The 72,089-nt window shown below is 35.8% G+C and overlaps 4 protein-coding genes and 3 long non-coding RNA genes across 12 annotated transcripts in view; 5 read left to right on the top strand and 2 right to left on the bottom strand.

The window, feature by feature from the left end:
- The window catches only part of LOC113280872, a 5,395-nt gene extending 4,204 nt beyond the window's left edge, over nt 1-1,191 (bottom strand). For all 4 annotated transcript variants that reach the window (XM_026529452.1, XM_026529453.1, XM_026529451.1 and 1 more), the window contains exons 1-3: nt 745-1,191; nt 471-638; nt 293-358 (exon numbers count right to left, since the gene is read on the bottom strand). In XM_026529452.1, the coding sequence (XP_026385237.1) occupies nt 293-358; nt 471-638; nt 745-907 (397 nt within the window). In that variant the 5' untranslated portion in view covers nt 908-1,191. The remainder of the gene's footprint in view (nt 1-292; nt 359-470; nt 639-744) is intronic.
- Nucleotides 1,192-13,555: 12,364 nt separating this feature from the next.
- LOC113280870 (disease resistance protein RGA2-like) lies at nt 13,556-15,096 on the top strand. Its single transcript, XM_026529450.1, has 2 exons — nt 13,556-14,109; nt 14,191-15,096. The coding sequence occupies exons 1-2, from the start codon at nt 13,633-13,635 to the stop codon at nt 14,671-14,673; spliced, it is 960 nt and encodes a 319-aa protein (XP_026385235.1). The 5' UTR covers nt 13,556-13,632; the 3' UTR covers nt 14,674-15,096.
- Nucleotides 15,097-18,889: 3,793 nt separating this feature from the next.
- Nucleotides 18,890-19,821, top strand: LOC113277212. Its single transcript, XR_003324787.1, has 2 exons — nt 18,890-19,313; nt 19,457-19,821. It is a non-coding gene; the product is annotated as an uncharacterized LOC113277212 (long non-coding RNA).
- A 900-nt stretch (nt 19,822-20,721) lies between these two features.
- Nucleotides 20,722-22,586, top strand: LOC113277173 (putative disease resistance RPP13-like protein 1). Its single transcript, XM_026526332.1, has 2 exons — nt 20,722-21,404; nt 21,539-22,586. Exons 1-2 carry the CDS (start codon nt 20,722-20,724, stop codon nt 22,584-22,586), a joined length of 1,731 nt encoding a protein of 576 aa, XP_026382117.1.
- A 12,162-nt stretch (nt 22,587-34,748) lies between these two features.
- Nucleotides 34,749-36,460, bottom strand: LOC113277210. Its single transcript, XR_003324786.1, has 4 exons — nt 36,199-36,460; nt 35,538-35,632; nt 35,249-35,395; nt 34,749-35,121 (listed from the first exon to the last, which is right to left on the bottom strand). It is a non-coding gene; the product is annotated as an uncharacterized LOC113277210 (long non-coding RNA).
- A 981-nt stretch (nt 36,461-37,441) lies between these two features.
- Nucleotides 37,442-40,840, top strand: LOC113277172. Its single transcript, XM_026526331.1, has 5 exons — nt 37,442-37,462; nt 37,843-37,906; nt 38,057-38,213; nt 39,254-39,402; nt 40,585-40,840. The coding sequence occupies exons 1-5, from the start codon at nt 37,442-37,444 to the stop codon at nt 40,716-40,718; spliced, it is 525 nt and encodes a 174-aa protein (XP_026382116.1). The 3' UTR covers nt 40,719-40,840.
- A 2,034-nt stretch (nt 40,841-42,874) lies between these two features.
- Nucleotides 42,875-45,543, top strand: LOC113277209. 3 transcript variants are annotated; one of them, XR_003324785.1, is made up of 4 exons: nt 42,875-43,421; nt 43,527-43,615; nt 43,816-44,619; nt 45,243-45,543. It is a non-coding gene; the product is annotated as an uncharacterized LOC113277209 (long non-coding RNA). The 3 variants fall into 3 exon arrangements; XR_003324784.1 differs by having other exon boundaries at nt 42,875-43,615; nt 43,816-44,076; nt 44,463-44,619; XR_003324783.1 differs by having other exon boundaries at nt 42,875-43,615.
- Nucleotides 45,544-72,089: the final 26,546 nt, after the last annotated feature.

The following is a 72,089-nucleotide window of genomic DNA, read 5'->3' as shown; positions in this document are numbered from 1 at the left end:
AAGACCACACGGATCAAGGAAAGCACCGGGTGTTTTTTGGGTAGCAAAAATGCAAACACAAGGTATCAATCCAATCCAAACTTGTCCATAAACACCGGAGTATATGTACTAGCTTAATGCAAGTGTCTAGCAGCTGATTGATTGATCCACTGGCTTTTAAAGGAGATTCACCAAGTACGAAAGGACATATAAATAAGTTAACAAAACTATGAATGTAACTAGAACGTGAAACAAAGTAGCAAGTAAGTAGTAGAATGCAATTTCAGTTTTGTATGCCAGAATCGACACCTACCTCTGCATTTTGCGAATATCAAAACACATTTACCAGCTAATCTTGTGTAGTGTGCCAGTTTTTGTTCTGCACCATGGTAAAGCAAGAAACAAATGATGATTTAGTAGAATGAATTCAAGATAGAAATAATATTAAACTTAGAGAACAGACACATTTTAGAGATGTAGATTTTTCCTACGAGATAATCTCATGGAGTTAGTCTTCTCTTCCCGGTTTTCGCGATGGTTTTCATAAATTTGTTGTAATAGCTCCACGGACTGACAAGTCTGAGTAAATTGCCTAACAGATTCACAACAGTCTTTCAATTCCTTCAGCTTCTGACTGAACTCAGCTTCGGCTTCTCTGGCTATATTTTAATCCCAAGAAGAAAATTAGCAATTTAACTCTAACTTGTTCAGATATACTACTATTAAGGGGAAAAAAATATAAGGAAAAAGAAAATTCAAACTTACCTAGACGAAGAAGACGAAGTGAATGCATTTTGTAAAATGATGGACTATGAATGAGATTCTTCCATGTTTTGCTCACCAATGCAAAATCTGAAGCTGATTCGATAGGTAAAAGACTGAATATGTGTAATGAGATCTCCACTGGGAGAATGTTGAAATACTCCATCAATCACTGCAAAACCCTAATTACCTTTTTCTTACGCGTTTTTAAGAAAATCCCTAGAAAATATGGAGGAGAAACTGATGGATACAGAGATTAGAAGCTGCAGTTCGACAAGAATTCCTGTGATCAATCTGTTATATGCTGCTGCTGAAAATTTTGGCGGTGGTAAAGAAAGTTTTAGAAGAAGAGTTTAGCGTTCAGGGAAAAAGTAATCTTCTTCTGTATAAAATGGCATAGGTGCTGCCTGCCACTAATGATGATACAAATGGCGGTGTTGCATAACACTCTCCGTGGGTGCTAATTAGAATGCCAACCAGGATCCAAGTCCATTCAAGAGGAAAATAATGACCCAACAAACTACATCGTGTTGTAAATCCGGTACATATAAAAGTGGCTGACCCACCCACTTGAAGTATCTAGATTTTTTATTTTTTATTTTTTTTTGAGAATAAATCGATTTATATTAATAAACCGGCTAAGTAACCTGGACTTTATCAATGATCACTAAAGGTTTTCTTAGGAAGGGGTATGCCTCCAATGTCAGCCCAGATCACGCAAAAAAAAGAAATACATAGGGAATAAATTTGAAGACTTTTGGAAAAAGTAGGACTCGCATTAGTTGCCTCGTTAAAAACCTTGTCAAAGAAAACCTATTGTGGTAAACCCTTGGCTAAGGAAAAGAGTGCAACGCCGAAAGTTCATAAAATTATAATAAAACTACCTAGAAAGATAAAATTACATTTATAATTCCTCAAATTCTCTGAAAATCTTTGTTCCCCATCGTTACCCAATGAGTTGTCTTCTAATGTTGGATGTATGTATGTCGCCACAAGCAAGTTGTGGAAGATGAGCACCTTCACTCGTGATAAAACTATTAATGCATGGTCCTGAACCCTTCTATCAATAGCAAGACTAATAGAAGTGTCACGATGGCTTGTACAAGATAAATAATTCGTCCTCTTGGCGATTGAAGATGTCATTTTAGGCTTTCTGCAATCAAGAACTTATAAAATGAGAAATGTATCTCCAAAGAAATACAAGTAGAAGAGTCACGATTTATAAAACCGGACCAAGACAATACATAACCAACAATGATTTCAAGATCATGCTGTTTCACAGGATCAGTCATATTTTCTTGAAAGGAAGAATTACCAATGACTATATTAAATACTATAATGCTCACTAAATAAGAAAGCATTAAGACAAATAAGAATAAGAAAATTAATAGAAAACCATGTACAAGAACCCAATTTGATAAAATCATTAACTATTGATTTTGTTTTATTAAGTATATTTAAGGACCCTAAGCTAAGTGACCAACTGATAATTTAATAACCTCCAGATAATCTTAACAAGCTCCCAAAATTAATCCAAGACGATACTCCTAATGATGCGGAAACCGGATGATCAAACCTATGTATGCTAAAATAAGAAACTAGATATTTTTTAGGTCATCTTCTTAACACAACTAAGCAACTTTTTTTTTATCGGATCTTGATTAAAAATATAATAGAACAAAAAGATGAAGTCAAAAAATATATTAAATAAGAGCCAACACATCGACGTAAAACCTTATAAAATAATAAGACTTTTTGGATCACTTTATACTACCACAATATGTTTACTATATGCAATAATACTAACTTAATTATAAAAATGTGTTTTGTGATAAACACATAATAAATAAATGTGATTTATTTTGAAAAACATGGAAAATTGTGATATAAGTTGAGTCCCTTCATTTTAAACTCATTATATATTTTGCTACATCAGTTGTGTCCATTTATTTTAAACTCGTTACTTTGCACTTTGCTTTATAAGGAGAGAGTAGAGGAGATATTCAATACACGAGACAGAGAACTCTTCTTCACTAACTCAACGAAAATCTTTTCCCCCAAATGGTTCATGTACTTAGAAATTTGCAGATGACAAAAATGGAAATTGGATGTAAGGGTTTTATATTTATAAAGACCATGAAAAAACTTGTGAGTTGGTATTATCAAAAGAATTTGTTAAAAGAAATCAGTTCTTTATTTCTGTAGAATTTCTTCACAATGTCAAGTTCAAGTCCGAGGGAAAATTATGATTATCCAAGTGATAAATCGTCTGGTGGCAGTTCCGCGGATGAGTCTGTTACCAGCGCCGATGTAGGAAGAAATGATTCTTGGAGTAGGGTCAGATATTACGCTTGCAAGGTAAATTTTTGATGTTAATCTAGTGATTTTTCAACATATGAGTAAATATTTTATTATGTTTATTGTTAATCTAATGATGATTATGCAGGCTTGTTATAATTCAAAGTTTATAAAGAAAAGCCCTCTCTGTGAAACTGATGATTATGTCCAGACTGTAGATAGTGAGAACATCCCTCACTATCTTTTCAAACAGGGGTAATGTTATTATTCTTTTAATTATTTTTGTTTATTCTTTGATTTATATTCTTTAATTCTAAAATTTTGACTTTTTTTTCTATGTTTACACAGGTATAACTTGATTACTGCTGATGAGATCACTAATACTAAGATTTCAAGCTCCAATTGTCGTCAAAAGATTTCGAAAGTTCACAGTGCAAAGAAGGTTTCTTGCCGTGTTTGTCAAAGGGATGTTGGCTATAAGATCGTGAACAGCGGTGCCGGACGTGGGGATGACATGACTAGAGCCGATCACTTTATAATGAACAGGTAAGTTACAATTTTCCTTTTTCCTTTTTGTTTTTTTTTTTGTTTTTTTTTTTTTTTTTTTTTTTTTGCTATAAGCTCCAATTTTCTTTTTAATTCCTTATTTCTGGAAAACCCAATTTTGATTACAGAAGTTTGTTTGGGTGTGTTTTCTGTTATGTTCTGTACACCTTACAAAAATATTGAATCCTTAAGATTTTAGACATAGCTAGATTATTTTTTTTGAGTTATAGGTTGATTGATGGGTTAGTATTCACTGATTTTAACAGTTTAATTAGAGATTTGAAATATGGGTTTGATAGAAAAGGTGAAATAAAAGGTGGGGTTTTGAAAATTTTATGGTAAAACCAGTTGAAATCATGAGGTTGATTGATGATCTTGAGTCTGTAAGGCTTCTGGAGAGGTACTGTTTGATGATATTGAGTTCTTCTAGGATTGTGTTTCATGGTGTTATTAATTACTTTTGGGATCTATACTTGTTCAAATCCGATGATATTGTCCGATGCAACAGAGATTATTAGCAAAGATTTATTTTCAAAAAGAAACAGATGGACTCACGTGATTCTGTAATTACTTAGAATAACATTTTCGTTTTTTTTTTTTAAGAATGTTTTAATTTTGACACTTTATACTAGTTTTCACTCCTAATTTTACTTTTTTTTAAAATTATAATGGAAAGCTGGAAGCTTTTGAGGTTGGACATCTTTCCATACGAATGGGGAGTTTCAATGGTTGATCATGGTACCAATAAAGATTGTTGAGGATGACTAGAAATGTGGTGTTTCGAGTCTTTTTAGATGTTATCTTCATCTTTTTTTAGTAGATGTTATCTTTTACTAGTTTCAAAGACCTCTCTTATTTACATGTTATCTGTGTTATGACTTCTCAGACATTACTACTGTTATTCTATGGATTGTTAAATGGGTTTTTATCTTTGTTTTACTAAATAGTACTTTTACTAGTGAAATTTTGTTTCTTTCTTCTGCTGATGAAAATTGAGAGATTAGATTAAGATTTTTAGACCAAGATATGAGAGAAAAGACCATGTAATGATTGTTGGTAGCACGGGAAAGGATTTAAATCAGGTAATTGAAATTAGGGTTTTCGGATGTGAGAACTATAGTTGAATCATAGTGAATATTAGGAATTAGCGTTTCTTGCAGATTTGGAAGGTGGTTTTGATTTGAGTTGGGTATTGAATTATATTTGACGGATTAGGTTGAAAATTACAGATCGTATCATTATGATTTTATGTCTTAGTGGTTTGTTCTTGAGAAGTTTGAATGAGTGGGGTCAGAGAAGATGATTTCTTCGTGCTTAGCACCCAAGTAAGAATCTACGTGTTCCATTATGCAATTTCTTTGATTTTATGTCTTAGCATCACATCCTACATTTAGTCGAGAGCCTGTTTATATTATCAATCTCTTGTGTAATGACGTTGGATGAAGTTTCCTTTCATGTTCTTTTGGTTTATGACTGAGGTTTCCTCTTTTGGAACGGAATTTACAACCTTTAATTGCATTTACAGTTTATAGTAGACCTATAATTCATGTAACAAGCGTTAAATCAGTATGTTTGGTCTTTAAATTGATAGACTCGGCAGATTCAGTACAGATTGCTCTGATGTAGTAAGACTCTATAAAAATGTGTATTTGATTCATACATGGGATGAATTGAATTCAGACATTGCTTCCTTTTTATATCACTTTATGGATTTGAGTTACATGTGTAGAAATTGTATGGGTTATAGGTGCAGAAATGGAATGGCATATACTGTTTGTATAGGGTAGATTTGGGTTGAAAACTTAGAGGAAAGATCACAACTTTTGGATCCTTGTCTTTAGATCTCAACTTTTCAAAACTTTATGTTCTTTGCATAGGGTAAGATCACACTTTTCATTGCAGTAGATTTTTTATCTATAGATCACCCTTTAGATTATACTGGCAAAGATCACAGACAACTTGTACTTGGATCACACTTTTTAAGAATGATCCATGTATGTTTTTGTTGTAGTGAGCATAAAAAGCATACGCCACACAGATCTTAGTCTAGTCGTCATTTAAGTGTCTAACTTGACTTTATGTTCCAACAGTCATTCACATAGTAACTGTTCAAAAAATCACATATGGCTTTATGACTGGATTCATTAAATGGTGGTTACATTTAATGACCGATCTCTTTGTGAGATCTCATCTTAAACATATTAAGGCGACTTATAGTTGTATAGAAAAGTTTTCTATTAAAAGCACGTGGTTTTCCGAAAAACATATCTTCCAGAAAACGTATCTTCTTTTGTCTCATCTTGCTCGCTATACAAAGCGCCAAGGCGAATCACCTGTGTGAGTAGGTCGATTCTTGCATGATGACAATTTTAATATCCGAGTACACATCAAAAGTATATGATTTCTATAAAAACATATTCATTTAAGAAATCATTAATACTTATAATAATAATGTCATTGTCACATGTTATACATATCAAATCCTTTTTAATCCCATGTTCTCTACGTGAGATTGAAAAGCAATTCTCGGAATGGGCTTAGTCAAAGGGTCAGCCAACATTCTATTTGTGAAGATATGTCTAAGAACAACCTTTCTTCGTGCAACCATATCGCGTATAAAGTGGAATCTCCTACCAATTTGTTTGGTTTTTCCATGGTATTTGAGATCTTTCACATATGCTAGAGCTGATGTGTTATCAATTTGAAGCAAAACCGCTTCTTTTGCGTGTTTCGAGACACCGAGTTTCTTAAGAAATCTCCTCAACCAGACAGCCTCTTGAACGGCTGCCGCAAGTGCAACATACTCTACTTCCATTGTGCATAGAGCAATACACTTTTGTTTCTGACTACACCAAGTGATTGCACCACTTTGATTTTTTAAAGTGGTACTTTACTTTTAGTTTCTCACAAAAAATACTTCTGCATGGTCGTCATCCTAATTAATGAAGGCGATGGAAGAGATTCTGGTACGTACGAACATTGAAATTAAGGTTGCAATTTAACACCAGGCAGATAGAGGTTGTTGACTGCTTTAATGCCAATTTTAAAACAGGATTAAAAATCTTAACCAGAGAGTTTCTTGAGCTTTTCTTAATTCAAATTATTCATCATTAAAATAGTTTTTTGGCTTTGTATATATATATATATATATATATATATATATATATTGAAATGGAGAATTTTGCTGATGATTTGAAGAACCACTTTTCCAAAGTCTTCCTTAAAGAAGATGAAACCAGAATGGGATATTCTGTGATTTATTAATTTCTGTTTTTTAGTTCTTAATTTTTGAGTATAGAGTTTGATATAAAGGTTTTATCTAAAAGACTATATATAAGCCCTTGTGAAATTGATGTCTTATCTGAGATTAATTTGCTCTGAAGTGAAATTAGTAGAACTAGTGTTGGACTTAATGTTTTAACATTCACCGTATGACCATATCGATCTGTTAGCTGGTAGTGAAATATTTATTTGTACTAATCAAACAAGTTATGCAATTTTCAGCAAATTCCTCAGGCATTCTATCCCAGAATACCCAAAAAATCTCAATTATCCGAACAAGCAGTTGTTCAGGGTCCTAGCGGAGACCAATGGGTTACAACTGTGAACAAAAGTCAGGATGGAATCTTCCTTGGGAAAGGCTGGGAAGCATTTGTATAAGAAAATGGCATACAGGTGAATGATTCCTTGGTTTTTCGGTATGAAGATATCATGCAGTTCTCGGTGATGGTTTTCGATATGAATGGGATTCCACGGGAAGAATGTTTCACTCCGTTGGTGGAGAAAGAATCGTGCCCGGAATGTCATCTGGTTGTCCACCAGTTGGAATGGAAATCACAAGTTTTCCACCAACACAGGGACACTCTGCTAAACAACAACGACGAAAACAACAAGGTAAATCTGAATGCCGATATGATTAGTTGCATACTTGCACTGACCCAATTTTGTGCATGCTTGATTTCTATAAACTCTGACTCAGAAAAAACTACATGTCTAGAAATGTATGTTCTATTGGTTATAGGATTATAACATTTGTAACCCTTGTGAGAAGAACTATAACCAATAAAGATGCATTTAACAGATTTTGGAGATAATTTATCAATTATAGAGTGACCCAAGAAAGGATAGCAGACACACCCAAAAACTTTCAAAAAAGAATAATCTGGAGAATTTTTAAAAAGAACCTCAAATGGAGATTTATTGTTGAGAATTTGAGTGGGAGTTCGATTAATAAGATAAGTGGTTGCTAAGAAAGCATCATACCAATAGTCCTTAGGACAAGAAGCATTGAATAAAAGTGTATTACTCATTTCAGTAATGTGTATGTGCTTTCTTTCAGCCAGACCATTCTGTTCTGGTATTTTAGGACAAGACACTCTCAATTGAATACCACAGATCTCTAAAAAGATTTTAAAAGGACCTTTAATTAGCTCACTAGCTCCATTAGTTTGAAAAGAAAGAATTTTGCTTGTAAAAATATTTTCAGTTAAAGTTTTGAAGTGTTGAAAACAAGACAAAGCATCTGTTTTAAGTTGCATAGGATAAATCCAATGAAAACGACCAAAATCATCAATAAACAAAATATAATATATATGTCATGCTAAAGAAGATACATGGGCAGAACCCCACTCATCACAATGAATAAGTGCAAGTGGAGAAGAAGTATGTGAGGAAGAAGATTGAAAAGGAAATTTCTTACTTTTAGCTAATTGGCAGGGAAGACAAATGGATTTTGAAATATTGGATGAGAGTCGAATATTGTTCTGAGTTTGGAGTTGTTGTAAAATCTTATGTGAAGGATGACCTAATCTATCATGCCATATGTTAGGGGAAGCAACAATAGATGAAAAAGCCGAATTTAGCATAGTAGAAGAAATTGGGTACAAGTTATTGACCATTTTTCCTTTAGCTAGAATGGTATTTGTTTTAAGGCATCTGATCTCAAAACCATAAGGATCAAAAGTTATGGAGCAAACATTATCCTTTGTAAATCTACCTACTGATAGTAAATTATGTTTCATGGCTGGAACATGTAACACATTATCTAGAGTAAAGCTAATAGTAGGTGTATGAATTGTAGTACTACCAGTAAGAGATATAGGTAAAAACTTACCATTGCCAATTTAAACACTTTCTTTGCCCTTGTACTCAGAAGTATTTTGAAGTAAATTTATGTCTCCTGTCATACGAGTAGTAGCCCCACTATCAGACAACCAAATAGTATGAGAAGTAGTGGGATCATCATTAGAAGCAAAGTTGTGAGCAGTAAAACTTGCAAAAGCTTGTTGAGTATTTTCAGCATTCTGCATTGTTGGAGTAGTGTAACTGCCTGAGTTTTCAGTATGTGCAAAATGAGCCTGAGAAGTATTAGATGAAGTACCACTAGGAGGATGATAGCGAAAGAAACACCTTGTAGCCAAATGCCCCTTCTTTTTACAAATCTGACAGAACATTTGATTATAATCCAATCTTCTTTGATCATTATTAGTAATAGAACTGGAGCCACTATGATAATTATTTCCATTGTGAGAACTTGACCCACCATGATAAGTACTGTTCTTAAAATTGCCTCCACTTTTCTTATTGTTGTAATTGGAAGTTGACCCATTCTTTCCATAAAAGGCAGTGGTATTCTTCATCGGAAACTTTTTCTCCAATGGCAGCTAAAGAATCAGATATAGTTTTAATCGTCTGAAGGTAAACTACTATTGATTGGTTACCCTTCTTGATTCCATGTAATTGAGAACGTAACATATTCTTTCTAGCTGTGAATTGAGTTCTAAAACTGGTTTCAAGATAATCCCATATCTCCTTTGACGTAGATAGACCAAGAACATCTCCACTAATTGTAGGTGTAAAGGTAGCTTTAAGACAAGTAGAGACAAACCTATCTAGACGACGCCAAGAAACCCGTTCTGGATTTTCTTTTTCAACAACATCTACTGTAATCCTCTTTGGTGGTTCAACAGTTTCACCACTTACAAAACCATACAAATCAGTAGAAAACAAAACTCCTTCAAATTGGTCACGCCAGAGTAAGAAATTCATACCATCAAGTTTCATAGAAACCAAGTTTGTTATATTATTGAAAGGTAAAGAATTACCAGTAACAGCGGAAGTCGACATTTCAACAGTTGAAATTGATGAAAAAATCTCAGAATTTGATTGTAGAACGTTGATGTTGGTGTTGTTGCAATCCTGTGACAAAATTTTCTTCTCTGGAAGGGGAGAACTGTCAGTTAAGCAAATGCATCTTGCCAAGTTTTTAAGGTGCCGGCGGAACTTGGCTGATGAGGGTAGAAACTATAATTGCTGCAACTTCATATATTTATATAACTCCATGTATAAATATATCCTTCTTTTACAGGGGATTGCTCAGTTCAGTATTTCAAAGAGCTGTTATAGTTGGGGGCTGCTACTGTGTTGTTGTAGTTTGGTATTGCTGTGGTCATTACCAACCAAGTCGTTGCGCAAGTTGACAGTTCTGCTATGTTTGCTGGGACGCAAATTATCTTGGCCCATGCTTCTACGACAAGGTTTGTTCTTTATGATGAGTCTCTATATCCTTCAACTGCATTTTGTTCGGTTAATAATACTATATAATGCTAATAAAAACTATGTCAGATTAGCACTGCGCAGAGGAGGGTATTTGTAAAGTAATCAGCTCTCCTTGTTTAGTGGAAGATGAAGCACGGCTTCGGATATCTTCAGAAGGTGTCACTGATGTTAATGACTGGCTGACCATCATAATCTGTTTTAGTGTTTGTTGGTCTGTTTCTTTAATCGTAATTTCTGGTCTCTTTTTATGGGCTTTGGATATGTCTTGTTGGGATTTCTACTTTTGGGCTCAGGACTTGGGATTTGTCCATTTTCAGGAACGATTTTTTGGGGACTACTCAAAAAAAAAGGTGGGGACTACTTTGTGATACAAATGTCTACCCTAAATTTATTAGGGGTGTCCTAAAGTGTGGAAATGACTAACCTACTCTTCACCTATATATATAATCACCTCCTCCCATCACCACCATCTAAATATATAACCACCTCCTCTCATCACCACCGCCGCTCACCACCACCGACCACCACCACCTCAAATCACCACCACCGCCACCTCTATATGTTGTTTATTTTAAATCATTAAGAAAACAAAATCAGAATCAAAATTATAACAAACTCATTACTTGGCATTCGTTTTTGGTTGAAAAAATGAGTAGTAATCATTAAAATGAGTAGAAAATGGAAGTAGCAGAGAGAAGTTCGGTTAGGAATTATCTGAAACACTTTGTCGAACTAGCCGAACTTAGCTTTAGTGGAGTTTTTTCTACTGGTTTCTTAGCATCCCGACTTCATTTTCTAATTTGGGACGGAGTGAGTAGTATTAATGACTTGACCAAGTAGCTTGTCTTGTGTACCACCGCTCGTACCATGTAGCTTGGAAGCTATGACTTGACCGTTACAGCTCAATTTCTTCATAAAAAACTGAGAAGAGGAATTCAATAAAAAAAAATTACAGTAGTTTTTATGGTGCAGGCTGAATTCCGTACAAATGAAACGGTGACCCGCTATAAACAAATTAACATTTTAATTATTCATGACCCAAATGGAGAATGTGATTCACATGCACTGATACTAGGGGATGACCGACCGACCTTAAGAGATATTTCTGGTGTACAGTGAATGAATTAAAAGTAAGGATAGGACTACTGACTACACACTTAGAGCATCCACAGTGGGCGAGTATAACCAAATTTATGGGATGAGATCCTAACACAGTGGGACGGAGTAAAGATCAAATTTGGACCAAAGATCAAATTCCAGACCAAATATGGTCGCGACCAAATCCCAAATTCTGATATAGTCGGGCGTAAACTTAAAGTACGTTTGATGCTGGGCGTAACATAAATTTACGCTTGTTAACGGACGTAAACCAAATTTACGTATGTTGGTGGGGCGGAATTTAAATTTACGTTTGTTGCGGGCGTAACATAAATTTACGCCTGATGAGACGGACAGAAGAATTCCGCACGTTGCCAGGCGGACACCAAAATTCCGCCTGTCTGGGACGGACACCAAAATTCCGCCTGTCTGGGGCGGACACCAGGAACACTGTTCTCATCCGATCTCGGCATTTTTCTTATCTAAGAAAAAAAAAATCAGATTCATCAAGACTGGATTCAAAATTCAAATTTTATCATCGAAAAAAGAAAATTAAGAAATAACCCAGATTAGGTTATATCGAGAATAAATATCAAAACAGATGATTATTTATCGTTCACAAATCAAAACAAAGGGGTTATTATGATTTCTAACCTAGATTTTTTTTCCTTAAATCTCAAGATTTCAAAATTTTTTTCAATCCAGACGACGACGAAAGACCCAAATCTTCAAACATAAAAGAAGATGATTGATTTTTAATAGAGAGATTAGGCAGATGATGATTTCATTGCAAGTAGCAATGAAAAATTGTATCTCTTGCTTCTCTCTCTGTGTCTGTCTCTTCTTCTCTTGAGTTTTTCTCTCTCACTGGTTTTATTCAAGAAAAAATAAAGACTCGGTGAGGATAAAAAACATATATGAGTTTCGGAAAAATTAAGACGAAAATAACGGGTATATGTCTGCACACCGATTTGATCAGACGGACAGGAAGAGTACACCATAACCCTAAACCCTAATGAAAACCTACTGGGCGGAAATTTTGTTTACGCCCGTCTCAGGCGTAATAATATTTTACGCCTGACAAATTCATCACGCGGACAGAAGATGTCCGTCCGTACAATCCATCACGCGGACACCAGATGTTCGCCCGTCTGATCTCACACGTGCTGTGTGACCGTGTTTAACTCGGGCGGAATTTAGTTTTACGTTTCTTCGAGCGGTCATTTGGAATCCGTCTGATGAACGGGCGGAATTTAAGATTCCGCCCCTTACCAAACGTAATTTATATTTACGCTCGATAACAAACGTGATTTATATTTACGCCCGTTTGAAACGTAATTTATAATTCCGCGCAGAAATGAAACGTAACTAATACTTCCGCCCGTCTTCATGCGTAAAATTGTTTTACGCGCGACCAAATTTGGTCTTCTCCCCGTAACGTCACAATACAGATTAAACTCATATTTAGTCTTTTTTTTTGGTCTTTGATCTTTGAGTTTAGTCGTACCATTGCAGTCGCTCTTACGAGTGCTGTTTCCTTTGATTATTGAGACCAGTACCATTACGTGTGGTTGAAACAAGTCACAGGGAAAGCGTTGGTTTGTTATATTTCTGTACTGCATTCGGATTTCTTTTTGATGCCTGTCGGTTGATCAATTATTCATGAAACCATAAAGTTGATGTACAGGTCGAAGGTGTGGTTGGAGAAATTCCAGAGCAAAATTCAGATGCTAGCTTTTAGAATAATTGAATTAGATAATATGGGATTAAGTGTTTCTCAGCAAACAAATTAGGAGATGCAACATTAAGAGTAATATGGAGAGCATGTCAGTATCAATGCTACTAGAGGTTTGCTTATATCTTGGTATGCTCTTTTCAGGCCTAGCACTAAGGATTATTTTGACAGGCTTATGTTCAACTGGGATTTGATTTTCTCATAACTTTTTAATTATTGTTTTTCTCCTTTCCTCTCTACTATCTTCTTTATCAAAAAAAAAAATAAAAAAAAAAAAAAAATTCAGTATAGAATGTGTGATTCACATGCAGTGATGTTACATCATTGATGTCGGTCAAATTTGGTGTATAGTGATTAGTGAATGAATTAAAGCAAGGATGGATAGGACTAGACATTACTGACATGACGATTTTCACCGGACTCTTGCCTTCCATAACTGAGACCAGCACATGTGGTTGAAACAAGTTGCAGGGTACGCCGAAAGCAGACAAAAAGATGAGGCAGTAAAACCGAGTGATAAGAAGAAACTATCATCACATAACTGATTTTTGAGAGCATTTACCCGGGCATTGCATGTGTAGAATAATAAAGATGAGGCAGTAAAACAGATTGATAAGAAGAACCACCCACTCTTCGAATACATATATTATTGCATCATGCATGGTCCCCTGGCTGTTGAATCTTCTTCTACGAATAGATGGATAGATACCACTGACTCAAATAGCAAATCCAATATCAACCTTGTGCGTTTCTCTTCTCTCCTCCTGTTCCTTTATTTAAATACAATCTTAACCTTGTTCCACAAAAAAATAATTCAATCTCAATCTCTTAATCTGTTTATAATGGCGTTCGAGGGTGTTCTTATTGATGGTGCATCTGAAATGTTGAAAAATCTGGTTACTCTACTTGGAAATGAGATTAGTCTTGCTTGGGGTGTCAAGGATGACCTGAAAATGCTTAAACAGACATTGGAGGTTATTGAGGCTAAAACATCCGATGCGGAGACCAAGCAGGTGAACGATGCTGCGGTTTCGCTTTGGTTAAAAATGCTCAAACAAGTTTCTTACGATGCTGATGATCTTCTGGATGAATTTTCTTACGAGGCTATGTGCCGATATCATAAGAAAAGTAAGGTAAAAGTCTTCTTTTCATCCTCCAATCAACTCGTCTTTCGTTTTAAAATGGCTCATAAAATCAGAGTCGTCAATGAACAGTTTAATCAAATAGCAACCGCTATGGAAAGATTTCAGTTTCAAACTACTAGCAGTGGTGGATACGATGAGCAACATCGTAAGCGGCTAACTACATCATTCTTTGGAGATGCTTCAAAATTTGTAGGGAGAAAAAAAGATAAATTAAAGATAGTAAAGCTGTTAACAACCATGAGCGTGTTTTCGTCATCATCTTTACCATCAACTACTTCTTCTTCTTCTGTAAATTCTAATCAGCTAGAAAATGTCTCCGTCATATCCATAGTTGGTATGGGGGGACTTGGAAAGACCAGCCTAGCACAATCTATTTACGATGATAAATCAGTTGAAAGATACTTTGAGAAAAAAATGTGGGTTTGTATTTCCGATGACTTCGATGTGTTTAAAATCTTAAAAAACATTATGGAATCTGTGACTAGATCTAGATGCGAAGATTTCTCAAACCTTGATGTATTAGTAAAAAAAAATCACTACAAGAAAACATAGATTAAGCGACCAAAATCTGAGCAAGCTCCCAAAATTTTGGTCGCTCTAATGGTCAAGCAACCAAATTTCCGACCACCAAATAGTTTGCTTGCTTAAAATTTAGTTCCACTATCTCGTAGCGACCAACAAAGATGTTAGGTTGGTACATCACTTTTTCAAGTTATCTACAGCAATTATGAAAGTGCTTGAGTCGTTATTTACTTTGAGGCACAGTGGACCAGCAATTCAAATATTTGGTTGGTACAATCCTATCTTAGCAAAACCACCCTTTCAAAGAAAAGTCAAATTTTTAAATTTGTTTTACTAAGTTTTTTCTTTTGACCATTCTAAATTTAGTTATGTGATAAGAAGAATCAGTATGTTGGGGAATTTCCAAGATACGAGGATATTATTCCTTTGAAAATCTAGCATTCATTTTTTAAATCCATCATCAATAGGTACAAATTTAGTTATATAATAACAAGAACACAAAATTGGTTAAAAAGAACAAAACTAACAATTCCGGGGTGAAACAGATTTGTGCATTTTGATACTATTTATATGGACATGAATCAGAAAAATACATTTCAATTATCCATTTTGGATATTTCATCCAAAAAATTAAAAAATGAAAAATGTCTTTTACCTAAGGGTTGTCTAAGGATATTTCACCCATTTTGGATGTCTTTTACCCATTTTGGACATGAATCTGTAAAAAGAATTAGGTTGTTGATGAGTAAATTTTCCAAAATATGAGGATCATCCCATTGAAACATTGTATGTTTTGTAAGTAGTTTCCTTTTGAGAAGATAGGATAAGAGTAATTCAATCTATTTCAAATAAAAATATCTCCAGTCCATTTGACCCAGGCGGAAAATTTACTCGTCCATCTGAGCCGGAAAAAGTATTCTTTTGGTCAAATGACCCATTTTCTGTAAAAAGAATTAGTTTGTTGATGAGCAAATTTTCCAAAATATAAGAATCATCCCATTGAAACACTGTATGTTGGAGTAACATTTGGTCACTGATCAGTAAACAATCTTTCCTAGCAAACACGTGTAGGATAAGAAGTCAACTAGACAACTACCAAGTTTTTATTGGACCTAGATACAAGTGGTGAGAATTTTGCCACGAGAAGGAACCTTCAATTCAAACCAAGTTGAACTTCGATGCCAAAAAAGTTTTTCCAATTCAAAACGAACTTGTGGTCGTTGGATAAAGTTGCAATCCGTATGAGTTTTCATTTAGAGTTGATAGCCGTCGATTAAACATTTTGGTCTCCTATGGAAATCTGTATGAGCTTTCTTTTTGATTTAACAGCCTTCGATTATACATTTTAGATCCTATTGGTCATATTGATGTCATACGGATCAAGATTGTAATGGCAATCCGTATGAGTTTTTTTTGGTGTTGTTAGCCGTCGATTATGGATTTTAGTCTTCTATTGGTCAGATTAAGTCATACAGATCATAATTTTTACTATATTTTAGATAGATTTAAGTTTTGTTTTACTGTATTTTAGATAGATCATAATTTTAGTTTTATTATATTTTTGATGAAAACGAAAGTGTCCGCAGGAACTCAAGTGATGATGGTAAAGGTGTTTGATGCAATCGAATGAAGTTACTAGTCATGTCTTTGTATCTTGCTGCTGCGCTGAAGCATAATTGGATTACAATTTGTACTTGTAAAAAACCGATTGTTGTTGTATAATGCTAGAATGGGATTTTATATGTTTGTCGAGTAAACCGATTGTTATTATAAAAAATGCTCAATTTTTCTGTATTTTTTTTTGTTAGAATCGGATTACATGAGCACTTTTATAAACCGATTCCTGTTATGCAATGTCAATAATTTGTTTTTATGTGTGCATCGTGTAAACCTATTCTAGTTATACCGATGTAAAAATGAGTATTAGTAGGATTTTACACAATCTCAAAATGATTATGAAATTTATACGCGAACTGAAATCGAGTATGAAATCATACTCATTTTCAAATCGATTATGATTAAAATTATTTTTGATTTTTTTTTTAAAATCGGTTTTTTGTGTACATGTGTAAAAGACGATTCTGAGTTCTTTTTGTGAATTGAAAAAATCAACCCAAAATCGGTTTATGAGAGCATGAACATATACCGATTCTGGTTTGATTTTTTTTCAAAAAAAATAATTTATGTTTTGATGATGAAGCAAGATTAGTTGATTTCTTTTAATTTCGCTAATTTTTTTCTCCTTTTATTAATTCATTTCTTTTCGACTAATTCTTTCATATTCTTTATATTCAATCCAATTCTTTTGAGTGAGTTCGGGCAATATTGGTAACATTGATAGATAACGGGTGAAATTGAGAAAGGTCAATGAATATTAGGTTAAATTGATGATAACTAGAAAAATCGATGGAATCCCGAGCGATTTAGTTAGACCGACCTATTACATATAAGATGAGGGCTAACGAGTGAAATCAAGTAAAGTTAACGGAAATTCAGTTTGAATTTCCTGATACCCATATAAACCTAGGGAATTTAGAAGAATTGAGTGAGGAGCAATACTAGACAAAGTTGATAATGACAGGTTGCATGGACACCCTATTAAAATGGTGGATAACTAGAAAACCGAAGGAATCCGAGACAAATTAAGGGAGGAGGATTAAAATTGGGTAAGATTAACAAATAACAAGCAAAAATAAGTGAAAGCGATGGAAATTCGGTTTGAATAGAAAAACATCAGCGTCTGATGAAATCCAGGAGAAAATGAGCGAAGAGACCGAGCATATCAAACAAGATTGACTTATAGCACATGAAATTGACTAAGGTCGATAAATGTTCGGTTAAAACGATGGATAACAGAAAAAAACGACGGAATCTGTGATTAATTGAGTGAGATCAACTGACGTTGGGTAATATTGACAGATAACATGTGAAATTAAGCTATAACTCTACTCCAATTGGATCGAAATAAAGCTAAATGAAGTGGACCGAAATTTGATTTGAATTAATAGGTTAACTATATAATTAAACCCATATAATCCAACAGAAAATTTGCCTCGAGTATACAAATCATCACGTAACAAAGAATTCACTATGGCCAAGACGATTTTAATTGTTCACCATATACGAGAATAAATAGGTAAATTGGTAATATTGTCTTAGTTTCACTGATTTTTAGACAAAACGACTTATCAAATACTTTGAAGGGTATAACTTTAACATTTTTAAGGTTTTAATAGAACCCCTAGATCATTTTAATTTCAATTTTAGGAGCAAACGTTTCTGAGATCTTTCTCATCTTTTTGGATCGTAAAATTATATTTTAGCTCACACAATTATGGTGTAAATTAAAAGAAAAAAAAAAAGAAAAAACAAGGACTATATATGATTCTTTAATTGTGTAACCGTATGGGAGTGAGAATGATGGAAACAAATTTGATAATTGTAATTTAATTTCAGATAGACAAACTTCTGGATAATACATATGATTGAAATAAAGCGGAGAGATATCATCACCTAAAATAAATATAACATGAAAAAATTGGATTGAATGATAAGAATGCGAATGAACCAATTGAATGGAAATGCACGAGGAAACGAGAAACTAAGAAATAAAAAGAATGAGAAATATCGTCATTGACGACGGATTCGACAAAAAATCAAAATTTATGTAAGACTCTCGTCTAAGAAACAAATTTTGATTCACTTAGAATTCCATTATAATTTTATTTGAAAATTAAATTAACAGTTATCTTATTAATTAATTACACACGATAAACTTAAATCTACATATAGAAAAATTATTGCATTACTAAAATTGGAAACTGATAATGAATCATTAAGAATTATTTACATATGGATGCATGTATCAAAGAAACACAACTCTGCTTACAAGATAAATATCTTGATCCAAAGACACAAATTTACTTAAAAGATGAATATCTTGATCCGTATGAGATTATTCCAACCAATAGAAAACTAAAAATGCACAATCCTACGGATAGAACCTTAGAAGGAAAAGTCATACGGATTGACCATAGGAACATTTAGGCCAAAGTTGCAAACATTCAAAAATAAGTTTAGCATTATGAAACGTGGCCTTGGTGGGTAGGGTCAGGTGGACTATGTACATAAATTCCGTGACGTGGAAGATTCTATGTTTATCCAACGGCCTGTAATTTTCCTCTCCAAAGAAAGTTTATAGGAAACCGTAATTCCTTTTGCGCACTCATTTAGATGCTTTCTTTTCACTCTCTCTCTTAGAATCCCCTACGCCTCCTTATCATACTCTTTCATCTTCTTCTTTCCTCCGTCTTACTAGATCTCGTGCTGAGTGATATAATTTATTTGTTAATTGATGTTCATTGAGTTCGATTTACTGATAATTTCTTTTGTTTATGTCTCAGATCTTTCTAAAACGAAAACGAAATTATATAGATCTTGAATATTGGATTTATTTATCCATTAAAAGTTTAGATTTTATTTTTAAGATTTTTCTTTGTCTACAATGATTGATTGTAGGGTGGTCAGGTATTAAGGTTTTGTTTCTTCTCCCCTCTGTATTGATCTGTATCTCTATGTCTCTCCGTATAAAATGTTGTGGTGTTAGGATTTTTTGATTTTCTCAATGTGTCTGATTGTTTTCATCTTCTTTGGAATAAACAAATTATCAGGTAAGGTTTGCTCCAATCATATTTTATTAATTTGTCTTAGTTATTAAACCTGTTTTTGTTTAAATTTTATTTCCTTCGGTTAGTTCTTCTTTGAATTTTCTTGTTTGTTTATATGCAAGACCAAAGTTTATCATTTTTTGAAGGAACTAGATCTGGAATGAGTACGCTATTATCGAATCAAAATCAGAGCTAAAATGCAAATCAGGATGATACTAAGCTGCACCACTATGATTATTGTTTTTAAGCTTCTCCAGTGATTACAAATCAGGATGGATGGTGCTTCAGCTGTGTCCTTGGGTTTTGATGGGATTATAATTTTAGTTTTACTTTTAAGAAATTGAATTTCATTTCTGTAATTTTGTGTTGATGGAGATTATATTTTATATTATTTCTATAAAAAATAAAAAGTGGGATTGTAATTATATTTTTTCTTTTTCTTTGTAAAATAATGATTATGTAAATTGAATTTATTAAATAATAAAGTTGACTACTTAATTTGTTTTTCTTATTTTGGTTCAAAGTCTTTTATAATTGGAAGTGGATAATTATAATTATAAAATCTTAATTAGAAATTACCTCCGGTATTAATTTTTAAATTATAATTAATTTTCGAATTTTCAAAACCTGGAGCACAAAAATTTGGTTGGTTGGTTGGTTGCTTGGTCTAGCTATGAAGCAATCAGAATGTATTTTAATTGCTCAAAGGGTACTTGGTCTAGCTAAGAAGCGATCGGTATTTCACTCTCTAGTTTAGGTTGGTCTTTCTATGAAGAGATCGGCGTTTCACTTGCTCAAGTATGGTTGGTCTAACTCTAAAGCGATGGTTATTTTGCTTGTTCTAAGCAGGTCGGTCTAGCTATGAAGCGATGATTAATTTGCTTGCTCTAGGTGAGTCGGTCTAGCTATGAAGCGATGATTATTTTGCTCGCTCTAGGTGAGTCGGTCTAGCTATGAAGCAATGAACAAAGGAGATGCTACATGATAGTTGGTTGATTATTAAAGCAATTGCCTAGCTGCTCTAGACCTATAGAGATCCCACCTTTTGCAACTTAAGAGCGAGAGCCAAATTAAGTCGCTCTAAGGGTTAGAGCGATTCAATATGGGCTTTTCCAACCAAAACTGCCAGGTTGCTTAATCCAGTTTTTCTTGTAGTGAATGTGAAGGTTTGCCGCTTGCTGCGAACTTTTTTGGTTGTCTTATGCACTCACAGAGTGAGGAGAGGCAGTGGTTGTCAATTAGAGACAACCAAAGCTTAGAAACACCAGGAGAAAATCATAGTGGGGGAATCATACCGATATTGAAATTGAGTTACGATGCTTTACCATCCCATTTGAAACAATGTTTCTCGTACTGCTGTTTATTTCCCAAAGATTGGATATATGAAAGAGAAACATTGATTCGATTGTGGATGGCCGAAGGATTCATTCATCCGCCATCTAATGGAGGAAATCAGAACTCACTCGAAGATATTGGTAACGATTACTTCCTTAGTTTGTTGTCTAGGTCTTTCTTTCAAGATGTACAAAGGAACACTTTAGGTGACATTGTTTCGTTCAAAATGCATGATCTTGTACATGATCTTGCATTAAGTGTAATTGGTAGCCATGAAGTCTCGATTATGAAGACAAGTGAAATAAAAAACGATGCGTCTCAAATTCGTCGGCTACGGTTAATCATGGAAGGGAAACCACAAGAAGAAGAATTTGATGTATTAAAAAATGCAACAAGATTGCGGACAATTCTTTTCCAAGGAGAAGGTTTTGTTTCTCCGAGTGCACTTAGTAACAAGCGTCTTCGTGTAATACATGAGATGAAAACTATGTACATTGATAGAAGCATGAGAACTATATCTTCAACTTTGAAGTTCAAACATATGAGGTACATTGACCTCAGTTGGTCTAATCTTGAAGATGTTCATGCCGTTTCCATTAATCAACTCTACAATCTGCAAACTCTCAACCTTTATGGATCCGAAAATGTTCAAAATATTCTCAAGGGAATTGGTTCTTTGGTTAATTTGCGACATCTAGATCTCTCTTCTTCAGACGCCACAGTTTTACCTGATTCCGTTACGACACTAACCAGCTTGAAGTCTTTATATATATATATTGTCGGGGGATTACCGTCTTGCCCACAAATATTGGGCATCTCCAGAATCTATCGTCCCTTGATATTTCATGGACAAAAATCTCAGAGTTACCCGATTCAATCTCTCGCCTCTGTAGATTAACAGATTTCTGCTTCGATAATTGCGCTCGATTAAAAGCACTGCCTCGTGACTTTGGAGCTCTGACACAACTAAGGTCACTTGAGTTGGTCGGTACTAAAATAGCAGAATTGCCAGAGTCTTTGACTAGCAGCATCTGTAAGTTAGAGAGGGTGTGCCTTTGGGGAAATTGTAAGTTTCCCGGAGACATTAAGAATTGGGTGGATAAAGAAGAAGAAGAAGAAGAAGAAGAAGACGTCTCCAATATCCAAGAATTAGAAGATTTACAATCCCTTCAGAGTTTATGGATTATAAATCTAGAGAATGTGAGAGGTGGTAAAATAGAGGCAGAGAAGGCAAAATTGAAAGGCAAGCAAAACATTCGAAAATTGAGTTTAGAATGGAAGAAGAATTTCCGAGCAGAAGAAGAATGGACGACTAACAATTCTTTTATGGCGCTGGAAGGCCTCCAACCTCACCCTAATTTGGAGAAATTGTTCATCGAGGGTTTTCCGGGTTTAAAGCTTCCAAAGTGGATGGGATCATCTTCTTGTCTTCCTAATTTGGTGAAATTAAAATTCAAAGACTGTAAGAGTTGTACAAAATTAGTAGGCCTGGGTCAACTCCCGTGTCTTCAGATTCTTGAGATTAAAAGAATGAATTCAGTCAAGTGTTTAGGCAAGGAGTTTTATTACCAGCAACAAGAAGAAGAAGAAGTAGAAGAAGAAGAAAGCAAAGGTTCCGCAACACCTGCTACAACAACAAGAACACTGTTCCCTTCGTTAACTACGTTGCTCATTAGAAAACTGGAAAATTTAGAAGAATGGTCTGCACCTCAGCAGCATGATATTTCCTTTCCTTGCCTTGAGAAAGTAAAGATCAAAGAGTGCCGTAAGTTGACATCTATACCAGATTTGAGATTATGGACTTCTTCTCTCACCGAATTAATCATATGGAATTGCAAAAAGATGAAAAGGGGCAATCCGTTGGATATCCACTTCGATTTGAGATGCTTGAAAGAATGTAAAGATATGTGGTCTAGTAGTCACTGCAATTTCATATATTAAAGACGTGCAATGAGAGTGTCTAAATTTCAGTTTTTGTATTTGTTTTGACAATTTGTAATAATATTTTGTTGCATCGACAAATGGTTTTGGTGGTTGAGATGACAGTCCCCATTATCGTGATGCAATATTAAAAGCCTTATTGAAGAAGTCTGGTGTTTTCGGATTCCTTGCTTTCTCTTTCGATTGTGCAATTATCCCTGTTCTGGGTTTTCTCCTTCAAAATATTAATGATTCCAAGGATATGCAGTCAATCAGTTTAACACGTCCAAGCCAGTCAAGAAGATTCAGACTTCGCAATTTTGATTACCATGTCGCGGAGAGAATCCACACTCTGTAAATCCAGCATCAAGCAAAAGTAGAACACTAAGATTTGATACGTAGCATTTGTCATTTCTCAGTCCTTGTAAGGTAAAAACCTGCAGCCAAAAATCAAATAATTAGAACTTCATGCGCGAGGGTCCTGAATAGGACTGTCAATGGGTTCGGGTCCTGTCGGGTACCACTAGACTCGGATCCGGACCATACTTATAAAATTACGGTACTCGTTGGGCATCAAGAAAATTATAAAGAAAATCTTAAAAACTTAATTTCTTTCGAGTCTAAATTATTTTTATAAAAAATCATTATTGTTTCTTTAGTAATGAACTAAATGAAGATTAAATGTAAAAAAATATGAAAAATCAAAGTCAAAACTAACAAACTGTTTATAATTTTGCTAAAACCCGACGGGTATTTATCAATTTGGACTCGTTAAGATCCTGGTCCAATCGGATAGTTACCTTCTGAGTCTTATGTTAATGTGTCCAACTTTAGGATCCAGAACCGAACCCAAAACTAATGAATTTTATTCCAGTTTCTGATAATGGATACCCATTGACAGCCCTAAACACTTGAATCGTTATTTTTCATAGTCTTTTGATTAAAACAATAGCTCATCATTATAGACATAAAGAATCAAGACATAAAGAATCAGTCTCTTGTATGATCAACAACAAGATAATAGGGGTTACGATGCAATGATGTTGACTTTTATTGACAGCAATTTTGTGTACAACTGCGTCAAAAATTCTATCTAATAAATGATAAAATAGACAACTGTGTCTCTTCGACAATTATTCATCTATCCCCAAAATGTACCAAGAGACAATTATTCATCTATCCCCAAAATGTACCAACAAGTTCGCAAAATTTAGTGAAAATGGTGAACTGTTAGCAACTAGTATCTCGGATCCGAGCAAAAAAAAAACAACTTGTATCTCGGACTCTCCGTATGCTTAGGGGAGCTTATAATATAAATGTTTGTTTGTTTGTTTTTTGTGGGAATGTTATAAACACCCCTACTCAGGAATGTCAATGGGTCCGGGTTTTCCTCGATATCATACTACTCGGAATTGGACTCTTTTATTTTTTTTCCGGTTTCTGGGTCCGGTTCTAAAATGATTGGTACCCAATGGATATTACCCATTTGTACCCATTAAATACATATCAATAAAGGTAGGGTGGATTATCTACATACTTCTCCTTTTTTTTTTCTTTGTAAAAATATCTCTAAGAGGTATATTTGAAGTGGATAATGAAAATGAACTAGTATTTTTTTGGATAATGAAAATGAACTAGTATATTTTTGACGATGAAAACGTCAACCCGAATTGACTTAATATAATTTTAGATGTGCCAAAAACTAAACCCTAAAAACTTAAAATATACCCCTTAAGGGTATTTATCCAATTTCTACTAAAAGGTATCATCAATTTCAACACAGAATTTACAACAAGCCCGTTATCAAAATCAAGATATAAGAAAACGGCAACAATACCTGTTTCAGAGATGAATTAATCCCGAGATCAATTGATTGTTGATTAACGTTTTTACTGTTATGAAATTTTATAAAAGGATACTTCGGTAATCTGATAATTCAGGTTACGGATTTTTAAAAAGTTAGGAGTATAGTTTGGAATGTTATTTCTCAATGGGGTCTCGTACCAGGGTGTATAGATATTTTTTTTCTTTCTTGCTGACTTGACTCCGGATCTGACTTGTACAAAGTAAGATGTCAGGTACTCATCAACTGTTTCCAAAGTTCCATTTGTCTGCATGATATTTCCTTTCCTTTCCTTGAGAAAGTAGAGATCAAAGAGTGCGGTAAGTTGACATCTATACCAGATTTACGATCATGTACTTCTTCTCTCACTGAATTAATCATAAAGGATTGCAAAAAGCTAAAAAGGGAGTAAGGTTATTTCTAATAATATTTGTAACGTTTTTCTAAAAATCTGATAATGTTGCGATTTTTACAGGATTCAATTTGGGCTACATGTGAAGAAGGTAAAGACATGTGATCTAGTTTACTAATTCAAGTTTGACAATTAATAATAATATTTTGTTGCCTCTGCAAATAATTTTGGTGTGGCTGTGGTCGTGATGCAATATAAAAGCCTCGTCTAGTGTTTTCGGATTCTTTGCTTTCTCTTTGAATTGTGTAATTTTGTGCCTGTTTTGGGTTGTTCTTTCAAGTTACTAAGGGGAAGTAATCAATGATTCTGAGATACCCGAAAATCCATTATCTCAAAATAATTAAAACAAACGGATCCTCAAATGTGCTTGACATTCTGAGAATAGCTTGGACCGATTCCATCGTAATATTTGCTCTTAGGGATGGCGCTTGACATGCACTCTGGTCTCATATGTGCTTTTCTGATCGGTAGTGGTTATTTCTCAACAAATCTTTTCATCAACTTCCATAACTACAGTATAAACAAGGGACATCCGATTTCGAAGAAAAAAATAAACACACCACACCAAAGAAGAACAGAAAACCAGACAAGCAAACTGAGGTGCATGTGAGCTCTAACTAGAGAGGAAGCTCAACAATCTCGTAGCTGTACTTGTACCCGTCCTGGCCCTTAAAAAGGCCATCGCTCTTTGTAGAAACTCTTGTATTCCCATTCGGTAGAAGGTCACGCTGAGTGTACGAGTAGGGTATGTCATACGAACACCGTGTTGCCATTAGACTCGTCTTCACTCTACTCATAGTCGGCACAGTCACGGTTCGAACAGACCCAACTTCAATGCTTTCCGTATCCGTTGTTCCCGGACTCCAAGATTGTGTAGACTCACCGGAAATCTCAAGGGAACCAGATTTTATGCGTGGAACACCAAGGGTAGCAGTCATCTTGTAACCTTGTTTGATCGACACACTGGTACTCCAATTTTTTGTATTGGTAACCGTCGTCTTAAGATTTATTTGAGACGTCTGGGGATGCTGAGTTTTGTTTCTTGAATCGTCGGTGATAAGCGCAAAAGCTTTCTCATTGTAAATCCTTGCATTAGTAAATTGATATCTGACAGGCTCCTCAAGGCTGCTGCTGCTGCTGCTGCTTATGGTGAAGAGACGTAATAGTAATGGTGAAGAGACGTAATAGTAATGGAGTTTTATCTGCTGCTGCTGCTTCTTCAATTTCTCTCACGACTCTCAAACATTATTTTTCTTTCTGATAGTTTTATTTTTTTTCTCTATGTTTCGTTTTATAAGTTTTGGTTGATCAACGAAATCATCATTTCTTTAATTCAAGTTGTCCTGAACAAGAATTTAAGCTCAAGTATACCCATATGAAGCAAAATGAATTGAAATGATGAAACCAAAATGAAACTTCTTCCTTGTTCTCTGAAAGAAAAAATCAACACGCACTAAAGGAAGAGGGAGATGCCCACTTGCAAATTGCCACTAACTAAATATATATCTACGAAAATTGGGGATGTCTTTGTTCTATATGACGTTTTACCTAGTTCATTGAAATGATCAAACAAAATAGACCGAATAATAGGCATATAAAAAGAGTTAGACTCGTTGGAAGAGCCAAAACAGGTTTCAACATATTATGTTGGAACCATTTTTGATTTCATCGTGTTTACTATTGCAACCCTTTTTTCCAGATTTTATTGGATATTTGTGTTTGACTGACATTTTTCAATTATTTTCTTATTTATATTTTTTTAGCTTAAACATGTTAAATACTCCCTGTTTCAAAATTTCTGTCCTCTATTCTATTTTCGTTTGTTTTAAAATCATGTCTTACTTATGTTTATAGTCATACTTTTCCAATAAACTCTCAAATATACCCTTATTTTATTTTAATTAATATAAAATCATTAAGGATATCTATTTAAATAGGAAACAATATTATTAATATCTTTATATTTTTTATCTCCATATCTTTTAATAGACAATTGTGGTAAATAAATAAGGGTAGTCTAGGAAATCCCATGGTTCCCTTAATATTTTGACTTTGTCAAAGCAGACTAAAATTTTGAAACGGATGGAGTATGTTAATTTGTCGTAGGTATTTCATTTTGGTTTCAATTTTGATTAAGCTTGTCAGAGTTTTGATGAGTGCCAAATATTGTATATATTTATCCCTTTTTGTTGGCATTTAACTCATCTTTTGTGCAGTAATTCTACATTTTATCCCATATTCTGTATTTTCATTGTTTTCAAGAAATAAATATTTTTATTAATTAATTTTGCATTTTTAGGTAATAAATAAAGTTCGGATGAGTCGCGGAGCGAAAAGAGCAGAAAAGTAGTGAAAAGCCGGGAGAAATTACGCAAGGAAGCCGCGAAGAATGGTGCGCACAACCTCATTTTCTACACACAAAAGCGCCTCCGTTCTCAGCCATCAGATCATTTCTCAGAAGCATCCGACGGTCGCTCCTTGCTGATCATCAAAATCTGATGTCTCTGCCAAGCACCACAGCGCTGAAATTCCAAGCCTTCAGATTAGATGGTAGTTGAATCCAACGGTCGCTCCCTTGCTGTGCATCAAAGTTTGATATCTCCGCCTAACACTACAGTACCTAACTCCATCAAGTACCGTTTATTTTGTTGTATCATATAATCCAACGGTCGCTCATCGCTTACCTCCGAATTACCGTCCGATCTACCTACCATCTCCGAATCTCGCAGCTCAGAGTCACAGAACATCAAGACTCGATGAATTCGCCTTACACCCTAGTACCCGAGCCTATCCACCTAACCCAAACACACCCCCTACCCAAACACAGTCGAGCCATACCCTCTCCACCATCTTCTCCACAGCAGAACCACCGTACACCATCTCCTTCACCTCCACTGTCACCACCACACCGCCACCAAACACCACCATACCACCTCAATCATCATCCTACACATAATTGAACACCTTCCCCCATCATTCTAGCCCCTTATCCCATCAGCTCATTACCTAACCTAAACCCTAGGTTATGGATTGATGGATTAACGTGTGCTAGAATTGAAATTGGCGCATGAGAAATGGAGTAGGAGCAATTACAAAGCATGGGTTGCGATCAATTTGATGTGCTACATCAAGTTAGGTGAGAAATTACTGAACCCTAGTCTACTGTCAGTTTGGGTGAAAAATTTGGGGAAGAACCCTAATTGTATAATTTGGGTCTGTGACTATAAATAGCACCATGGGTTGTGTGTAATTTTCATGTTGGGATTAGCCCACATCCAGGACTGCTAAGTTCTGTTAATTCTCTTGTCCTGTTGAATTTTCATGTTTCAGTTAAATGTGCTAGTAGTTAATTCTCTTGCTGTGTTTTGTTAATTTCTTGCTTTGTTCTGTTATATGTTAAATGTTCTGTTAATTTCTTGCTCAGTTAGTATGTTCTGTTAAATGTTCTGTTATAAATATGTTAAATGTTCTGTTATTGTTAGTTCAGTTAGTTGTATCCTGTTTAGATGTTGCTCACTGTTAGTATCAATTCACTATCATGTTTGTTGTTGCTCCTGTCACTGTCAGTTACATGATGGAATGCTAGGCTAGATTTCTTTGAAGCTTTATGCTAATTGTGCAATGGCAAGAAATCAGTGCTCATAGCAAGCTGATTTTCTTGCCATTCTTGTTGTATGCTTAGGTTGCACTTTGATTGAGTATTGGGAGAAGCTAGTGCTTATAGCAAGCTAGTTTTCAACCCATTCTATAGGAATGCCTGTGTTCTGCCTAGTATTGCTTCCTTTCAGTTTCTTCACCACATCCTTGCCCTTGGCTTAAGCCTTGGTTCATCTTATTTTGTTTTGCTTACTGTTGCTTTTGCTTTGTTTTGTTTTTGTTCACTGATTATTGCTGTTTAGTTTTCATTTGCTTTGTTCCATTGTTGTTGCTCCTTGTTATCTGATTTGCTTCCACTTTGGTTCATCTTTAGTTCACTATCATGTGTTGCTGCTTTCCCTGCTACCCACTGCTTTTGCACTGCTTCTGTTGTCAGCAGTTGCTGTTGCCTTCCCTTGCAGCTGCCCTGCTGTGCAGACTTGCTACTTGTTTTCTTGTGCTGCTGTTGCTGCTATCTTTCCTTTCTCCTGCAGCTGCTGTTGCTTGCTGTTACATACCACTGCTGCTTTCCTCTACAGCTGCTGCTGCTGCCACTGCCAGGCTGTTGCTGCTGTCACTTCTTCCACTGCCAAGCCAAGTGCAGCTCCTGCTGTTGTTCTTGCTACTCCTGCAGCCAAGCAAAGGCCTAGTTTAACAACTGAGCCCAAAGCCTAACTCAGTAACCAAGCCCAGAGCATAACTTGGGCTCATCAGCAGACCAAAACCAAAGCCCAGTTGTTTAAGACCAAAGCCCAGTTTAGGTTAGAGCTAAGGCCCAATTCAATTAATTTGTGGGCTTAACCCAAAAACCTGAACTCACTTTAAGGCCAAAGCCCAAAGCTTAAACAAAGAACCAAAGCCCATTTGCACTTTAAATATAACTGAGCCCAAGCTCAGTTCCTTTTTATTGAGAACAAACCCAATAGTACATTAAGCCCAACATTTCCAAAAGGCTTCTAAGCCCAAAGCAAATCTAGGAACCCAATTAGCTAAAACACATTTCCGAAACACACCCGATCTCTGTGGATCGACCCGTACTTGCACATTTGCCACTTTCGACACCGTGCACTTGCGGTATTACTGTAGGCCCCCGTTTTTATTGCGCTTAATTTCTATACCCTTTCGAGGCCTACCAAGTTTTTGGCGCCGTTGCCGGGGATTGGTGTTGTGTTTTATCTGTGTTTTATTAGCTATTTTGTATTTCATTGCATAGCATTTGCATCTGCATCTGCTTCATTTCATTTGCTGTTGGACCTGCTGATTCTGAACCTGTTTTTCCTCTGCTGGGACGCCACTAAGGAAAAGAACCAAAACCCAACTGGGTTTTTGCAACAATATCAGAGCAGCTGGGCTGTGCTAGAAAGGTAAGCCTAAACCCATTCAATTGAGAGAACCCAACCTGTGGGCTTCCAAATTTATTTAATTGTGGGCTTGTAATAATTAACCCAATTTTTTTGGGCTTTTTATTTCTTTATTTTGGGTTTGTAATAATTTATTTGTAGGCTTGTTGTTTAATTTGTGGGCTTGTATTTATTTTGTGTGGGCTTGTTTAAATTCTTCCATTGGACTTATATTTTGGACTCTGGGTTTAAACCCAGCTGAGCTTATAACTGATTGTGGACTTGTGAGTGGACCTCGAAACCAAAGTTTTAAAACAAACGTCGGGCCTTAACCAACTGGGCCAAATTAAACTTTCAAAATTAAAACTTAGTGTTTCTTGGGTCGCAGCCTTCATTCCATTAGAGGACCAACAGTGGGCTTGCTCCCAATTTTAAAAACCAAATTTTATTTTCTTTATTAAAAAAAAAAAAAAAAAAAAAAAACCAAATTTTCTTTTTTCTCCCATAAAAACCAAAGTTTTCCAAATGTTTCCCTAAAAAAAAAAAAAAAAAAAAAAAAAAAAAAAAAAACCAAAAAACCAAATTTTTCTTGTAGATAATGTTAGTTAAAATTTCCTTTTGTATATATTTCGCTAAATCCAATATGATCTCGGCTGAAATATGTTGGATTTTTGCCTTGAATAACGGAGTTTTAATTCTGCTTTCGCCGAAATCGGGTATTCTCTCTCCTTTTACTCTACTCAGCATGTCCCTTTCCATATGTTGCATTTTAATTCTTTCCATATTTTGAAACATTGAGGACAATGTTTTTTAGTGTTTGGGGGTATAGAGTAGATACCACGATAATATGCCATAATTGAAAACGAACTCCTTCTTCTTTTTGAAAAAATTGAAAAATTCCAAAAAAAATTGAAAAATCAAAATTGAAAAAAATTAAAAAATTAGAAAAATCATAAAAAATGGAGCTCATTTACCTTGAAATGTTGACTCTTGTGCAAATATGTATTTTTATTAGGAGTCTTAGTCTAGATATTTAGGCACCCTGATTCTAGCACAATTCACATAGTGATAAGAAATTTGCACGCGCACGATCTACCAATACATGTATGGCCTCGATCTTCAAGGTGTTGGATAGGAAGTTACGATTGCCAATCACTTTAGAATACTGAACGAAACTGGACTAGCTTGTTCTTTGGTTGGTTGGGATAGAAGATGGAGGTTACATTAAGAAAGACAACCATCGAATTTAACTGGGTGCATCAAAAAGGGCTACCTCTTGCAAAGTGTCATGTAATCTTTTGTTTCCTTTTGTATTTGTATCAAAAGTGTTTCCTAGTTCAAAAAAAAAAAAAAGAAAAAAAAAAAAAAAAAAAAAAAAGAAAAAATATCAGAAAAATACAAAAAAATCAAGTATTTATCAATTCCATCATCTCTTGTTCCAAAAATAAAAGAGAATTGTCAATGTAAATAAGAGTCATGTAAATAGTCATCTTTTGTTGTTTCGTTGTAATAAGCAAGGAGGGGTGTATGCCATTGATTACAACTAATGAGTAAGAATTGGAAATACCTCCAACTCATTCACATTCTCGTAAAGTCGGACAGCTAGCTAGATTTCGACCTCAGTTCTTAGCTGAGAAACTATCTCTTGGTGATTATAGTCATGACTTCAGATCTTTCTACACATGGTACGAACAGTGTTAGATAACTTACACTCTTATCACATGTCTTTTTTTGATCAGTGTGCAGGATTGTGCCTTCGATAGCTAGATTGACATCTCCATTTTGCTGTGAGCTAACTGTTTTGCACATGTCACGTGAGGAATCTGAGCTTATATTTTGTCTTAGGTTTTGTAGGCACACCTCTGGTAAACCTTCACGAGACTTCACTCGTCCACTAGGGACACTTGTGGTTTAAAAGGCTTAGTGCATACGCTAAATGCATTCGAGAGACCAGCGACAGTGGTATAGTTAGGATTTCCTTAGTTTTGTTTTACTTGAGGACAAGTAAAATTCAGGTTTGGGGGTATTTGATGAGTGCCAAATATTGTATATATTATCCCTTTTTGTTGGCATTTAACTCATCTTTGTGCATAATTCTACATTTTATCCCATATTCTGTATTTTCATTGTTTTCAAGAATAAATATTTTTATTAATTAATTTTGCATTTTTAGGTAATAAATAAAGTTCGGATGAGTCGCGGAGCGAAAAGAGCAGAAAAGTAGTGAAAAGCCGGGAGAAATTACGCAAGGAAGCCGCGAAGAATGGTGCGCACAACCTCATTTTCTACACACAAAAGCGCCTCCGTTCTCAGCCATCAGATCATTTCTCAGAAGCATCCGACGGTCGCTCCTTGCTGATCATCAAAATCTGATGTCTCTGCCAAGCACCACAGCGCTGAAATTCCAAGCCTTCAGATTAGATGGTAGTTGAATCCAACGGTCGCTCCCTTGCTGTGCATCAAAGTTTGATATCTCCGCCTAACACTACAGTACCTAACTCCATCAAGTACCGTTTATTTTGTTGTATCATATAATCCAACGGTCGCTCATCGCTTACCTCCGAACCACCGTCCGATCTACCTACCATCTCCGAATCTCGCAGCTCAGAGTCACAGAACATCAAGACTCGATGCATTCGCCTTACACCCTAGTACCCGAGCCCATCCACCTAACCCAAACACACCCCCTACCCCAAACACAGTCGAGCCATACCCTCTCCACCATCTTCTCCACAGAACCACCGTACACCACCACCTTCTCCACCTGCTCTGACTCCATCACCAACTCCTCTCTACCACCACCACACCTCCACCATCATCACCCCTCACCCCTACCTTCCTACAACTATTACCCATCTTTATAGCCCCCTAATTCGTCAATTTCTCTCCTGCCGAAACCCTAGGTGAATGGTTGACGAATTAGTGAAGCTAGAAAGAGAAATTGAAGGCATGGGAAGGAGCAGAGAAGGGAGAAGAAGCATGGGTTGAAGACGGACTCGTCTTATCACGTTTGGTAAGCTCGAAAATCAAAACCCTAGTCTACTGTCAATTTGGGGATTTTTTGTGTAGAACCCTAATTGTGCTTGTAACTATAAATTGGGACTGTGGGTGTGATGTAAAGACTCATGTTGGGATTAGCCCACATCCAGGACTGCTAAGTTCTGTTAATTCTCTTGTCCTGTTGAATTTTCATGTTTCAGTTAAATGTGCTAGTAGTTAATTCTCTTGCTGTGTTTTGTTAATTTCTTGCTTTGTTCTGTTATATGTTAAATGTTCTGTTAATTTCTTGCTCAGTTAGTATGTTCTGTTAAATGTTCTGTTATAAATATGTTAAATGTTCTGTTATTGTTAGTTCAGTTAGTTGTATCCTGTTTAGATGTTGCTCACTGTTAGTATCAATTCACTATCATGTTTGTTGTTGCTCCTGTCACTGTCAGTTACATGATGGAATGCTAGGCTAGATTTCTTTGAAGCTTTATGCTAATTGTGCAATGGCAAGAAATCAGTGCTCATAGCAAGCTGATTTTCTTGCCATTCTTGTTGTATGCTTAGGTTGCACTTTGATTGAGTATTGGGAGAAGCTAGTGCTTATAGCAAGCTAGTTTTCAACCCATTCTATAGGAATGCCTGTGTTCTGCCTAGTATTGCTTCCTTTCAGTTTCTTCACCACATCCTTGCCCTTGGCTTAAGCCTTGGTTCATCTTATTTTGTTTTGCTTACTGTTGCTTTTGCTTTGTTTTGTTTTTGTTCACTGATTATTGCTGTTTAGTTTTCATTTGCTTTGTTCCATTGTTGTTGCTCCTTGTTATCTGATTTGCTTCCACTTTGGTTCATCTTTAGTTCACTATCATGTGTTGCTGCTTTCCCTGCTACCCACTGCTTTTGCACTGCTTCTGTTGTCAGCAGTTGCTGTTGCCTTCCCTTGCAGCTGCCCTGCTGTGCAGACTTGCTACTTGTTTTCTTGTGCTGCTGTTGCTGCTATCTTTCCTTTCTCCTGCAGCTGCTGTTGCTTGCTGTTACATACCACTGCTGCTTTCCTCTACAGCTGCTGCTGCTGCCACTGCCAGGCTGTTGCTGCTGTCACTTCTTCCACTGCCAAGCCAAGTGCAGCTCCTGCTGTTGTTCTTGCTACTCCTGCAGCCAAGCAAAGGCCTAGTTTAACAACTGAGCCCAAAGCCTAACTCAGTAACCAAGCCCAGAGCATAACTTGGGCTCATCAGCAGACCAAAACCAAAGCCCAGTTGTTTAAGACCAAAGCCCAGTTTAGGTTAGAGCTAAGGCCCAATTCAATTAATTTGTGGGCTTAACCCAAAAACCTGAACTCACTTTAAGGCCAAAGCCCAAAGCTTAAACAAAGAACCAAAGCCCATTTGCACTTTAAATATAACTGAGCCCAAGCTCAGTTCCTTTTTATTGAGAACAAACCCAATAGTACATTAAGCCCAACATTTCCAAAAGGCTTCTAAGCCCAAAGCAAATCTAGGAACCCAATTAGCTAAAACACATTTCCGAAACACACCCGATCTCTGTGGATCGACCCGTACTTGCACATTTGCCACTTTCGACACCGTGCACTTGCGGTATTACTGTAGGCCCCCGTTTTTATTGCGCTTAATTTCTATACCCTTTCGAGGCCTACCAAGTTTGCAGGCATTGATAACTTGTTGGAACCAAAATAGGTTTTCATCATATTACATTGGAACATTTTCTGGTTTCATCATATTTGCGGTTATTTTTTTTTGTTTTCATCTGATATGTTAATTATGGTTACTTTTACGAAAATGATGTACTAATTCCTGCAATATTTTGGAATCCTTTCATCAAAGGCCAAATTCTTATCTAAAGTTTAGTAGTATCTGTTTACTGTGATTAGGTGACAACCGACGATATTTATAAGTAACAACCTATCTTTTTTGTAGACATAAGCTGTAAGGTACTACAAGCTGAAATCATTGAATCAAATAGACATCTTTTTTGTATAAACTGTAATTTGTAATCCTTACAATTAGTCAATAATCATTTTACAGGTAGTTTAAATTTCAAACTAAAAATGAATCTACAAGAAGAAATGTAAAAAAAAAAAAAGTTTGGCACGACATGCGAGTATTATTCTTCTCATTTGCAATATGCTCTCAATTGCTAGCAAAACCATGTAGTTCACTTGCAATAGCCCTTGAATTTCCAGCAACACACTGTTCATTGTGCTCAGCAACCTGCAGTTTAGGGTCAATGTACGCTTCAACATGAATATCCTCTTCCTCTATGCGTTGGACCGGACCTTTTCTTCTTCACTATACTGAAGTAAGAATGATCCCTTACGGTGACCTACATTCATCCGCAGAACACAGGAAAAATAGGAATTCAATTATATTATTTAATGCAACCAAAATTGGTTTCAGCATATTTTCTGATTAAGAAGTGCATCCAAACACGGATTCATTGTTGCCTTTACCTGCGAAAAAACTTATGATTGAAGATTATCAAAAAATTTGAACACTAGGGTACACGTCCAACCCATCCTTTCTTTCAGTGATGTCAGGTGCCTCCTCACATAAATGATGCAACGAGCACCTATTGGGTTTTGTAAGTCTTTTCTTCCCTGTTGTGAAACCAAATGTAAACCATAAGCGAATAATAAATAAAACTGATGAAAACATTGATGAAAGTCATCAACAGAGTTAAGAGAATCGTAGATGAAAATGATGAATGGTTTCATCAGAAAAACCATTAACGAAAATTACCAATCATAGAGTTAAGCGAATCATAGATGAAAATGATGAAGCAAATTCAAAATGATGTAAAGAGCACCTATATGGCTTTGTTTCTCCTTTTTTCCCTGTAACAAGTGACAACAAAGTCATGAAACCATAACCATAACTGAAAAATGATGGAACCAATTCTGGTTTCATCTTTAAAACCTATTCATTACAATTACAAATGACAAATCTTTAAAAGTTTTTTGAACTTAGAAGTGAACCAATAACTGAAAATGATGTAACCAGATTTGGTATCATCAAACAAACAACAAATAAAATCTGGTTTCATCTAAAAAAAAAACCCTGGGTACATCAAAAAACAACATCTGAAATCTGTTACATCAAAAATCAATAACTGAAAATGATGTAACCATATTTCATCAAAAATAACTAGAAATATGCACGGCCAACAGAAAACAGAAGAAATAAACACACCCAAAATTGAGCTGTGAATTTTTTAAAAATACAACCATGAATTAGTTTTCAATTAAAATCAAATGAAAACTTAACCTAACAAATGAAACGTAAAAGCAAAACAGAAAACCCAAAAAATCAAATGAAACCTAAACCTAATCATTTCACATTCAATCGAAAAAAAAAATGAAACATAAATCGTTAAAGAATAAGAATTGATACGATTTATTACCTTTTGGAACTGGTTTCAAAATTTTCTTTCGCTTTTCATCTTTCTTTTTCTCCTGTTGACTTCGTTTCTTTACCGTTTTTGTTGTTTTAGACAAATTAAGTCAGAAAATTGAAGCGGGTTAGGTAAGAATATGCTTCAATGGTTGAAGTAAGTAACCATTGAAGAAGAGAAGAAGGGAAATCGAGAATCTGATGTTTTGTCTACGGGATGAATACAAATATGATATTTCTGGGCTTTGAGAGAGTTAGAGCAGAGGTTTTAATTCACCTTTTGTCCGTTATGGAGGAAGATGCACGTTGAAAAGCAATAAATACGTGAAGCGTTTTTTTTCCAGTGTTTTTTGGGTTGAATTAGAAAAGGGGTAGTTTAGATTGGTTTTTATATCACTTTTGTTTGGATAAGTTTTTTTTGGATATATAGTGACACCTTTGCGGTTATAACGCGCGACCCGTTTACATACAGGCATGAGTGAGGCGGATCCCGTTGCCATGAGCTTCTCTCAAAAGATTTGGCAGGATCATCCTGGCCGTCAGATAGAGATGTAAATAGAATATGTTGATAATTTAGATTTCTCAAAATTGTTTGAAGTATATTGATCCTTTTGATGTGTTTTTCCTTCTCTCCTCTTGTTCTTCCATGAGATAACGCAAACATCTCCCATTTGGTTTGATCATTTTAATTAGTTTTGGTAGAATGTCACATAGGTATAGTTGATGCATAATGATAACAATGATTATAACGGCTGCTTGACTTTACGGCCTAAACTGCAACCAGACGACGAAAACACTGATGCAACTATAACTACGAAATTGTTGAGCATCCTCTCTAGTTTTAGTAGATCTCGCTTGGTCTAATTGAAATCATGCATGCACCGCAATGACTTTAATTTGCTTGTTTGGTTTTCCCTTCTTCGTTGGTGTGGTGTGTTTGTTTTTCTGTTGGAAACCCAGCACATGAATGTCCCTTGTTCTGTTTGTTTATAATTTTGGAAGTTGGTGAAAAATAATCACTGCCCGATCATAAAATTAAGCAGATATGAGACCAAGCGCCATCCCTAAACAGGGTATCTATCTCCATATCCAACCTGTAAAGTACTTGATACTACACCAGTAAATGGCTGGAAGAACAGATTTCACAATTTTTATTGTTTGTACATTCCAAGTAACCTGTTCCTCTTTTGTTACGCTATTATTTATTTTGAGTTTTAAGAGCAAATTCAGACACAAGTTTATTTTGACGATCGATGGCTACTCTTAAGACACTAGTAAGCTTTCAAAAAGGTTATATCCAGTGATAATATCTCAGAACTAAGCAAGTAATGCCAATACGAAAATCAATTGAAAAGCTTCCTCTAAAATAAAAGATGAAGATTTTTGTGTGATCAATTTCGGAATTTATTGCTTATGTTTCTTGTAAGACTCTATGTTTCAAACTGATATTCTTGTTCTGTGGATGGCTAGAATAAAAACCTGATAAAATTATATGTAGGTTTAGTAAACTGATGGGATGCAGATTGTGACTTGTATGCATAATTCATCGGATTCTCTGTTTTTCGGTACTCAAAACTATTATCGTTTCGTATTTCTATATCATAAAAGAGACTCTTAGTGTCTATAACGAGACGACTGAGTTTGACCGCAAAAGACGATAAGAAATAAGACCCATCCAGCACCCCAGTGCTTTACCCCCCTTAACTCAAAAGATCAAGGTTTAGCTGTTATTTCTCTTAAAAAGCTTTGCTTTTTTTTTTCTCTGTTTTAAAGTTTTTTTTGAATCTTTGTATGTGTAGATCTGTGATTTCTGATCTTTATTCTTGTTGTTTTTCGTTAGCTTTTTTGTTTTGTTTTGTTGATGGCAGATACGACGAATAAGGCAAGGTATCATTCTGAGAGCAAAAAGGCTTATAGAAAAAAGCTAAAAAAGAACAAAAGGGAAAAGGCTAAATTAGAGAAACTTCGAATCGTAAGGTCTGTTGAGGAAAAGGAGGAGGAGGCTTATGAAATCATTACATCAGGGTATGTTTTTTTCTTCATTTATGCTATTTGATTTACTGAAATTAGCATCCAATCGAACTTGTTTTTTAAGTCAGCAGCATTTTGGTGTGTAATCTAGACGAACCCATAATTAAGCTTTAGCAAACCTCACATCAAATGGTTGAAACTTTCTTCTGTCGATGCATCTTGAAGTAATTGAAATTCCTCTTTCCTTCATATTCTTATCATATTCTCATCAGAAGCACAAGCTCCACTTGAGATGAAAGTAAAGTACCACTAGATTTCCATAGTTGATCACCATTTCCACTAAATTTTGCTATATTGTTGGTGCATTTGTCTAACATGAGATTCGGGATAGATGATTGTCGAAGAAACGGAGTTGTCCATTTTCTCATTTGTTAGATCTCCAGTTTTGTTGTTCAATAAGCATATTGATTGATTGATGCTGTAAATCATACATGGGAAAATGAATTTTGTTTGTGTTATTCTTGAAATTTCGAAAGCAATTTGTTATCTTTCTGTACCACAGGAACTGGATTTTAATGTATAGTTATTATTCCACTCAGCTGATTGATTCAGTGGTTCCTCGGCAAAGAATTGAATCATTGGTCATTCTTGATAAAATGCAGATGAATGGGAGACTGGACCATCTCTCCCTTTATCTCGTAGCTCAGGTGTCCACTCAAATTATTTGAATATTTTGTTTCCCAATGTTTGCTCCTGCAAATTTTGGGAAACATGTTCCGCAATTTCGGAATTGATGCATCAACAGAATTAGGATTTTCCTTTTACACCTTACCAGTCCAAATTCTCTCGTTCACTTCATTAGTTGGAACTTGGTAAATCACTAGTATCTATGCCTATAGAAATATAACTTTCAATACTGATTTGCTTTGCACAGACCTGCTTCTCTGCACAGAATTGAGTGTTTGAGCGAGAGGTGTACTACTACTACTACACCAACAGAGATTTTCCTGTTCCTATTACTCATCTTCTCTCTTCAGTGGTGCATTTAAGATCATTAACTGCTTCATTTTTGTGTTTCCATATTTATGTTACAGTCCCACTGTAGAAGAACTTGAGATTAGTAAACTCGAGCACGACCCTTCCTCAAACAGTACTTCTACATCTATCCCCGAAGAAGATCTCGAAGAACTGATGACTTCCATCAAGAAAGATCCATTCTTGAAACCTATTCTGGAAGATCAAGGTATTTCTCTTAAAAAACTTCGCCTTTTGTCAGTTTCAGGGTAAGGCAAGGTATCGCACTGAGAGCAAAAAGGCATATAAAAAAAACCTAAAAAAGAACAAGAGGGAAAAAGCTAAATTACAGAAACTTCAAACTGTAAGGTCTGAGGAGGAAAAGGTGGAGGAGGCTTATGAAATCACTATATCAGGGTATGTTTATTTATTTATTTATGAAATCACTAAATTTTGCTACATAGTTGGTGCATTTGTCTAACATGAGATTGGGGATAGATGATTGTCGAAGAGACGCAGTTGTCCATTTTCGCATTTGTTAGATTTCCAGTTTTGTTGTTCAATAAGCATATTGATTGATTGGTGCTGTAAATCATAGATAAATTTGTTTGTGTTATTCTTGAAATTTCTAAAGCAATTTGTTGTCTTTCTGTACCACACGAACTGAATTTTAATGTGTAGTTATTATTCCTTCTTATGGCACAATTAGATGCATCTTGAAACACTTGAAATTCCTCTTTCCATCATATTCTCATCAGAAGCACAAGCTCCACTTACCAATTTCTACGTTTGACTTGCTATCATAATGAGGTAAAAGTAAGAGTACGCAGTGGATCACCATTTCCAATAAATTTGCTGCATTTTGTCTAATGTGAGATTGGGGATAGATGATTATCGAAGAGACGCGGTTGTCTATTTCTCCATTTGTTAGATTTCCAGTTTTTGTTGTTCAATAAGCATATTGATTGATTGACTTGTGTTGAATTTGATTGGTGCTGTGAATTGTAGATGGGAAAATGAGTTTTGTTTGCGTTATTCTAGTAATTCTCAAAAGCAATTTGTTGTCTTTCTATACCACACGACTGGATTTTAGTGTGTCGTTATTATCTAGTCAGTTTGAGCTGATTGAATTGAATCACCCGTCATTCTTGATAAACATCCAGATGTCTCTTTCTTTATCTCATAGCTCAGGTGTCCTGCTGCAGGGTAGAACTGCATCATGTCCTCTCAAATGAGTTGAATATATTTTTCAGAAGTTGGCGCAGGCAATGGGTTTTGGAGTTTTAGGAGACAATGTTAGTTCAGTTGAAGATAATGCATCGAATGCTGATGCAGAAAGATTACACTGCTAAATAGGTTGAGGCAATTCTTACCAATTGTAATTTTTTGTTTCTTTGGTATTTTTTGACAGGCAGTGCATGGTATTTGGTGTCGTCTGATCCCCATGGTATTTGGTGTTGTCTGAACCCCATGGTATTAACCCGTGGCATTTGGTGCCGGATGAATACTACGGAACGGGAAGTTGTTTCCATTGGTGCCGTATGAATACTATGGAGCGTGAGCATGAATTTGTGTACGTAGATATACAACAAATCTGCTTTTGAGAATTACTTGGATAGCAAACAGATTTTCCATGATTTTTATTTAAAATTCAAGGACAATGAAGTCATGTTTGTTTGTTGATGGTGTCATGAAAGTTAATGTGATCAAGAGTCAAAACAGATTCTGCAACTTTAGCACCACCTTCTTCTTCAGCGGCAGAGATCAATCTTGGTGATGAGATACATAGGATTAAAGCTAATGCCACACTGAAAAAGTTTGAGAACTTCATTTTTACTACTATGCTCATTAGACAACAACCAGTCGCAAGTGAGATTTATATAGTAAAAGTCAACGGACAGAGAATATAGCAAAAAGGGTAGAGACTGGACAGTAACGAGCATAGTCGAAGTAAATTTATCAACTTCGACTGCCGTGAGGATTCATTTTTTTCCTCCCTTGTGGTCACTGCACGTGAAATCATGTAATTGTCTGTTTTATTTTCTTTCTTGGGTCTTTCGAGACACTGAGATCTAAGCAGACTGCATCCCCATTGTCTGCCATGACTTTTCATTTATGCAGTCAGTGTGATGGATCATCATTTACGAGTCCTCCCCTCGAGGATGTCAAAGCTTTCGTGGATCACATGTCCCGATTTAAAATCCATCAATTAACTTAATTAAAAACAGATATGGATTTTGGACAGCTGATTAAAATAACCAAGGTCACACCTAACATTTTGGATATATGTTGGGCTTATGAAGCTCGTTTCTCGGAAATACAATTAAAAATGAAATATCCGCTTTTGGAGCTGCATCCCGGGGACAAGAGCATATCACTCTCGAATATTTTATTCCAGCCAAGTATATTAATTGATGAACCATTTACGGCGAGGACTTTAAATTTTTCATCTACCCTGTTGAGGCTGACAAGCTAGCCAAATGGAGCCATGTTAACAAAGGTTTTTCTATTTATTTATTTTTGTGGTTAGGCAAAGTATTTTGGTTGGGCGGTTTGCTTTTGTAAAACTCAACAAATCTCTCCCTAATCAATAGGGTCTCTTGCTTTTTGTAAAGCTAAAATCATGTAGATTATCATAATGCAGTTCTGTTGAAGATTCTAGAATCGTCTGATTGAATGACTTAATACAGATAAACAAAGACGGGTCAGTGTAGAGTCCCTTAAAAGCAGTCTGTGTCCATTTCCCTTCTCCTACACTAAACGATTGGCCTAATTACCAAAAATATGATATTTTTTGGTGTGTCTTTCAAAAATATCAAAAACTTAAATTAATACACGAATATGGGATAGTGTACCATTTTTACCCTTAATAAGTAACTTTATTACATTTTTGTCCTAAAAATTAGCGGACCTTTCATTTTTTTTGTTATTGTTTTCAAATATTATCATGGGTAAATAAATTGGTTAATGCTAGTGCCTTCGTGAATAAGGAAGGTAAAACGAATGAAACCAAAACTATTCTTAGAAAAGGTATTTCCAGGCTTCCAACTAACTTCTTGTAAGTTTGTTTAAGCAATTCGTCTGTTGCTTAAAATTGCGGGAAAAAAAAATGTTTATTGATTTATTTATTTTTGCGGGAAAAAAAATTGCGGGAAACATAAATTACAAAAATTGCGGGAAAAAAAATGTTTATTGATTTCTTTATTTTTTTCCTGTTGTATAGTTTTTGGTTTTTGTGTAGCTACATTGGTAAAAATTAATTGTGTTGTATCTAACTTTATTTTGTACTTTTAATTAAATCATAACTTCTTTTAAGCTAAAAAAATAAAATATTTTCTTTATTGTTAACGTCCACAATCAAAAGTCCAGACCTCTAACTGGACTTTTTGAAATTATTCAAAAATACTATAATTGGAATTTGTTTTCAAAAACTCGGGTCAAAAGGTCGGACTTTTTCTTGTTAAATTCTGGACTTTTTAAAACACCCAAATATGAGTTGCCATATAGGGACCACATAAGTTCAGGAAGGTCTTGACCATTAGACCAAGAGTCTGGGCCTTAGGTGCCAAGGAAGCACCACGTAGATTTAGGAAGGTCCTGACTTTTAAAACTAAGGTCTGGACCATACCATTTATGTCATCAATCGGTTTATTGTTATTTAATTTATTTAATCTTACATTTGTATTAAACCTCTGTCTCCACGAAAATTTGCACTTTCACGTCTTAATTTTTCATTCTTACATTATTTCATTTTTCCATTCCTTCCTCGTTGAAGTATACCAGCAGTCTATCCCTACCACTTCTTCTAAATTTCTTACCAGTATATCACTCACATTCATTTCCGGGTACACAGAGAATTCAAACATCATAATTTTTTCCCTTTTCCTAGTTTACTTGATTCGGTTAGAAAAAGTAAAGACTAAAAGTATAATTAATCTTCTCAGCTCCCAATTGTCTTGCTTTTTTTTTGTTTTGTTTCTTTTTTTATTTTGGATTTGTATCTCTTCTGTCACGCTCCCAGAGTTCTTCTTTTAATCGATTATGATTTTCTGTTAAAAGAAATGAAAACATTATTGCTCATTTACTGTTTGATAAAATGCTTACTGTCTCTTTTTTGACTTAATATGTTGGTCCAGTTATACCCCTTTTTCTATGATGAATCATGTAGGAACACCAAGTGGATTTGCAAGCCGAGGACCTTGCTCACAGGATTGGTTAAAGAAGTTCAAGTCTTTTGCTTCACAGAGGGTTTTTTTTTCCTTGTTCTATTATCCATACCCAGTGTTTGTATTTTAAGACCTCATCTCCAAATATCTTGTTTGTTTGATGCACAATGATATTTAATTGTACCAGAGAGGAAAAGGTGATTGAGAGGACTTACAAGAAGCTTGAACTTGATTCTTTAGTGATTCAAGGACGACGACTAGCTGCGTAAAAAAAAAGTAAGAGGTGTCAATCCTTGCTATTTAACAGGCTCTGGTTAATTTCTCATTGGGATGCCGGAAGCAATATTGCTAACCATTTTAGGTTTATCACTGAATTATTATGCATCTTGGTGTACCTATTAGTTATAATTCATTTGTAAGTGTTCTTTTTTATTATTAATCTCACAAATTATTAATCTCACATTATTGTTTTCCAGAGATCCCTCCAAATGTGCTTTCGTAAGCCGCTGCCATATCAGGTGTTTCAAGTGTATCCTATAAGTCAACGGAAGCTGAAGGAACTTGGTTGTTACACACTATCACAAGTATTCGCTGGAGCCGTTCTTGGAATTTTGATAGCTTTCTTTTGTTGCCAAGGTTGCTTGACATACACATAAGTTGGCAATGTACTGAAGAGCTGGAACTGTAGATGCGACAGTTCCTCGACGAGAGCTTTTCAGTTTTCCACCTTTTCCTGTGTAATGCTTGTGCAACTTCTTTGATTTTTAGTCAATTCATGCATTGAAAATCTCATTTACTTGTGATTCTTGCTGTATTTGAACTATTTCGAGGTTGTAAAGAGCTAGAGAAAATACACTTAAAACTAAATTTCTATGTTTAATATTAAATTTAAGAAACCTAGGGTTGGATAACTGAGATAGATACCGAAGGCGCTACCTATTTATCATCCAGTCATATTTCATTTTTGTTAAATTTCTAGCTAGGGTTTCTATAAACAAGTTATTCATAATTTTTGGTATTAGTCTGTTAGATAGTCTAGTAGTATGCATCTAACTTCCCGAATTTAACGAGGGCTTGGCAAAGATTTATTAATTTTTCACGTGTTTATTTTGAATAATGTTAGGGTACTTGAGCTTCCTCTGGGGGAATTTTGTAAGCAAGGTTTCCTGCTAGGTAATGCATCGGAAGCAGGATTGATTAAGCCAGGTAACGTGCAAGACATTGATGCGGGCAACGTTTGGTATCATGTTGCATGGCGCGTTGTTTATAGGGTAAACCAGGTATATTATTGGTTCTCTCCCAAGCCTTTCTGTTTTATGGTTTAGATGAGTTTTATCTGAATTCTGTGATTTAATGTTTCACGGCATTGAGGTCACTAACAGAGCCTAAATTCGGGTCACTAACAGAGCCTAACAACAAGATGGAATATGTACCTATTGATTAACAGAGTTGCTAGCATTTGCGTAGCTTTGCATTTAACGGAAGATAATGTCCCGATGAGAAATAGGGAAAATTTTATCAATTTATTTGTTTGCTGCCGCCCAAGCAGACAAACATTTCAAGTACAACAACATGGTTTGACCATTATAAAACGAAATGTGTTATTTCAGACCAGATATGGTGGAACCAGAACATATGATGGTGTCCTTAGGAGGATTAGATCATAATATGTTGTTTGTATATTGCATTGTAATTTACATGCAGCTGCAGTACTGTTTATTTCGGTCAAAATAGTTTTGTTTTCTTCTCTCAGTCAGTCAGTCGTCAGTACTCTTTAGGTCGGAAATGTTCTTTCTTTAGCTCATGGTCTTGAGTATTGCAGACTATTTAGTCTCCAATATTAATTTGAGTCGATAGTACATTGATCATTAAGAATACTCAATGTTTCACTGTATGAATGCAGAGGGAGCCACCTCACCACACTTAACATGGAGCAAATACGTGGAATTCAATTTATAATTGACCGGGGAGCCCAACAACTCTTATTCGATATTGAGTACTTGAGTAATTTGTTGAGTATAAGTAAATAGAGAAGTTTAGAGGTCCTTATGTGAAGATTGTTTATCCTTTTTACTTAAGAGCTAGAAATATAGATGCAACAGTTCTTTGGCGAGAGCTTTACAGTCTTCCACCTTTTCCTGTGTAATGCTTGTGTTGAAACTTGTTTTCCCTTTAATCAATTCATGCGTTAACAATCTCATTTACTTGTGACTCTTCCTGTATTTGGAGTATTTCGAGGTTGTAAAGAGCTAAAAAAATACACTTCACTAAATTTCGAGGTTTAATTTGTTGTTGTTGGTATCTGCTAAATGTATTCATATCCCTGTTGATCCTTTGTTGCATCATAACTCTTTTTCGCAGAACCATGTATCTTGCCTGCTTATTTCTTGGAGAACTGATGCAGGTCAAATTTTTTACACCGCATACAGGGCATTTTTACTTTTTCTAAGTCTTGGTACATATGCTTGCTGCTTAGGAAATACCCGTGAATCTTGAATTAAGGATGCAACAAAATTTCCTACATTGCTTACTTCTAAATGTTATCTTTTTTATTCTTTAACTATCGATATCTATTCACATTGATTCTTTTTATACCATTGTCATACTCTGGTTTGAGTTGATGTCCCGAGGCTTCCCTAGGTGATGGACTTTTGTCGCTAACTTGTAAATTGTAATTTGTTGGTTCGTGTAGAGCTCAGATTATAATTGGCGAAATACTTTTCAGATTTCGATTTAGTAATGTGCAGATACTGAATCGGGGAATTTATAGTGATCTGGTCCATTTTCTGTAAATTAGATGCAGAATGAAAATTCTTTATACCAAGCTAGTAAGAAGGAACAGTGACCAGAATAACCTTTAACCAGAATAGCAAATAGAGATTAGACGCGCAAGTAAAAGAAACTGAAAGGCACAATCGGCTGCACTCGAAAACCTTGAACCAAAATAGCAAATATTAGACGCGCAGGTAAAAGAAACTGATATGCATTTATATAATTAAACTTAACCAACAAGAACAGCAAGGTAAACCCTAACTTTTTAGTTATCATCAAGCATATAAAAAAAGTAAATCAAGCCCTAAAATAAATATTAAAAAGCGGAAGGAAAACAACAAGGTCAAGAGATTAACCAATAAAGAAGAAGAACAGATTAGAATAAAGAGTTGAAATTGAGAGAAACGATGGTGATAAAGACAGATTTATAGGGGAAATTGACAAAGAACGGGGATTTCATTTAATGAAAAGTAACCTAGTAATGCGGATCTGGTCATATGGATTGCAATCTCATTCTGACAGAGAGAGTTGGCCCGTCTGATTGAAATTTAACAATGGTCTGGATCTCATTTTATTTTGTCATACAGATTGCGACTCGTGTTCCGTTTTTTTCCTTTTTTTTTCTTGATGTAATCTCATACGTCCTTAATTTTTGATCTTACGGTCATATTTGACTATAATATATGTTATTTTTATTTATTTATTTGTTGCTAAATTCGGCCAACAATATTTAGCAAAAAGGTGTTTGAACGCAGCTTGTTGTTAGGTTACCAATCAACAACTCTATTTAAATCATAATTTAATATGTAATTGATTATATTTTTTTACTAACAATGAATCTTATATATATATATATATATATCTTTTGGAGTATTCATATTCCATAAAATTCCACATTGATAATTGTCATGTTCAATTCCAAATGATATCAGAAGAAGAATTCAAGGAATATTGACTTAGTTCAATCCCAAAAGATATCCAATGATTTAGGCCTTCCATATAGATTATGAGCAATTGAAGATGTCATCAAGTACATTTTGGTTGACAAATAGAATTTAAATATAAAGTCTGATTAGCGGGAGACGACATGAAGTATATTTTGGTTCACAAAAAGAAATGGGCCGTTTGATTGAAATATAATAACGGCCGGGATATCATTTTGTCTGGTCATACAAATTGCGATTTGTGTGCCAAATTTCTTTTTCTTTTTTCGTTGGATATCATGATATCGATCCGAATTATTTTCTATTGATCCGAATTATTTTCTTTTTTTCGTTGGCATCAAGGCATGTCCAATGACACTAACCAAAGAATATTAGGAATGTTGATTTAGGTCAACCCGAAATGATATCCAATGATATAAGATGAAGAATTTTGATTGATCGCGGATGTCATGAACTATTTTTGTCCACATTTGTAGATTTAGACTTTCGTTGTAAATTCTGACAAATCGAAGATACCATCAAATATGTTTTGGTTGGCATTTAGAGTTATAAGTATAAATTCCGATTAATATGCCAAGAAGTATATTTTGGTCCACATTAGCATAATCATAATAAAGGCATCAAGTATAATTAATTAAAAATATTATCATGTACATTTTAGTAGACATATAAAGTTCAAGTATAAAGTGCGGTTATATCTTGAAATGTATGTTGGTCTACATTAATAGATATAGACCTTCTTCATAGATTCTAATTAGTCGAAGATGTCATGAAGTATATTTTGGTCCACATTAGTAGATTTAGACTTTCTCCATAGATTTAGATTAATTGAAGATACCATCAAATACATTTTGGTTGACGTTTATAGTTCATGTATAAATTCCGGTTATATCTTGAAGCATATTTTAGTCTGCGTAAATAGGTTTAGACTTTCACAATAAATTCTAATTAGTCGAAGATGTGATCAAGTACATTTACTAAGCCAAAATCTTCACCAGAGATCTAAACCTATCAATCTTTGTCACATCATACTTAATTATATCTTTCACTGAGTCGAAATTTTCATTGGAGCCCTAAAAATACCGATATTGGTTATATTGTCCTTACTTACCGCATTCCACTAAGTCAAAATCTTCACCACATCCCTAAACCTACTATATTATCCTTAATGAGCTCTTACGCTAAGTCAAAATCTTTACATGAACCCTAAATCTACCTTCACTGGACTTTGAAAAAAAATTTAATCAAATGACAATGACGATTATAAAATTTATTTTTCATCCTTCCAATTCATTCTTATATATTATTTGAGTTTATGAATCTTTAGTTCGATGTAGATCAAAAATATAACTTTAAACGAGTGTTTAATAACTAATGTTAAAATCTTGTTAATTATCTTATTGGATACTCCTCGATTTGTTACAGGTCAAAATAACAATCCTTACACGAGTTTTTAATCTTTAGACTTTTAATTAGAATTATGACTGACCTTGGTGATCCGAAAATTACTTCTTGATTTAGATACGTGAAATTTAATTCAATAATATCCTTTCAATACTTTTATAATTCAAAATACATTTATGGACGAGTGTTGGATCTCTGTCAGAATCATCATTATCGAAAAGTCGTGCTTTATTATTTACCACGATGATTATCTAAGTCATTCATAATTACAATACTTAGACGAATGTTCAATCTCTAATGTCAAAATCTCATTCGTATAAGTTCATCTTTGGAACTGGATTTTTCTTATTTACCGGGATAGTCTACATTATTTCACAAATCCATCTCAATTATTCAGATTCATCCTCGTATCGGAGGTCGATCATAAAACCCATTTCTTGTTAGTTTTAGCACAATGTGAACCACCCATGCTTCTCACACACTTATGTCATCGTATGAGAGTCCAAGACCAAATCTCTACCATTCATAAAATTCCACAATCAGTATGACTATCCTTATCTACTGTCCAAAAAATATCTATACAAAACCCTAAAGCTTTTTTCTCCCTCACTTTTTCTTTTTCTCTTTGTTTCTCTTTCTCGGTTCTGCTCTCTAATCCTCTGTCTCTATCAAAACCCTAAACTGCAGACACCTTCTTGAGATGAATGATGATTTTTTTGATGATTTTTCTTACTCTTTCTTTTCATATATTTCAATTTTTATGTCTGTTTCTTTTTTCTTAGCGTTAGTCGTCTTTCTCTCTTTTTATCGAAACTTTATTTTTTGGGATCTAATAAGATCGATAACTATGAAAATATGATACTTTCTTGGTAATACAGTTTTGCCTATTTTTCATAATTCTAAACAATCTATTGGACTAGGGTTTAGTTTAGGTTTATGTTGGTATTTTTTTGAGGGCATCTTTCTATTCATTTGCAACACTTGATCCTAAGTTCATTTAAATTGAATACCCCTTTAATTTCAATGCTACTAATGGGGGTATCGGATTCCACGGGAGGGTACCAAAATGCATATAAGACAAAATAAAAATTCCTCTGTCTTATATGCATTTGGTACCCTCTGTGGAATCCGGTACCCCATTAAATCAATGGTTAATTTCATGAAGAGATCAAAAAAAAAAAATACAGTTCATGATTAAAGGCTTGCAGTGCCTGAAATTGCTCAAGTGATACAGTTCTCAGTTTATCTAAAAAAAAATTCATGAAAAGATCAATGGTGGATTTGTGTTGTACTCAATTTTAAAGTTTAATTTCAATTTTTCTCGGTAGAGTTGTAGGAAGTAGGAACATTCCAATCGTTGATTTGGTGTAGTGCGATGCCATTTCAATTTGATACTGATAAATGTATCAAATTTTTCCTTTAATAAGAAAATAACTTCACTTATATATGTTTGAATGAAATCAACAATTTTGGTAAAAGAATAATGAAGAACGGTCTATAAGTATTGATAACAGAATTGGCGAAGATTTTATAGGCAATTCAGCAATTAAAAACAAATGGAGAATGATTTCCTTTGGAATCGTTTTTAGTTTACAGAATTGGTAACTCTAATCACATGAAACCTGCACAAAGAATTACACATTATCTTAGATGAGACAGTCTAACGTAAAAGAAAAGAGCTAATTATACATTGCTTGTGCCATTCACCTCAATTGTTTCTTGAACAGCTGCAAAGGATTTTCACAATGGAATCGAGGAGTTTTACTTTGTTCGATTTTTTGGAAAGAAATACCCCTAATCATATGCTCAATAAACTTGATGGCAAAGACATCACAAGAGAACCTGCAATATGAATATGGATCAAAAATTTTATTCATTTTCTACTTGGATCGTTTCTCCTACTTACTCAAAATGTCTATCCAAAAATTTATGCTTATTTAAAAAAAAATTATAACAACTAAACAAGGAAGAAAACAAACAGGAATTTCAAGTAAAAATGATTGAGAGATGGTTCGCATTTCCCTAACAAAAGGTGCCCAAAATGTTTGATGAAACATACAAAACCATGCATCTAGAATCAACACCCATGGCAAGGTTTCTCGAAAGGAAATACTTTAATAGGTGTACAATAGATGGAGGACAAAATTTGACAACACTTAACTATGTTTATGATCCCCAAAAGTAACTGTGAATGATAATTCCAACAAAGTCAAAAACATAAATAAAAGAAATCAGTAACATGACTACAAGAACTGACCTTTTGCTTATTTGATGCAAAAATGACCATATTTTTGATAATTGACACAAGCTTCAAGGCGAATCACCAGTGTGAGTAGGTCGATTCTTATGACACCTGTGATTTTATAGGTGTGTCATTTTTATAGAAATCCATCATACACGTGGTTTTTCGAAAAACATATCTTCCAGAAAACATATCTTCTTTTGTCTCATCTTGCTCGCTATACTAAGCGCCAAGGCGAATCATCTGTGTGAGTAGGTCGATTCTTGCATTATGACAATTTTAATATCCGAGTACACATCAAAAGTATATGATTTCTATAAAAACATATTCATTTAAGAAAGCATTAATACTTATAATAATAATGTCATTGTCACATGTTATACATATCAAATCCTTTTTAATCCCATGTTTTCTACGTGAGATTGAAAAGCAATTCTCGGAATGGGCTTAGTCAAAGGGTCAGCCAACATTCTATTTGTGGAGATATGTCTAAGAACAACCTTTCTTCGTGCAACCATATCGCGTATAAAGTGGAATCTCCTACCAATTTGTTTGGTTTTTCCATGGTATTTGGGATCTTTCACATATGCTAGAGCTGATGTGTTATCAATTTGAAGCAAAACCGCTTCTTTTGCGTGTTTCGAGACACCGAGTTTCTTAAGAAATCTCCTCAACCAGACATCCTCTTGGACGGCTGCCGCAAGTGCAACATACTCTACTTCCATTGTACATAGAGCAATACACTTTTGTTTCTGACTACACCAAGTCACCAAGTGATTGCACCACTTTGATTTTTTAAAGTGGTACTTTACTTTTAGTTTTTGTCTCACAAAAAATACTTCTGCATGGTCGTCATCCTAATTAATGAAGGCGATGGAAGAGATTCTGGTACGTACGAACATTGAAATTAAGGTTGCAATTTAACACCAGGTAGATAGAGGTTGTTGACTGCTTTAATGCCAATTTTAAAACAGGATTCAAAATCTTAACCAGAGAGTTTCTTGAGCTTTTCTTAATTCAAATTATTCATCTTCAAAATAGTTTTTTGGCTTTGTATATATATATATATATATATATATATTGAAATGGAGAATTTTGCTGATGATTTGAAGAACCACTTTTCCAAAGTCTTCCTTAAAGAAGATGAAACCAGAATGGGATATTCTGTGATTTATTAATTTCTGTTTTTTAGTTCTTAATTTTTGAGTATAGAGTTTGATATAAAGGTTTTATCTAAAAGACTATATATAAGCCCTTGTGAAATTGATGTCTTATCTGAGATTAATTTGCTCTGAAGTGAAATTAGTAGAACTAGTGCTGGACTTAATGTTTTAACATTCACCGTATGACCATATCGATCTGTTAGCTGGTAGTGAAATATTTATTTGTACTAATCAAACAAGTTATGCAATTTTCAGCAAATTCCTCAGGCATTCTATCCCAGAATACCCAAAAAATCTCAATTATCCGAACAAGCAGTTGTTCAGGGTCCTAGCGGAGACCAATGGGTTACAACTGTGAACAAAAGTCAGGATGGAATCTTCCTTGGGAAAGGCTGGGAAGCATTTGTATGAGAAAATGGCATACAGGTGAATGATTCCTTGGTTTTTCGGTATGAAGATATCATGCAGTTCTCGGTGATGGTTTTCGATATGAATGGGATTCCACGGGAAGAATGTTTCACTCCGTTGGTGGAGAAAGAATCGCTCCCGGAATGTCATCTGGTTGTCCACCAGTTGGAATGGCAGTCACAAGTTTGCCACCAACACAGGGACACTCTGCTGAACAACAATGACGAAAACAACAAGGTAAATATGAATGCCGATATGATTAGTTGCATACTTGTACTGACCCAATTTTGTGCATGCTTGATTTCTATAAACTCTGACTCATAAAAAACTACATGTCTAGAAATGTATGTTCTTTTGGTTATAGGATTATAACATTTGTAACCCTTGTGAGAAGAAATATAACCAATAAAGATGCATTTAACAGATTTTGGAGATAATTTATCAATTATACAGTGACCCAAGAAAGGATAGCAGACACACCCAAAAACTTTCAAAAAAGAAAAATCTGGAGAATTTTTAAAAAGAACCTCAAATGGAGATTTATTGTTGAGAATTGGAGTGGGAGTTCGATTAATAAGATAAGTAGCTGCTAAGAAAGCATCATACCAATAGTCCTTAGGACAAGAAGCATTGAATAAAAGTGTATTACTCATTTCAGTAATGTGTATGTGCTTTCTTTCAGCCAGACCATTCTGTTCTGGTATTTTAGGATAAGACACTCTCAATTGAATACCACAGATCTCTAAAAAGATTTTAAAAGGACCTTTAATTAGCTCACTAGCTCCATTAGTTTGAAAAGAAAGAATTTTGCTTGTAAAAAGATTTTCAGTTAAAGTTTTGAAGTGTTGAAAACAAGACAAAGCATCTGTTTTAAGTTGCATAGGATAAATCCAATGAAAACGACCAAAATCATCAATAAACAAAATATAATATATATATATGTCATGCTAAAGAAGATACATGGGAAGAACCCCACTCATCAATATGAATAAGTGCAAGTGGAGAAGAAGTATGTGAGGAAGAAGATTGAAAAGGAAATTTCTTACTTTTAGCTAAGTGGCAGGGAAGACAAATGGATTTTGAAATATTGGATGAGAGTCGAATATTGTTCTGAGTTTGGAGTTGTTGTAAAATCTTATGTGAAGGATGACCTAATCTATCATGCCATATGTTAGGGGAAGCAACAATAGATGAAAAAGCCGAATTTAGCATAGTAGAAGAAATTGGGTACAAGTTATTGACCATTTTTCCTTTAGCTAGAATGGTATTTGTTTTAAGGCATCTGATCTCAAAACCATAAGGATCAAAAGTTATGGAGCAAACATTATCCTTTGTAAATCTACCTACTGATAGTAAATTATGTTTCATGGCTGGAACATGTAACACATTGTCTAGAGTAAAGCTAATAGTAGGTGTATGAATTGTAGTACTACCAGTAAGAGATATAGGTAAAAACTTATCATTGCCAATTTAAACACTTTCTTTGCCCTTGTACTCAGAAGTATTTTGAAGTAAATTTCTGTCTCCTGTCATATGAGTAGTAGCCCCACTATCAGACAACCAAATAGTATGGGAAGTAGTGGGATCATCATTAGAAGCAAAGTTTTGAGCAGTAAAACTTGCAAAAGCTTGTTGAGTATTTTCAGCATTCTGCATTGTTGGAGTAGTGTAACTGCCTGAGTTTTCAGTATGTGCAAAATGAGCCTGAGAAGTATTAGATGAAGTACCACTAGGAGGATGATAGCGAAAGAAACACCTTGTAGCCAAATGCCCCTTCTTTTTACAAATCTGACAGAACATTTGATTATAGTCCAATCTTCTTTGACCATTATTAGTAATAGAACTGGAGCCACTGTGATAATTATTTCCATTGTGAGAACTTGACCCACCATGATAAGTACTGTTCTTAAAATTGCCTCCACTTTTCTTATTGTTGTAATTGGAAGTTGACCCATTCTTTCCATAAAAGGCAGTGGTATTCTTCATCAGAAACTTTTTCTCCAATGGCAGCTAAAGAATCAGATATAGTTTTAATCGTCTGAAGGTAAACTACTATTGATTGGTTACCCTTCTTGATTCCATGTAATTGAGAACGTAACATATTCTTTCTAGCTGTGAATTGAGTTCTAAAACTGGTTTCAAGATAATCCCATATCTCCTTTGACGTAGATAGACCAAGAACATCTCCACTAATTGTAGGTGTAAAGATAGCTTTAAGACAAGTAGAGACAAACCTATCTAGACGACGCCAAGAAACCCGTTCTGGATTTTCTTTTTCAACAGCATATACTGTAATCCTCTTTGGTGGTTCAACAGTTTCACCACTTACAAAACCATACAAATCAGTAGAAAACAAAAATCCTTCAAATTGGTCACGCCAGAGTAAAAAATTCATACCATCAAGTTTCATAGAAACAAAGTTTGTTATATTATTGAAAGGTAAAGAATTACCAGTAACAGCGGAAGTCGACATTTCAACAGTTGAAATTGATGAAAAAATCTCAGAATTTGATTGTAGAACGTTGATGTTGGTGTTGTTGCAATCCTGTGACAAAATTTTCTTCTTATTGGTGTTGACAAAGTTATTACTGTTGTAATTTCCAGTTCTTGTAGATACCATAAACGAAACTCAAGAACCCTAAAAGAATTTTTTGGGAAATTTTAAAGACCTAAGGAAAAATATAGGTAAAAACTTACCATTGCCTATTTAAACACTTTCTTTGCCCTTGTACTCAGAAGTATTTTGAAGTAAATTTCTGTCTCCTGTCATATAAGTAGTAGCCCCACTATCAGACAACCAAATAGTATGAGAAGTAGTGGGATCATCATTAGAAGCAAAGTTGTGAGCAGTAAAGCTTGCAAAAGCTTGTTGAGTATTTTCAGCATTCTGCATTGTTGGAGTAGTGTAACTGCCCGAGTTTTCAGTATGTGCAAAATGAGCCTGAGAAGTATTAGATGAAGTACCACTAGGAGGATGATAGCGAAAGAAACACCTTGTAGCCAAATGCCCCTTCTTTTTACAAATCTGACAGAACATTTGATTATAATCCAATCTTCTTTGACCATTATTAGTAATAGAACTGGAGCCACTGTGATAATTATTTCCATTGTGAGAACTTGACCCAGCATGATAAGTACTGTTCTTAAAATTACCAGCGGAGGCTCAAAAGGTATACTTCACAAATGATATGAAAAGTGTTAAAGTCAGATCTTCTGATGGGCGATCTTGGGTGATTCACATTCTTCGTTCCGAGAATGGATCATTAAGGTTAAGCAAAGGTCTAAATGAATTCACAAAGAAGAAACATGGTATGAACTTGAAGCTAGGTGACGTTTTAATTTTTGAAATCGGTAAAAAGAGATCTAGCCTACTCATGTTACGAGTTCATGTTTTCCACCGAGATCCAGTCTTGGCTGCTGACTTAGAGAATGATTCAGAGGACGAATGAAGCAGCTATAGATGTTTTAAGTTTGTACTAGATTTTGTGCCCGATGCTGCAAACCATCCACCATCATTTTTTGTTACTCGCCCCATCATGCATTTTTTGATTTAGTGTCGCGGGGCTTCGCCCGCCCCGTCGCTTAGGATTTTTGATTTGTGTGACTCAGCTTCGCCTCGTCCCGTCGCTTAGGTTCTTTGATTTGGTGTGGCTTCGCCTCGCCCCGTCCCAGTACATGTTTAAGATTTTTGGTTTGGGGTTGCTCGGCTTTAAATTATGCTTTTCTGTTGATGCAAGTCAAACAGATTTCCATTGGAGCAGCATGCACTCATCCGTCGCTTAGAATCCCCGTATCGATGTATGTTTAGGATTTCTGATTTGGCGTGAGTTTACCTTTCCCATTTAGTCGTCATCCATTTTCAAATAAATGCAAATTTAATAATTTATGCATGTTATTGCTTTCTTAAAAATAACCAAAACCAATTTACTAAGTTCGACAATATTTTGACTATGTTACAGAAGCATAAGAGCTTTTGTACAAAAAAAAAAGCATAATTTTATAAATGATCAATTCAATGAAAAATGTACTTGACTTGGACCCTGTTGTCACCAACCACAAAGCATTCTAAATGATCAATTCAATGAAAACCCACAAACAAATCTTCCACACCAATACCATAATACAGGAAGAAAGCAGTAAAAACAAATGATGTGCACTATTTTGTGCTTGAGCAGGCAAGTTTGCTAGTTTGTAACTGCGTAGATTCAAAAGAAGCTTAGGTTATGTAATAAATCAGTTGAAATTTCCAACTGAAACAACAACCATTCCAGGCTGCTATAGCTTGCTGTTGTGCGCTGGGTATGATAGTGATCGAAGTCTCCTTATTTGTGGGTGTTCATCAAGTCATCTTTCAACAATCAAGTCTATCTCCTTGGCCATTTTATCTTCCTGATTTTCTTTTCTCTATCTGAATCAAGCCACCATGGTGTGAAGTTTAGATGTGAAAATGAGTCTAGATAAGATATAGTCGTACCTTAGATGGTGCTGTTGGAATTAACTAACACTTTCATTAGTCGTACCACCATATTCAATTCTTATCGCCCATAACTGACAAAACTTTGGTAATTCTTTTCTTAATTTTATTCATGATACTTTCATAGATATTTATACATTACGGTTCTCAAAACTTACCTAAGACACTGATTTGAGACTTTCCTTATAAGTCTCAAGTTCGTGACTGATATGGACAATACTTTCCATATATACCACTTACCTTATCAGTCTCAAGTTCGTGACTGATATGGACAATACTTTCCATAGACTGACCACTACGGTCTTGGAAAGTATTACCACTTTCCTTAATACCCCCCTCAAGACGGAGCATGCAGGTCACAAATGCCCATCTTGGACAAAAGACCTTGAAACTGAACTCGGCCTAATACTTTGGTGAAGATATCCGCCAACTGTATTCCTGTGGGCGTATACGAGGGAGAAATAATTTTTTGTACTATCGCATCCCTGATGATATGACAATCCACTTCTATATGTTTAGTTCTTTCGTGAAATACGGGATTCTGAGCAATATACAATGCCGACTGACTATCACAAAGAAGACTCATTCCCTGTGTATGACGAATTCCCAAATCACCTAGTAATTGCTTCAACCACTTCAATTCACAAGTAGCTGCAGCCATAGATCTGTATTCTGCTTCAGCTGAACTCCGAGAAACTGTGTACTGCTTTTTAGTCTTCCAAGACACTGGTGAATCTCCAAGAAGCACAAACCATCCTGTCAACGATCGTCTAGTCAAAGGACAGCTTGCCCAATCAGAATCACACCATCCTTTCAAACTTAAACTACTATCAGAGCGCAACAAAATTCCTTGCCCAGGATTCTTTTTCAAATATCTAACTACCCGAAGCGCAGCTTCCCAATGTTCTTGTCTTGGATGCTGCATAAACTGTGACAAAATATGCACAGAATAAGCTAGATCCGGTCTAGTCACAGCCAGATAAATCAATCTTCCGATCAATCGTCGATACCTTTCTGCATCACTCAACAACGGCCATGTTGCTAAAGCCAAACGATGATTAGTTTCCATTGGAAACTCTGCTGGTTTTGCTCCTAATAACCCCGTCTCCATAATAATGTCTAATGCATATTTCCGCTGACAAACATAAATGCCTTGTTTACTGCGAGCTATCTCCAAGCCCAGAAAATATTTTAATTTTCCCAAATCTTTCATCTTGAAACACTGTCCCAAGTATGTTTTAAATTTATTTAGCTCCACTATATTATCTCCTGCAACAATCAAATCATCCACATACACCAAAACATTAAGTTGCACCTTTCCTTTTATCATAGTGAAGAGAGAATAGTCTGAATAAGATTGCCGAAAACCATAATTCTTCAAAGCTGTTGATAGTTTCGCAAACCAACAACGTGGAGCCTGTTTCAAACCATACAATGATTTCTTCATTCTACATACCATATTAGGATTGCCTTTCGCAAATCCAGGTGGTATTTTCATATACACCTCTTCCTCCAAATCTCCATGTAGAAACGCATTGTGTACATCCATCTGATGTACTTCCCAATTTTTAACAGCTGCAACAGCTAGAAAAGTGCGCACTGTTGTCATTTTTGCTACCGGTGCGAAGGTCTCTTTGTAGTCTAAGCCTTCCACCTGATGATTTCCAAAGATCACCAATCTTGCTTTTAAGCGAACCAAATTCCCATTTTCATCATACTTCTCTGTATATATCCATTTACTTCCTAGTGCTCTCTTGCCCTCCGGCAATTCTTGCAAAACCCAGGTATCTTGTTCTTCTAGTGCTCGTATTTCTTCTTCCATTGCTTTCCGCCATCCTGGATGTCTCATTGCTTCTTTAAAATTGCGAGGTGCTGAACTCGCAGTTATAGCTGCAAGAAATTTCTTATATGGTGTAGAAAATTTTTCACAACTAACATAATATGTCAAAGGATACGGCGTACCTGAGGAGGATGATTGTGATGTATGAAGATGAGATGGACCATTTTCTCTAGTGGTGTGCGTCACAAAACCCTTAAGCCTACTCGATGGAATTTTCATACGCTTTCCTTTACCCATATCACCTTCTACAGCAACACTATTACCCGGACTGACTGCTTCAGCAGATCTCTCTTGGACTGCTACACGTTCTTCTTCCGTCGCAGTCATATCTTGAACTATTTCACCATCTCCGTTTGTCGCAGTTGCATCAGGTATGCCACAGCGTCTCCTGCTGTTGCTGTTATGCCTACAGCGTCTCCTGCTGTTGCTGTTACGCTGGTACTGCCACACTCTCACTTGCTGTCGCTGTTGCTGTTACCTTCATCATCACTCCAGTCAAACGCTGGATTCAACTGAGCAGTCTCAGCTGATACACCAATCCCCTCGGTCTCAATATAATGACCAGGCTGATCACTCGGTGCGAGTTGCAACTGTTGGCTGCTGCACCACAGACGTTGCATTCTTATATGGGAAACTATTCTCATAAAACTGGACATCTCTTGACACTAAGAATTTTCTTTCATCCAAGTCATATACTTGCCATGCCTTTTTACCAAATGGATATCCAAGAAAAACACACCGCCTTCCTCTACTTGCAAATTTATCCCCTTTGTTATTTTGATCATGCACATAACACAGGCATCCAAACACTTTCAACTGATTATACGGAGGTTGCTTTCCAAACAATATTTCATACGGCGTTTTATTTTCCAGAATAGGTGTAGGAGTACGATTAATCAAATACGCAGCTGTCAATGCGCATTCTCCCCAAAACCGTATTGGCAAGTTGGCTTGAAATCTCAAAGCCCTTGCCACATTCAATATATGTTGATGCTTTCTCTCCACTCTTCCATTTTGTTGCGGAGTGCCTACACACGATGTTTCAAAAACTATCCCATTAGTCTTAAAATATCCACGCAATGAATTAAACTCAGTACCATTATCACTTCTAACAATTTTGATATCTTTATCAAATTGTCGTTTCACAAGAGCTATGAAATCAAGAAACGTTCGTTCAACTGCAGTTTTATTTTGAAGCAAATGAATCCACACACCTCTTGAAAAATCATCTACTATTGTTAAAAAATACTGTGCTCCACAAGACGATGTAGCCCTATAAGGACCCCATAGATCTATATGAATCAATTCAAAAATACAACTGGCTTTACTTAGACTACTAGCAAAACTACTTCTATGTTGTTTCGCTCTTGGGCAAATATCACAAACTTCATTATGCTTCTTCAATCTACTCATACCCGGCAACCTTTGCAATACTTTTTCTGATGGATGTCCCATTCGTCGATGCCACAGCTCGTATGATGCTCCACTGACTGCCATAACTTCAACTTGAGGCACACCACAGAAAATGTATAGTCCACCTTGTCGTTCACCCATTCCAATCACCTTCCTCGTCAACCGGTCCTGTATAAGACATAAACTGTTAGTACATTGTACCGTACATACTAATTCATCAATAAGTTGTGTGACAGAAATTAGGTTACAGGTTATTTGAGGCACATAAAGCACATTATCAAGTCTCAAACCGCCCTGCAGAATAATAGTCCCTATTTTCTCAGATTGTGCATATTTCCCATCTGGGAGTCCAACAGTACACTTCACAATATCTTTCACATCAATCATGTCATCTCTTCTACACGTGACATGATTTGTAGCTCCCGTGTCAATAATCCAATTCGGTTTAGTTTGCTTACCTTGCAGTTGGGACGTATTTTTCTTTGCATTCAAAAACTCAAGCACCTGTCTGAGCTGTGTTGCGGTTACTCCCATCAAATCTGAGCCGTCTGAGGAATATGTGTTATTTGACTGCTTTGTCTCTGATATATTTAGATTATGTGCTCGAACCTGATTTCCCGTTCCTTGTCCTCTACCTCCTCTTCCATTCGCAAAACCACCACGTCCTCTACCACCAGTTCTTCCACCTCTACCATATCCTCTTCCACTTCTCGGTTTATCTCCCCACCATTCAGGGTATCCAATAAGCTGAAAACAACCTTCATCCGAGTGTCCTTGTCTGCTACAGTGCTTGCAATATTTATTTGGATCATAAGTGTTATTGAGAGGACGTTGATCAGATTGTACCTTGAACGCCATCACATTGTCATGAACTTCCGGTGTGGCGGCTACATCTCCTTTCCTAAGACGTTCCGAGTTTATCATTGTTTGATATGCTACATCTATTGAAGGCAGTGGATCTCTTGCCAACAATTGTTCACGCAAGGAACCATAGACAGCATCTAGTCCAATTAAGAAATAATGTAATAAATCTTCTTCTCTCAAAGTACTAACCTGTGTTGCAATATCACATTCGCACTTGCCACACTTGCACGTTGGTACCTTCATATATGTGATCATCTCATCCCATATCTTATTCAATCTTCCAAAATAAGCAACCACACTTTCTGTTTGCTTTTGTTTACATTCACTTAAATGTCTTCAGCTGGCATGTCCGTGTTCCACTTACAACACAAAACCGTCTCTTCAAGTGGTTCCATAACAAGTTGGCATCATCAAAGTCTCCCAAACTGGATCTAAGTGACGGCTCCAATGTGTTGCTGATCCAAGAAACAAGCATCGACTGAATTGCCACCCATTCTTCCAACTGTTCACTTTCTTTCGGTTCTTTGATTGTTCCATCAATGAAACCAAACTTCCTCTTAGCTATTAATGATCTTCTTATGGCTCTAGCCCATTCATCATAGTTATGTCCTTTTAGAACAACCGGTGTGATAATTATACCTGGACCATCACTTGATCCTAGATGATATACTGGATTCTTCTTTTGCGTATCATATTCTATATTCTTGTCTTTGCTTGATTCTCCATCACCACCCATTCTTCTTTTCTTTTTTTTTTTTTTTTTCAATCAACTGGCTCGTGATGCCATGACAAAACTTTGGTAATTCTTTTCTTAATTTTATTCATGATACTTTCATAGATATTTATACATTACGGTTCTTAAAACTTACCTAAGACACTGATTTGAGACTTTCCTTATAAGTCTCAAGTTCGTGACTGATATGGACAATACTTTCCATATATACCACTTACCTTATCAGTCTCAAGTTCGTGACTGATATGGACAATACTTTCCATAGACTGACCACTACGGTCTTGGAAAGTATTACCACTTTCCTTAATAATAACCCTAACTGCAACCTTCTTCATCTGAATCTATCCTTCTCAACCATCAAATTCGGATGCAACCCAATGTTCCAGAACTCAAAATCCCCATTTATTCTCTTCCATATCTCCATTAATTCACTGCACAATTCCTAACCCATCTCAAATTGGCCATCTCTCAATTCCAACTTTTTTTATTTTCTTCAATCCACACTATCCATCACCATAAACCAATGGCCACATTTTCCCTTCATACCCGACTTCTCGGCTTGAAAGTCTTTCCGGATTCTGAAGCATATGGACACCCCAAGTCTTCTTTTCCTGTGGTTACCTCCATTAGCCATTGCCTAATACCCCTTCTACACAGCTATCGAGCCATGATTGCAGCTGTATAGAACCACAGGTGAAAAATAGCGAATTAATTTTGTTGCTCATAACATTACCCAAATCACATTTCTTGTTTCTCCTCCATCTCAGCTTCGACAACATCTTCCTACTCTATTCATAATACCCATTATCCAGACTCTGCAACGCCATCTCCTCCAACTGTTTTCTCGGTTAACAGCACCACTTCTCCACCCATTACTCGGACAATATTCATCCCAGAACTCAGAGTGGTGAAGAAAATCTCATTCAGGCCATTTATCGAACACATGATGTGCATTGGTTCTGTTAATGAAGACACAACTTCTTGTGTGTTTTCTAAGCCTCTCTATATCATCTTCCCAGCAGAGATCTCACATTCAACACAAACTCAATGTTCAGAATTCATCCAGCATTTATAAACCTTCACATTCACCCCCCATTATCAACCATCAAACCATCATCCTCTCTTGAATTAGCATCACAGTTCCATCTCGCTGTAATTTTCTGAAATGAATTCTAACTCCTTTGAACAAAAAACACCACAACCATTAATTTCAACAACACAAAACCCCCTTCATTCATCTGACTTGCTCTCGAAATTTCACCCAAAACATCCTACTCCAATTGAATCATCACCATCATTTGTAACTTGATTTCTTAATCTCTTAATCAAAACTTCTGATTCACTCTTAATCTCTCAATATCTGCCTGTTTCTCGATCTGAATCAGAAGCAGCAGCCGCTGCTTTGTTGATTTCTTCTCGTTTCAGGTGAATGGGAGAATGAGAGATGATCTCATCGAGTTTTGAGGGAGAAACAAAACAAATCATCGAATTTAGGGAAAGTATTGTCTACCTAACTGGCGTTAATAACGTCCAGTTAAGTATTTGGTGTAAACCAAGTGTAAGTAGTTAGTTAGGTGTAAATTCACACATAAGTATTGTATACCCACGTCACCGTTACAAACGGTCAGTTAAATACATGGTGTAAACATAGCATAATTCATGTTTTAATGTCTCGACCAATAGAGTCCCGCCACTTGTCTTCTCCAGAATTACTCTACTTCAAAGCTTTTATCTAATTTAATTCAAAACTTTTATCTAATTTAATTTGAGAAGGATGTCACACTCACCGTGTGAAGTGGGAGTTCATATGACTTAGCATTTTAACGGAGGAGAGATGTGATGGCGTCAATGGGTTTCTAAGCTGACACTAAAGAAAATGGGTTTACATTTCAAATAAGCACCCAACAAAAAAAAACTCCCAAAACCATCAACAGAAACATGTTCCCAGTATTTGACATCAGCAGATATGTGCACAAAAAAGCCCGACCCTCAGGTTTGACCTGACATCTTTATCCGTCCAAATATTTCACTTTTTAGCATATGTCCAGATCTTTCACATAGCAGCCCTATTCCTTTTTCTTTAACTTTCTCCAAACCCGTCCCAAGACAGAACCAAACCAGAAATCAGGAAACCTTCTTATAGGTTGGGAACCGGCTAGACGCTTTGGTTTCTTAGCTGCTACAGCTTCATCAGCATCAACTTGTCCAATTTCAGAACTTGTGGGAAGCTGGATACTTCTCAACATCTCCATCATAACTTCTGTTTCAGGAGAGAGTAGTAAGAACAGCCAATCCACCAAGCTTGATTAGAAATTGGCAGGCGAGAGATATTTGAAGAACATAAGCTGCCCAAGTATGCACTGAATTTTTTTTTTGCAAAAGACTGAAACCAGAAGAAGATAACGCAATAGTGTAGTACTGAACAAATGACATAATAACAAGCAATAGTGAACTAAAGAAAACCTACCGGAAAAGACAACTAAAAGGCCATACGAATTAAAGAAACCACTTCGGGTATCAAAAATGCAAACCACCAATTATCAATCCAACCCAGACTTATCGAAAATAAAAATCTCCATAATTACCGGAGCATGACCGACTATCTTACCAGTTTGATTTCTTCCACAAGCTTCCAAAAGAGATTCGCGAGTCACTGTAGGACATACATATAAACAAACTAGATGAAGTACCGAATTAAACAAAGTAGTAAGTTACTATAGTCAACAAAGAAGACACATGTCATTCACCGGGCGGGAGAATAAGATGTAGTAATTACTATAGTCTTCGTTCATTCATTTTCACCGGAATAATATCAATAATGATTTCTCATAAGGGTACAATCTTTATGAGATCTCTCTCATGCAACACCATTTCCAAATCGACCATTTTCATATCAACAATAGACAGATTTGGTGATTAAGCTGGAGGTGGACTAATCCTCTGCCCGGAGATCCTAAATAAATGAAATTAAGAAGACACAACCGTGAACATGTCTGTTTGCACCTAGGAGGATGTGCAGCCGCACAAAAAGAATCCAAGACAAATGCAAGCAGACGCAGAGGACGGAGAGGAGTAAAGCAAAACACCAAGAAATAGCAAATATACTAAAACATTACTAATACACCACTATTTACATAATAGAAATTCCATTCGAGAACGGGAAGGCAAAGCAGGAAGAGCGTCATTAAAGAAAATGGAACTACATTTCAAATAAGCACTGAACAAAAAACTCCCAACACCATCGGTGGTATCATCAACAGGACATGCTCTTAGCATTTGACCTGGCATCTTTATCCGTCCAAACCCGTCCCAAGACGGGACCAAACCAGAAATCAGCGAGTCTTCTTACAGGTCGCAAACCGGCTGGATGCTTTGGTTTCTTAGCTGCTAGAATCTCATCAGCATCAAACCTTACAATGTCAGAACTTGTGGGAAGTTGGATACTTCTCACCATCTTCATCACTTCTTCTGTTTCAGGAGAGATATCACCCATAATTGTAAGAATAACCAATCCACCAAGCCTGAAGGACATAAGCTGCAGAGGAGTTATGTACTCCAGGAACTCCAGTATGATCGAAATTGTCTTTAGGGTTCCAAACTTGGACTAATACATCATTTAACCAATTCATGTCGTCACTAGGATAAGGAGAATTAACTGAGATGTCATAAATGTCTTCATAGGTCTTCCCTGAAGTACTGCACGGTTACCTACTTTGTGTCCTAACCTAAGGCAATGAGAGCAGAATTTCGAGGGGAGGTTGATAAAGTTGAAGTAGATGGAAGTAACTGGAAAGCGCCCTACCTTAACCAAAAGATGATGAATGAGTGGTTTTTCAATATTGACCCAAAGCAGGACTCTTGGCTTACAATCTGGTGTCTCATCTCCTCGACAAATCCTAGACACCTGACCTACTTTACTTGCTATTATCCCTAGCATTTCCTCACTGCGATGTTCACATTTGGCATTTGAAATAGAAGCCCAAATAGGAATTTCTTTTACTAAATCTGTAGAGATTTTCATTCCTTGATAAGTTGTTGTGGCTGCAAGCACATTTCCAAAAGGGTACCAAGGACCATTAGAAGAAATCCAGTGAAAGTCCTCTTCGTTTCTAAAGGTGATGATAAAAAGGTTTGGATCTACCTCCCTTAATATGAAAAACGACCTGGTTCCCACAAAAGTTGTTTAGTGCGCCTCTTACTTCCCAAGGTAATCAGTCGAAAAGACTCTATCTAGGATACTATGTTGTTTGATTCCATAGTCTATAACAAAGGAATGTGGAGTAGGTAGAAGACCGATATTACTATTGTTTTTTTTTAGTCGCTGAGCTAAAGAAAGACCACTAAGATGTTTGTAGAGATTAAAGGGTACACCCATTGCAAGAAGAAAGAAAGAAATGAGAAACGTAGACAAAGGCAAGAAGCAGGGAGTTTAAATAAGAAAGGGTATCATAGGCCAAAGAGCATCATGACCAGAAAATCAATACCCGTGAATGGTACAGTAATCGAAAAAAAGAAACACCTAAAGCAAGTCTAATGGATAAATGACAGCAACAATAAAACCGAAACCAAGGTACGATGAAGATCATTCTTTTAGATCTTTTAAAATAGTTTCGTGAAAACCCAGGTTAAGAAATTCAAAAAGTATAAATAAACAAAAAGTGAGACTTTCAAAACCTAACCCGTATAGTCTCAAAACACACAATGGCTAAAGAAGCTATAAGACTAAACGAAAACCTAAAAAAGCAGGGCAGCACTAGAATGACCCGTACATTAGAAGGGCTAGGGTTCTATATGAGGTCTTTCAAGAGCTTTTAATGCACCTAACCGATGAGCCAAAGAAAAGAAAGAGAAGGCAAAGGATGATAAAGCGGACCTATTCATACTAATAGGTATCTATATACAGTAGGAGTTAGACATCCCATGCACGGAAGATATGAAATATTCATGGATAGAAACTCGGAATAAAAGAAAATTTGAATTATGATTTAACAACTACATCAACTAGATTATGTGTGTAGCCCCTAAACTAGAGTTTTACTGCGCAGTTCGGAGATATTAAAAAAAAGGAAGAGAGAAGACATGAAAAGACTAGTCAAGATAAGAATTAAAATTATCGTAATAAGGGATGAGAGAAGATTTTAAGATTTGCAGATCTTAATAAGAGGAGACGTATAACAGTTTCAAAAGATATTCAGAGAAGAGAGAAGGAGTTGAAAAAAGTGCATTGAAGGGCAAGAGAAGAAGGGTATTGCACGTAACCATAAAAAAGGATAATTTATGACCACTACTCTGTAAGACCACTATAAAAGGCGATATATGCAACCTATTCATCCAGTGAAACCAAATAAAGCAAAGGAAAAGAAAACAGAGACTCAGAATGGATTGCAATCATACTACTATTCTTGAAGGAGCTCCCATCTCAATGACAAGCGTTACCCGATGCAGAGAAGATCATTTGCACCGGGTGCATTACTATTTTTGCTATTTATGTGGTACTGACTTTTTTTTGCATGCTGAACAGCCTAAGTATTTGGCCTATTGTAATTTGAAGCCAGAGATAAAAGAAACTATGAATAAAGAGGTAATGGCAGAGATAGAGAGACAGATCGAGAGAGGACTTCCGATTGATGCTACACTTCTATACAGCGAGATGCCTCCAGGATTTGCTTATGGTTATGTAATCAAGATGGAGGCCCGATACAATTGGAACAAGGGAAAGGGGAATTATGAAGTAGCAGAAGAGGCAGATGCAAGAGAAGAATAGAGTACTATTTCTATTAGCCAGTTCTCTCAAAAGAAGATGTTTCATTTTAAGTTATGTTTGTTTTTAGTTTATCACTAGTTTATCAGGTATTTCACCCTAATATAAAAGTCCCTTGTCACCATGTATTATGTAGTAGTAATTAAGTGTTAGTCAATTAATTCTTGTAAAAGAATTGTCTAAGCCTTAATGTTTTATTGTAAGATTTCTTTCTATTCTACAGTAAGTCAATATGACTACTGTAGAATAGAATGAGAGAATGAGAGATGATCTCATCGAGTTTTGAGGGAGAAACAAAACAAATCATCGAATTTAGGGAAAGTATTGTCTACCTAACTGGCGTTAATAACGTCCAGTTAAGTATTTGGTGTAAACCAAGTGTAAGTAGTTAGTTAGGTGTAAATTCACACATAAGTATTGTATACCCACGTCACCGTTACAAACGGTCAGTTAAATACATGGTGTAAACATAGCATAATTCATGTTTTAATGTCTCGACCAATAGAGTCCCGCCACTTGTCTTCTCCAGAATTACTCTACTTCAAAGCTTTTATCTAATTTAATTCAAAACTTTTATCTAATTTAATTTGAGAAGGATGTCACACTCACCGTGTGAAGTGGGAGTTCATATGACTTAGCATTTTAACGGAGGAGAGATGTGATGGCGTCAATGGGTTTCTAAGCTGACACTAAAGAAAATGGGTTTACATTTCAAATAAGCACCCAACAAAAAAAAACTCCCAAAACCATCAACAGAAACATGTTCCCAGTATTTGACATCAGCAGATATGTGCACAAAAAAGCCCGACCCTCAGGTTTGACCTGACATCTTTATCCGTCCAAATATTTCACTTTTTAGCATATGTCCAGATCTTTCACATAGCAGCCCTATTCCTTTTTCTTTAGCTTTCTCCAAACCCGTCCCAAGACAAAACCAAACCAGAAATCAGGAAACCTTCTTATAGGTTGGGAACCGGCTAGACGCTTTGGTTTCTTAGCTGCTACAGCTTCATCAGCATCAACTTGTCCAATTTCAGAACTTGTGGGAAGCTGGATACTTCTCAACATCTCCATCATAACTTCTGTTTCAGGAGAGAGTAGTAAGAACAGCCAATCCACCAAGCTTGATTAGAAATTGGCAGGCGAGAGATATTTGAAGAACATAAGCTGCCCAAGTATGCACTGAATTTTTTTTTGCAAAAGACTGAAACCAGAAGAAGATAACGCAATAGTGTAGTACTGAACAAATGACATAATAACAAGCAATAGTGAACTAAAGAAAACCTACCGGAAAAGACAACTAAAAGGCCATACGAATTAAAGAAACCACTTCGGGTATCAAAAATGCAAACCACCAATTATCAATCCAACCCAGACTTATCGAAAATAAAAATCTCCATAATTACCGGAGCATGACCGACTATCTTACCAGTTTGATTTCTTCCACAAGCTTCCAAAAGAGATTCGCGAGTCACTGTAGGACATACATATAAACAAACTAGATGAAGTACCGAATTAAACAAAGTAGTAAGTTACTATAGTCAACAAAGAAGACACATGTCATTCACCGGGCGGGAGAATAAGATGTAGTAATTACTATAGTCTTCGTTCATTCATTTTCACCGGAATAATATCAATAATGATTTCTCATAAGGGTACAATCTTTATGAGATCTCTCTCATGCAACACCATTTCCAAATCGACCATTTTCATATCAACAATAGACAGATTTGGTGATTAAGCTGGAGGTGGACTAATCCTCTGCCCGGAGATCCTAAATAAATGAAAGTAAGAAGACACAACCGTGAACATGTCTGTTTGCACCTAGGAGGATGTGCAGCCGCACAAAAAGAATCCAAGACAAATGCAAGCAGACGCAGAGGACGGAGAGGAGTAAAGCAAAACACCAAGAAATAGCAAATATACTAAAACATTACTAATACACCACTATTTACATAATAGAAATTCCATTCGAGAACGGGAAGGCAAAGCAGGAAGAGCGTCATTAAAGAAAATGGAACTACATTTCAAATAAGCACTGAACAAAAAACTCCCAACACCATCGGTGGTATCATCAACAGGACATGCTCTTAGCATTTGACCTGGCATCTTTATCCGTCCAAACCCGTCCCAAGACGGGACCAAACCAGAAATCAGCGAGTCTTCTTACAGGTCGCAAACCGGCTGGATGCTTTGGTTTCTTAGCTGCTAGAATCTCATCAGGATCAAACCTTACAATGTCAGAACTTGTGGGAAGTTGGATACTTCTCACCATCTTCATCACTTCTTCTGTTTCAGGAGAGATATCACCCATAATTGTAAGAATAACCAATCCACCAAGCCTGAAGGACATAAGCTGCAGAGGAGTTATGTACTCCAGGAACTCCAGTATGATCGAAATTGTCTTTAGGGTTCCAAACTTGGACTAATACATCATTTAACCAATTCATGTCGTCACTAGGATAAGGAGAATTAACTGAGATGTCATAAATGTCTTCATAGGTCTTCCCTGAAGTACTGCACGGTTACCTACTTTGTGTCCTAACCTAAGGCAATGAGAGCAGAATTTCGAGGGGAGGTTGATAAAGTTGAAGTAGATGGAAGTAACTGGAAAGCGCCCTACCTTAACCAAAAGATGATGAATGAGTGGTTTTTCAATATTGACCCAAAGCAGGACTCTTGGCTTACAATCTGGTGTCTCATCTCCTCGACAAATCCTAGACACCTGACCTACTTTACTTGCTATTATCCCTAGCATTTCCTCACTGCGATGTTCACATTTGGCATTTGAAATAGAAGCCCAAATAGGAATTTCTTTTACTAAATCTGTAGAGATTTTCATTCCTTGATAAGTTGTTGTGGCTGCAAGCATATTTCCAAAAGGGTACCAAGGACCATTAGAAGAAATCCAGTGAAAGTCCTCTTCGTTTCTAAAGGTGATGATAAAAAGGTTTGGATCTACCTCCCTTAATCTGAAAAACGACCTGGTTCCCACAAAAGTTGTTTAGTGCGCCTCTTACTTCCCATTGATGAAGGTAATCAGTTGAAAAGACTCTAGCTAGGATACTATGTTGTTTGATTCCATAGTCTATAACAAAGGAATGTGGAGTAGGTAGAAGACCGATATTACTATGGTTTGCTAGTCGCTGAGCTAAAGAAAGACCACTAAGATGTTTGTAGAGATTAAACGGTACACCCATTGCAAGAAGAAAGAAAGAAATGAGAAACGTAGACAAAGGCAAGAAGCAGGGAGTTTAAATAAGAAAGGGTATCATAGGCCAAAGAGCATCATGACCAGAAAATCAATACCCGTGAATGGTACAGTAATCGAAAAAAAGAAACACCTAAAGCAAGTCTAATGGATAAATGACAGCAACAATAAAACCGAAACCAAGGTACGATGAAGATCATTCTTTTAGATCTTTTAAAATAGTTTCGTGAAAACCCAGGTTAAGAAATTCAAAAAGTATAAATAAACAAAAAGTGAGACTTTCAAAACCTAACCCGTATAGTCTCAAAACACACAATGGCTAAAGAAGCTATAAGACTAAACGAAAACCTAAAAAAGCAGGGCAGCACTAGAATGACCCGTACATTAGAAGGGCTAGGGTTCTATATGAGGTCTTTCAAGAGCTTTTAATGCACCTAACCGATGAGCCAAAGAAAAGAAAGAGAAGGCAAAGGATGATAAAGCGGACCTATTCATACTAATAGGTATCTATATACAGTAGGAGTTAGACATCCCATGCACGGAAGATATGAAATATTCATGGATAGAAACTCGAAATAAGAGAAAATTTGAATTATGATTTAACAACTACATCAACTAGATTATGTGTGTAGCCCCTAAACTAGAGTTTTACTGCGCAGTTCGGAGATATTAAAAAAAAGGAAGAGAGAAGACATGAAAAGACTAGTCAAGATAAGAATTAAAATTATCGTAATAAGGGATGAGAGAAGATTTTAAGATTTGCAGATCTTAATAAGAGGAGACGTATAACAGTTTCAAAAGATATTCAGAGAAGAGAGAAGGAGTTGAAAAAAGTGCATTGAAGGGCAAGATAAGAAGGGTATTGCACGTAACCATAAAAAGGGATAATTTATGACCACTACTCTGTAAGACCACTATAAAAGGCGATATATGCAACCTATTCATCCAGTGAAACCAAATAAAGCAAAGGAAAAGAAAACAGAGACTCAGAATGGATTGCAATCATACTACTATTCCTGAAGGAACTCCCATCTCAATGACAAGCGTTACCCGATGCAGAGAAGATCATTTGCACCGGGTGCATTACTATTTTTGCTATTTATGTGGTACTGACTTGTTTTTGCATGCTGAACAGCCTAAGTATTTGGCCTATTGTAATTTGAAGCCAGAGATAAAAGAAACTATGAATAAAGAGGTAATGGCAGAGATAGAGAGACAGATCGAGAGAGGACTTCCAATTGATGCTGCACTTCTATACAGCGAGATGCCTCCAGGATTTGCTTATGGTTATGTAATCAAGATGGAGGCCCCATACAATTGGAACAAGGGAAAGGGGAATTATGAAGTAGCAGAAGAGGCAGATGCAAGAGAAGAAATAGAGTACTATTTCTATTAGCCAGTTCTCTCAAAAGAAGCTGTTTCATTTTAAGTTATGTTTTTTTTTTAGTTTATCACTAGTTTATCAGGTATTTCACCCTAATATAAAAGTCCCTTGTCACCATGTATTATGTAGTAGTAATT

Source organism: Papaver somniferum, chromosome 5 (assembly GCF_003573695.1).
Source record: "Papaver somniferum cultivar HN1 chromosome 5, ASM357369v1, whole genome shotgun sequence".
NCBI classification, from domain to species: domain Eukaryota; kingdom Viridiplantae; phylum Streptophyta; class Magnoliopsida; order Ranunculales; family Papaveraceae; genus Papaver; species Papaver somniferum.
Note: the sequence above shows the minus strand (reverse complement) of the source record. Positions and strands in the feature narration are given on the sequence as shown.

Bases quoted from the DNA above. Each gene is read 5' to 3' on its own strand.
- LOC113277173 (XM_026526332.1), top strand. From the start codon at position 20,722: ATGGCCGAAGGATTCATTCATCCGCCATCTAATGGAGGAAATCAGAAC. The intron at 21,405-21,538 runs GTCTTTATATAT...TCGCCTCTGTAG, and splicing joins ACGACACTAACCAGCTTGAA to ATTAACAGATTTCTGCTTCG.
- LOC113277172 (XM_026526331.1), top strand. From the start codon at position 37,442: ATGGCTACTCTTAAGACACTA. The intron at 38,214-39,253 runs GTATGTTTTTTT...TTTATGTTACAG, and splicing joins TATGAAATCATTACATCAGG to TCCCACTGTAGAAGAACTTG. The intron at 39,403-40,584 runs GTATTTCTCTTA...ATTTTTTGACAG, and splicing joins ACCTATTCTGGAAGATCAAG to GCAGTGCATGGTATTTGGTG.
- LOC113280870 (XM_026529450.1), top strand. From the start codon at position 13,633: ATGCATGGTCCCCTGGCTGTTGAATCTTCTTCTACGAATAGATGGATA. The intron at 14,110-14,190 runs GTAAAAGTCTTC...GTCAATGAACAG, and splicing joins GATATCATAAGAAAAGTAAG to TTTAATCAAATAGCAACCGC.